This window comes from Rhinoderma darwinii (genome assembly GCF_050947455.1).
Source record: "Rhinoderma darwinii isolate aRhiDar2 chromosome 5 unlocalized genomic scaffold, aRhiDar2.hap1 SUPER_5_unloc_3, whole genome shotgun sequence".
Classification (NCBI taxonomy): domain Eukaryota; kingdom Metazoa; phylum Chordata; class Amphibia; order Anura; family Rhinodermatidae; genus Rhinoderma; species Rhinoderma darwinii.
Window position 1 is genome coordinate 179,073 of NW_027461787.1, and position 63,428 is coordinate 242,500.

Here is a 63,428-nt window from a genome sequence, read left to right on the forward strand (position 1 = left end):
ACATGTATCCTGATGTACTCCTCACATATTACATATACCCTGATGTACTCCTCACATATTACATATATCCTGATGTACTCCTCACATATTACATATATCCTGATGTACTCCTCACATATTACATATATCCTGATGTACTCCTCACATATTACATATACCCTGATGTACTCCTCACATATTACATATATCCTGATGTACTCCTCACATATTACATATACCCTGATGTACTCCTCACATATTACATATATCCTGATGTACTCCTCACATATTACATATATCCTGATGTACTCCTCACATATTACATATACCCTGATGTACTCCTCACATATTACATATATCCTGATGTACTCCTCACATATTACATATATCCTGATGTACTCCTCACATATTACATATATCCTGATGTACTCCTCACATATTACATATACCCTGATGTACTCCTCACATATTACATATATCCTGATGTACTCCTCACATATTACATATACCCTGATGTACTCCTCACATATTACATATATCCTGATGTACTCCTCACATATTACATATATCCTGATGTACTCCTCACATATTACATATACCCTGATGTACTCCTCACATATTACATATATCCTGATGTACTCCTCACATATTACATATATCCTGATGTACTCCTCACATATTACATATACCCTGATGTACTCCTCACATATTACATATATCCTGATGTACTCCTCACATATTACATATATCCTGATGTACTCCTCACATATTACATATATCCTGATGTACTCCACACATTACATATATCCTGATGTACTCCTCACATATTACATATATCCTGATGTACTCCTCACATATTACATATACCCTGATGTACTCCTCACATATTACATATACCCTGATGTACTCCTCACATATTACATATACCCTGATGTACTCCTCACATATTACATATCTCCTGATGTACTCCTCACATATTACATACACCCTGATGTACTCCTCACATATTACATATACCCTGATGTACTCCTCACAGATTACATATATCCTGATGTACAACTCACATATTAGATATACCCTGATGTACTCCTCACATATTACATATACCCTGATGTACTCCTCACATATTACATATACCCTGATGTACTCCTCACATATTACATATATCCTGATGTACTCCTCACATATTACATATGTCCTGATGTACTCCTCACATATTACATATACCCTGATGTACTCCTCACATATTACATATATCCTGATGTACTCCTCACATATTACATATACCCTGATGTACTCCTCACATATTACATATATCCTGATGTACTCCTCACATATTACATATATCCTGATGTGCTCCTCACATATTACATATATCCTGATGTACTCCTCACATATTACATATACCCTGATAAACTCCTCACATATTACATATACCCTGATGTACCCCTCACATATTACATATACCCTGATGTATTCCTCACATATTACATATATCCTGATGTACTCCTCACATATTACATATACCCTGATGTACTCCTCACATATTACATATATCCTGATGTACTCCTCACATATTACATATACCCTGATGTATTCCTCACATATTACATATACCCTGATGTACTCCTCACATATTACATATACCCTGATGTGCTCCTCACATATTACATATATCCTGATGTACTCCTCACATATTACATATACCCTGATGTACTCCTCACATATTACATATACTCTGATGTACTCCTCACATATTACATATATCCTGATGTACTCCTCACATATTACATATATCCTGATGTACTCCTCACATATTACATATACCCCTGATGTACTCCTCACATATTACATATATCCTGATGTACTCCTCACATATTACATATATCCTGATGTACCCCTCACATATTACATATACCCTGATGTACTCCTCACATATTACATATACCCTGATGTACTCCTCACACATTACATATATCCTGATGTACTCCGCACTGATTACATATATCCTGATGTACTCCTCACATATTACATATATCCTGATGTACTCCTCACATATTACACATATCCTGATGTACTCCTCACATATTAAATATATCCTGATGTACCCCGCACAGATAACATGTACCCCGATGTACCCCGCACATATTACATATACCCTGATGTACTCCTCACATATTACATATACTCTGATGTACTCCTCACATATTACATATACCCTGATGTACTCCTCACATATTACATATACCCTGATGTACTCCTCACATATTACATATATCCTGATGTACTCCTCACATATTACATATATCCTGATGTACTCCTCACATATTACATATATCCTGATGTACTCCTCACATATATCCTGATGCACTCCTTACTTATTACATATACCCTGATGTACTCCTCACATATTACATATATCCTGATGTACTCCTCACATATTATATATACCCTGATGTACTCCTCACATATTACATATACCCTGATGTACTCCTCACATATTACATATATCCTGATGTACTCCTCACATATTACATATACCCTGATGTACTCCTCACATATTACATATATCCTGATGTGCTCCTCACATATTACATATACCCTGATGTACTCCTCACATATTACATATGTCCTGATGTACTCCTCACATATTACATATACCCTGATGTACTCCTCACATATTACATATACCCTGATGTACTCCTCACATATTACATATACCCTGATGTACTCCTCACATATTACATATACCCTGATGTACTCCTCACATATTACATATACCCTGATGTACTCCTCACATATTACATATACCCTGATGTACCCCTCACATATTACACATATCCTGATGTACTCCTCACATATTACATATACCCTGATGTACTCCTCACATATTACATATATCCTGATGTACTCCTCACATATTACATATACCCTGATGTACTCCTCACATATTACATATATCCTGATGTACTCCTCACATATTACATATATCCTGATGTACTCCTCACATATTACATATATCCTGATGTACTCCTCACATATTACATATATCCTGATGTACTCCTCACATATTACATATACCCTGATGTACTCCTCACATATTACATATATCCTGATGTACTCCGCACATATTACATATATCCTGATGTACTCCTCACATATTACATATACCCTGATGTACTCCTCACATATTACATATACCCTGATGTACTCCTCACATATTACATATACCCTGATGTACTCCTCACATAACATGTAGTGCACTAAAATGGCATATGAGTGGAAAATGTTAATTTTCACTCTGCACCATTCGCTGCACATTAACCCCTTCGCGCACCACGACATAGCATGTCTTAGTGTGGGGGGTGATGTATGGAGAGTCTCACGTGAAACATAAAGAATTTAAAACTGCAAAATCGCTGTTTTTTGGTCACCTTGGCTCTACCTAAAAATGTAATAAAAAGTGCTCAAAAAGTTGTATGTACCAAAAAATGGTACCAATAAAAACGACCGCTCGTCCCTCAATAAATAAGCCCTCACACCGCTCTATTGACTGAAAAATAAAAAAGTTATGGCTCTTGGAACGCGGGGAGGAAAAAACTAAAAAGGAAAAGAAAAAAATGGATCAGTCCAGAAAGGGTTAATTACTTTCTAATGAAAAACCATTTATGACCACACGTGGGGTATCGCCGTACTCGGGAGAGATTGCTTTACAAATATTGGGCGGCTTTTTCCCCCTTTATCCTTTCTGAAATTGAAAAAATGCAACATTTTAGTGGAAGAAATGTTGATATTCATTTTCACGGCCTAATTCTAATAAAGCCTGCAAAAGACTTGTGGGCTCTAAATGCCCAATATATCCCTAGATAGATTCTTTAAGTAATGTAATTTCCACTTTTGGGGGGTTTCCACTGTTTTGGCCTCTCAGGGGCTTTGCAAATGCGACATGGCACCCAAAAACCATTTCAGCTAAATTTGAGCTCCAAAAGCAAAATGGCGCTCCTTCCCTTCTGAGCCCTGCTGTGGGTCCAAACAGCAGTTTATTACCACATATGGCATATTTCCGTAATCGGGAGAAATTGTTTTACAAATGTTGGGGTGCTTTTTCTCCTTTATTCCTTGTAAAAATTAAAAATGGCTACCTTTTTTCCGAAAAAAAGTCGATTTTTACCTTTACAGAATAATTCCAATGAATTCAGCAAAACAACTGTGGGGTCAAAATGCTAACTTTACCCCTAGAAAAATTCCTTGATGAGTGTAGTTTCCAAAATGGGGTCACTTTCCGGGGGTTTCCACTATTTTGTTCCCTCCAGTGCATTTCAAACGCGACACGGCACTGAAAACTATTCCAGCAAAATCAGAATTTCAAAATCCAAATGGTACTCCTTCCCTTCTGAGTCCTGCTGTGGGTCCAAACAGCAGTTTATTACCACATATGGGGTATTGCTATAATCTGGAGAAATTGCTTTACATACGTTGGGGTGTTTTTTCTCTTTTATTCCTTGAAAAAATGTAAAATGTCTAAGTTTTTTCAGAAAAAAAGTAGATTTTCATCTTCACAAACGAATTCAAATAAATTTAGCAAAAAAACTGTGGGTTCAAAATGCTAACTATGCCCCTAGATAAATTCCCTGAGGGGTATAGTTTCTAAAATGTGGTCACTTTTGGGATCTTTATTGAGGCCCAAAAATCCACTAGGCGCTCCTTTGCTTCTGAGGCCGGTGTTTCAGTCCATGACCGCATGTGGGATATTTCTAAAAACTGCAGAATCTGGGCAATAAATAATAAGTTACATTTCTCGGGTAAAACCTTCTGTGGTACAGAAAAAAATGTATTACAAATGAATTTTGTAAAAAATAAAAATGAAATTTATAACTTTCACCTCTACTTTGCTTTAATTCCTGTGGAATGCCTAAAGGGTTAAGAAACTTTCTGAATGCTGTTTTGAATACTTTGAGGGGTGCAGTTTTCAAAATGGGGTGATTTATGGGGACTTTCTAATATATAAGTCCCTCAAAGCCACTTCAGACCTGAACTGGTCCTTGTAAAAATCGCCTTTTGAAATTTTCTTGAAAATATGAGAAATCGCTGCTAAAGATCTAAGTCTTGTAACGTCCTAGAAAAATAAAAGGATGTTCAAAAAACGATGCCAAACTAAAGTGGACATGGGAAATATAAACTAGTAAGTATTTTGTGTGGTATTACTATCGGTTTTACAAGCAGATACATTTAAATTTCAAAAAATGCAAATTTTTGCACATTTTCTCCAAATCTTGGTGTTTTTTACAAATAAATATTGAATTTATCAACCAAATTTTTTCACTAACATAAAGTACAATATGTCACGAGAAAATAGTCTCAGAATCGCTTGGATAGGTAAAAGCATTCAAGAGTTATTACCACATAAAATGACACATGTCAAATTTGAAAAATCGGCTTCGTCCTGAAGACCAAAACAGGCTCAGTCCTGAAGGGGTTAATAACAGTCACTATCTCCCTTTCACAACGCTCCAGTTCTAGTTTGTACGTGGTCAGCATCTCGAATTATATTCCTTTTTAAGAAAAACCCTAACCCTAAGGTAGATGCTCCTAATGACAATCGCTTTGTAAAACATCCAAATCAATTTGTGTGGAGCATCTTTTCTCCAACAAACAGTAGCTGAAGGAGGCGCAGGGCAGGTCTGAGGTAAAGTGAGAACGTCTGGTTGTCACCTGAAGATTCTTTCATTAATCAATCAAGTGTTTCTGTATTTAGTTATCAGCGTTCTTTAGGGCTCCTCGCATGTCCCTCCGGAGGGTCTGCCTACGAAAGCTAGCCTGGCATAATGGCGATACTTGGAAGAAATGGCTCTGTATCCTGGCTGAATCTGTGCTGCACCTATGATCGGGGGAAAGCATTAAATTAGCATTTGCCTGCATTACCATTCCATGTGATGACATATTTTACACATGTCTTTACTGAAGGTTTTCTCTTTAGTTAAGTCAGATTCATGATATCAAAGTATTAAAAAAGTTGAATATTAGCAAAAAATGTACCAGAAAACGATCTGCGGTTCTCCTGGGCTGGGGACAAGGGTTCAGTCTATCTACACGGTGCAGTCAGTGGTGTCAGGTGAACTGTTTTTATTTACTTTTTACATTTACATCTGACATTTTGTCCGCATTTTTTTATTCCGCAAAGTGCTACAAAGGGTTAAGGCAAATATATGTCAAGTATTAATAATCCTAACAATAATTTGATCGTCGCTCAGTCTTCTGATTCAGCATTTCTCTTTTCTAGTATCTTCTATCTGTTCACAGTGATCCGGTTATTCAGCTCTTTAGATCTTATGTGTTAGTGATGGTCCAGTTACTCCTTCAGCCTCCACCTGATTCTCAGTAATATTTCTTTGGAAGTTCCTCACAGCAGAAATTACATGGATTTTCAGTAGCACTATTTTTGCAGATCAACCACCAAAGCAGACAATAGAGATTTCCGGGGAACACTGGGGCAGATTTATTAAAACTGTGTAAGATTTAGACAAGGCAGTCAGAAGATTCATCAAATCTACCCCCGTGGCGCACACTTTTTCAAACATTTGTCGCATCTTGCTGGACATGTCAGACACTTTTCTCTTCCTCACACCCCTCTTAGTTGGCTTAGTTACGAGTCTTTGTGCACAATTTGGAGCACTTTGGCCAGTGACTAGTGATGCACAATCATCTAATCTTTGTTGTGCATTTGCTTCATAAATTGGTCCAAAACCTGACATTATGTGCCACGATTTGGCGCATTTTACAACAAGGTCTTGGCGCAATCACATCAGTAAATCTGCTCCACTGGATTCTTTTAGGGTTGGTCACTGTGGCCATTGTGGACATTTTCATAGACTAACTATTCCCATTTCTCATGGAGATGTGTTGTGGGGTTTAGAGGGCAAGAACTGCTCCAAGACAAGGGCCATATACCAATAAGGTCTCTCCAACTTGTAGTGTCACAGTATTAGGGGTAAAGTATAATAATAATAATATAATAAAGCTCTACAACCTCCTGCTTGTTCCCAGTCCTAATGGCCAAAGACAATTCCCTGCCATGACAAGGGAACCCATCCTGAACTGCTGCGCACCATTCAAAAGCTCTGTATGATGTGTCTTTATCATCTAGAGCAGCATTTCCCAAACTGTGGGTCCCTGGGGGGTCATGTGAAGACCTCTGGGGGGTCGCCAGCCACTCACCGATGCCCCAAATTCAACTGTATCTGCGTCCTCAGGATGCAGTTACAGCTAAATCAAATGCTGGAGCACGGAGCTGAGGGCATCACACCTGTCTGTGCTGAGCCAAACACTGCACAAACTGGAGGAGCAGAAGGATCTCCTCCACTCGTCATGGGAATAGGGATAGGTGTGTATCTATTTTATTATTTTGTATTAGGCACTATGGGGACATTATACAGTGTGGGGGTTCTATGGGAGCATGATACTGTGTGGGGGCCACTTATGGTCATTATACTGTGTAGTTGGCCCACTGAGTTGGGGCCCACTCAGATGTGTTTCACCCCCTGTGCTAAACCCCTAGCTACACCTCTGATGGACGGGTCAGGTCACGTGACCCACCATCAGCAGCCATAGTGGGCCCTCAGCGACACACAGCAGCAGAATACCTTGAGCCTGTACCGTCCCAGGCTTGCACAATTATCGTTGTTTTCGATGTTGCAAGGATTTATTTTTCAAATGGAGCTATGTACCAACATCCAACTATGAATAATGTGGACTTACGTCAGACGGATTGGGGCTAAGTACGGTAGTGGGGGGTACCAAACAAAAGTCTCAGCCAAACGTGGGTCCCGGTCTCAGAGAGTTTGAGAACCACTGATATAAAGGATCTGATTTGGACCCCGGGAGTGTATAACATCTCTCATATAAGGCCAGGGTATCTCTGTGAGGAGTTTGCAAAGATGTTCCACAATTTCCTCCCGCATCCCCAAAAAATTATTGAGGCTCATTTCAATTCCTACAAAATCGGTCCTAATGTGTATGAAATATCTAATGGGGCAAGGACGGATCTAGTAAATTAATCCATATTGTAGACGATGCTGGATAAGAATGCGGCTGTTTATTGCCCTTAGACTTCATCAAGTCCCGACTTTTTTGTCTGTTTTTTTCATACATTGCAGCATCAGTCGTGATTAAAGGGGGATTACCCATCATCCTCTCTAAATCATCTGAACGCTATGCTGACAGTTGCAGCCTCGCCTGTTTCAGGGTGGGGCAGTAGATTGACACGAGATGAAGCTTTGTTTGAAGTAAATATCATTAGGGGATTAGAGACTGATGGAGGAAAGCTTTCGTTTATTTGCAGTGTCAGCGTCACATTAAATAAGAGAAATTAGCACTAAACACGGGAATCCTGCATTTGGATTCAGATCCATGTAATGACTAAACTACAGCTCATGGATTCTGTATGTTACAGAGGCAGGAAAAAGAATAAATGTCATAACCAGCAATTTAGACAGACTGATTGTTAGCGCCATAATGCGACTATTGCAAACCCCAACAAAGATCCTTTATTGAATGGAAATCACAAATACTGCCCTATACATACAATAGTGGAAACGATTTACCCGAAGCTGCTCAAAAATGTACTTTTAAAAAGATTTAATTTAATGAAAGATTCATCCAGCACATGATTGTAGAAGAGGAACATAGGGAATGAGCGGTGGCATCGAGTACCAATAAATCTCGGTATATTCAGTGAATTAGAAAAAGTCCCAAATCCGTCCCATGTGAATCTACCCTCTGTATTCAATGTAGAAGATTGGGCTAAGGTGTGGATGTCGGTGTGAGGTGTGGATGTCGGTGTGAGGTGTGGATGATGGAGTGAGGTGTGGATGTCGGTGTGAGGTGTGGATGTCGGTGTGAGGTGTGGATGATGGAGTGAGGTGTGGATGTCGGGGTGAGGTGTGGATGTCGGTGTGAGGTGTGGATGATGGAGTGAGGTGTGGATGTCGGGGTGAGGTGTGGATGTCGAGGTAAGATGTGGATTTTGGGGTGATTTGTGGATGTTGAGGAGAGGGGTGGATGTCGGGGTGAGGTGTGGATGTCGGGGTGAGGTGTGGATGTCAGGGTGATGTGTGGATGTCGGGGTGAAGAGTGGTTGTCGGAGTGAAGTGTGGATATCGGAGTGAGGTGTGGATGTCGGGGTGATTTGTGGATGTTGGGGAGAGGTGTGGATGTCAGGGTAAGGCGTGGATGTCGGGGTGAGGTGTGGATATCGGGGTAAGACTTGGCAGTCGGGGTAAGGTGTAGATTTCGGAGTGAGGTGTGGATGTCGGGATGAGGTGTGGATGTCAGGGTAAGACTTGGCAGTCGGGGTGAGGTGTAGATTTCGGAGTGAGGTGTGGATGTCGGGATGAGGTGTGGATGTCGGGGTGAGGTGTGGATGTCGGGGTGAGGTGTGGATGTCGGGGTGAGGTGTCGATGTCGGGATAAGGTGTGGATGTCGGATGATTTGTGGAAGTTGGAGAGAGGTGTGGATGTCGGGTGAGGTGTGTATGTTGAGGTGAGGTGTGGATGTCGGGGTGAGGGATGGATGTCGGGGTGAGGTGTGGATGTGGGAGTGGATGTCGGGGTAAGGTGTGAATGTCGGAGTGAGGTGTGGCTGTTGGAGTGAGGTGTGGATGCCAAGGGTGAGGTGTGGATGTCTGAGGTAAGGTGTGGATGTTGGGGTGAGGAGTGGATGTCGGGGTCAGGTGTGGATGTCGGAATGAGGTGTGGATGTCGGAGTGAGGTGTGGATGTCGGAGTGAGGAGTGGTTGTCAGGGTGAGGTGTGGATTTCGGGGTCAGTTGTGGATGTCGGAGTGAGGTGTAGATGTCGGAGTGAGGAGTGGATGTTGGGGTGAGGTGTGGATGGTGATGTGTCGCTGTCGGATTGAGGTGTGGATGTCAGGGTGAGGTGTGGATGTCTGAGTGAGGTGTGGATGTCGGTGTGAGGTGTAGAGGTCGGAGTGGATGTCGGGGTAAGGTGTGGATGTCCGTGTGAGGAGAGGATGTCGGGGTAAGGTGTGGATGTCAGGGTGAGGGGTGGATGTCGGGGTAGGGTGTGGATGTCGGAGTGAGGTGTGGATGTCGGAGTGAGGAGTGGATGTCGGGGTAAGGTGTGGATGGTGATGTGTGGCTGTCGGAGTGAGGTGTGGATGTCAGGGTGAAGTGTGGATGTCTGAGTGAGGTGTGGATGTCTGAGTGAGGTGTGGATGTCGGTGTGAGGTGTGGATGTCGGTGTGAGGTGTGGATGTCGGGGTGAGGAGTGGATGTTGAGGTAAGATGTGGATTTTGGGGTGATTTGTGGATGTTGGGGAGAGGTGTGGATGTCGGGGTAAGGCGTGGATGTCGAGGAGAGGTGTGGATGTCGGGGTGAGGGCTGGATGTCAGGGTAAGGTGTGAATGTCGGGGTTAGAGGTGGATGTCAGAGTGAGGTGTGGATGTCAGGGTGAGGGGTGGATGTCTTGGTTAGGGGAGGATGTCGGAGTGAGATGTGGATGTCAAGGTAAGATGTGGATTTCGGGGTGATTTGTGGATGTCGGGGAAAGGTGTGGTTGTTGGGGTAAGGCGTGGATGTCGGGGTAAGGTGTGGATGTCGGGGTGAAGGGTGGATGTCGGAGTGAGGTCAGGATGTCGAGTAAGGGGTGGATGTCGGTGTGAGGGGTGGATGTCAGTGTGAGGGGTGGATGTAAGTGTGAGGGGTGGATGTCGGTGTGAGGTGTGGATGTCAGGGTGAGGTGTGGATGTCGGGGTAAGGTGTGGATGTCAGAGAGAGGTGTGGATGTCGGAGTGAAGGTGTGGATGTCGGGGTGAGATGTGGTTGTCGGGGTAAAGGGTGGATGTCGAAGTGAGGTGTGGATGTCGGGGTGAGGGGTGGATGTCGGGGTGAGGGGTGGATGTTGGGGTGAGGGATGGATGTCAGAGTGAGGTGTGGATGTCGGGGTGAGGTCTGGATATCGGAGTAAGGGGTGGATCTCGGGGTAAGGTGTGGATGTCGGTGTGAGTGGAGTATGTCGGGGTAAGGTGTGGATGTCAGGGTGAGGGGTGGATGTCAGGGTGAGGGGTGGATGTCGGGGTGAGGTGTGGATGTCGGAGTGAAGTGTGGAGGTCGGAGTGAGCAAAGTCGATGTCGGGGTAAGGTGTGGATGTCGGAGGGACGTGTGGCTGTCGGAGTGAGGTGTGGTTGTCGGAGTGAGGTGTGGATGTCAGGGTGAGGTGTGGATGTCGGGATGAGGAGTGGATGTTGGGGAAAGGTGTGGATGTCGGTGTGAGCTGAGGATGTCGGGGTAAGGTGTGGATGTCAGGGTGAGGGGTGGATGTCAGGGTGAGGTGTGGATGCCAGAGTGAGGAGTAAATCGAGGTAAGGTGTGGATGGTGATGTGTGGCTGTTGGAGTGAGGTGTGGATGTCAGGGTGAGGTGTGGATGTCTGAGTGAGGGGAGGATGTCGGAGTGAGGGGTGGATGTTAGAGTGAGGTGTGGATGACAGGGAGAGGTGTGGATGTCGGGGTAAGGTGTAGATGTCGGGGTGAAGGGTGGATGTCAGAGTGAGGTGTGGATGTCAGAGTGAGGTGTGGATGTCAGAGTGAGGTGTGGATTGGGAAATGAGGTGTGGATGTCGGTGTGAGGGGAGGATGTCGGGGTGAGGGGTGGATGTCGGGGTGAGGGATGGATGTCGGGGTGAGGTGTGGATATCGGATTAGGGGGTGGATCTCGGGATAAGGTGTGAATGTCGGGGTGAGGGATGGATGTCAGAGTGAGGTGTGGATGTCGGGGTGAGGTGTGGATATCAGAGTAAGGGGTGGATCTCGGGGTAAGGTGTGGATGACGGTGTGAGGGGAGGATGTCGGGGTAAGGTGTAGATGTCAGGGTGAGGGGTGGATGTTGGGGTGAGGTGTGGATGTCGGAGTGAGGTGTGGAGGTCGGAGTGAGGAGTCGATGTCGGGGTAAGGTGTGGATGTCGGAGTGACGTGTGGCTGTCGGAGTGAGGTGTGGCTGTCGGAGTTTTGTGGATGTCAGGGTGAGGTGTGGATGTCAGGGTGAGGTGTGGATGTCGGGTGAGGAATGGATGTCGGGGAAAGGTGTGGATGTCAGGGTGAGGGGTGGATGTCGGGGTGAGGTGTGGATGCCAGAGTGAGGAGTGGATGTCAAGGCAAGGTGTGGATGGTGATGTGTGGCTGTCGGAGTGAGGTGTGGATGTCAGGGTGAGGGGAGGATGTCGAAGTGAGGTGTGGATGACAGGGAGAGGTGTGGATGTCGGGGTAAGGTGTGGATGTCGGGGGAAGGTGTAGATGTCAGGGTGAAGGGTGGATGTCGGAGTGAGGTGTGGATGTCGGAGTGAGGTGTGGATGTCGGAGTGAGGGGTGGATGTCGGGGTGAGGGGTGAATGTCAGGGTGAGGTGTGGATGTTGGGGTAAGGTGTGGATGTCGGTGTGAGGGGAGGATGTCGGGGTAAGGTGTGGATGTCAGGGTGAGGGTTGGATGTCGGGGTGAGGTGTGGATGTCGGAGTGAGGAGTCGATGTCGGGGTAAGGTGTGGATGTCGGAGTGACGTGTGGCTGTTGGAGTGAGGTGTGGATGCAAAGGGTGAGGTGTGGATGTCTGAGGTAAGGTGTGGATGTTGGGGTGAGGAGTGGATGTCGGGGTAAGGTGTGGATGTCAGGGTGAGTGGTGGATGTCGGGGTAGGGTGTGGATGTCGGAGTGAGGTGTGGATGTCGGAGTGAGGAGTGGATGTCGGGGTAAGGTGTGGTTGGTGATGTGTGGCTGTCGGAGTGACGTGTGGATGTCGGGGTGAAGTGTGGATGTCTGAGTGAGGTGTGGATGTCGGTGTGAGGTGTGGATGTCAGGGTAAGGTGTGGATGTCGGGGTGAGGTGTGGATGTTGAGGTAAGATGTGGATTTTGGGGTGATTTGTGGATGTTGGGTAGAGGTGTGGATGTTGGGGTAAGGCGTGGATGTCGGGGAGAGGTGTGGATGTCGGGGTGAGGGCTGGATGTCGGGGTGAGGGCTGGATGTCAGAGTGCAATGTGGATGTCAGGGTGAGGGGTGGATGTCAAGGTTAGGGGAGGATGTCGGAGTGAGATGTGGATGTCAAGGTAAGATGTGGATTTCGGGGTGATTTGTGGATGTCGGGGAGAGGTGTGGATGTTGGGGTAAGGCGTGAATGTCAGGGTGAGGGTTGGATGTCGGAGAGAGGTGTGGATGCCAGGGAGAGGTGTGGATGTCGGGGTAAGGTGTGGATGTCGGGGTTAAGGGTGGATGTCGGAGTGAGGTCTGGATGTCAGGGAGATGTGTGGATGTCGGGGTGAAGAGTGGTTGTCTGAGTGAGGTGTGGATGTCGGTGTGAGGGCTGGATGTCAGGGTAAGGTGTGGATGTCGGGGTGAGGTGTGGATGTTGAGGTAAAATGTGGGTTTTGGGGTGATTTGTGGATGTTGGGGAGAGGTGTGGATGTCGGGGTAAGGCGTGGATGTCGGGGAGAGGTGTGGATGTCGGGGTGAGGGCTTGATGTCAGGGTAAGGTGTGGATGTCGGGGTGAGAGGTGGATGTCAGAGTGAGGTCTGGATGTCAAGTTTAGGGGAGGATGTCGGAGTGAGATGTGGATGTCAAGGTAAGATGTGGATTTCGGGGTGATTTGTGGATGTCGGGGAGAGGTGTGGATGTTGGGGTAAGGCGTGGATGTTGGGGAAAGGTGTGGATGTCGGTGTGAGCTGAGGATGTCGGGGTAAGGTGTGGATCTCAGGGTGAGGGGTGGATGTCGGGGTGAGGTGTGGATGGTGATGTGTGGCTGTCGGAGTGAGGTGTGGATGTCAGGGTGAGGGGAGGATGTCGGAGTGACGGGTGGATGTTAGAGTGAGCTGTGGATGAGAGGGAGAGGTGTGGATGTCGGGGTAAGGTGTGGATGTCGGGGGAAGGTGTAGATGTCGGGGTGAAGGGTGGATGTCGAAGTGAGGTGTGGATGTCGGAGTGAGGGGTGGATGTCGGGGTGAGGGGTGAATGTCAGGGTGAGGTGTGGATGTCGGGGTAAGACGTGGATGTCGGGATGAGTGGTGGATGTCGGAGTGAGGTGTGGATGTCTGGGTAAATGTGGATATCGAAGTGAGGTTTGGATGTCGGTGTGAGGGGAGGATGTCGGGGTGAGGGGTGGATGTCAAGGTTAGGGGAGGATGTCGGAGTGAGATGTGGATGTCAAGGTAAGATGTGGATTTCGGGGTGATTTGTGGATGTCGGGGAGAGGTGTGGATGTCTGCGTGAGGTGTGGATGTCTGCGTGAGGTGTGGATGTCGGTGTGAGGTGTGGATGTCGGTGTGAGCTGAGGATGTCGGGGTAAGGTGTGGATCTCAGGGTGAGGGGTGGATGTCGGGGTGAGGTGTGGATGCCAGAGTGAGGAGTGGATGTCGAGGTAAGGTGTGGATGGTGATGTGTGGCTGTTGGAGTGAGGTGTGGATGTCAGGGTGAGGGGAGTATGTCGGAGTGAGGGGTGGATGTTAGAGTGAGCTGTGGATGACAGGGAGAGGTGTGGATGTCGGGGTAAGGTGTGGATGTCGGGGGAAGGTGTAGATGTTGGGGTGAAGGGTGGATGTCGGAGTGAGGTGTGGATGTCGGAGTGAGGTGTGGATGTCAGAGTGAGGGGTGGATGTCAGGGTGAGGGGTGAATGTCAGGGTGAGGTGTGGATGTCGGGGTAAGACGTGGTTGTCGGGATGAGTGGTGGATGTCGGAGTGAGGTGTGGATGTCGGGGTAAAGGGTGGATGTCGAAGTGAGGTTTGGATGTCGGTGTGAGGGGAGGATGTCGGGGTGAGGGGTGGATGTCGGTGTGAGTGGTGGATGTCGGAGTGAGGTGTGGATGTCGGGGTGAGGTGTTGATGTCGGAGTAAGGTGTGGATGTCGGAGTAAGGTGTGGATGTCAGGGTGAGGTGTGGATGTCTGAGTGAGGTGTGGATGTCGGTGTGAGGGGAGGATGTCGGAGTGAGGTGTGGATGGTGGAGTGAGGTGTGGATGTTGAGGTAATATGTGGATTTCGGGGTGATTTGTGGGTGTTGGGGAGAGGTGTGGATGTCGGGGTGAGGCGTGTATGTCGGGGAGAGGTGTGTATGTCGGGGTGAGGGGTAGATGTCGGAGTGAGATGTGGATGTCAGGTAGTGGTGTGGATGTCGGGGTGAGGTGTGGATGTCGTGGTGAGGCGTGGATGTCGGGGTGAGGTGTGGATGTCAGGGAGATGTGTGGTTGTCGGGGTGAAAAGTGGTTGTCGGAGTGAAGTGTGGATATCGGAGTGAGGTGTGGATGTCGGGGTGATTTGTGGATGTTGGGGAGAGGTGTGGATGTCAGGGTAAGGCATGGATGTCGGGGTAAAGTGTGGATATCGGGGTGAGGTGTGGATGTCAGGGTAAGACTTGGCAGTCGGGGTGAGGTGTAGATTTCGGAGTGAGGTGTGGATGTCGGGGTGAGGTGTGGATGTCGGGGTGAGGTGTGGATGGTGATGTGTGGATATCGGGGTGAGGTGTGTATGTCGGGGGGAGGTGTGGATGTCGGGATAAGGTGTGGATGTCGGATGATTTGTGGATGTCGGGGAGAGGTGTGTATGTCGGGTGAGTTGTGTATGTTGGGGTGAGGTGTGGATGTCGGGGTGAGGGATGGATGTCAGGGTGAGGAGTGGATGTCGGGGTCAGGTGTGGATGTCGGAGTGAGGAGTGGTTGTCGGGGTGAGGTGTGGCTGTCGGATTGAGGTGTGGATGTCAGGGTGAGGTGTGAATGTCTGAGTGATGTGTGGATGTCGGTGTGAGGTGTGGATGACGGGGTGAGGAGTGGTTGTCGGGGTGAGGTGTGGATGGTGATGTGTGGCTGTCGGAGTGAAGTGTGGATGATGGAGTGAGGTGTGGATGATGGAGTGAGGTGTGGATGATGGAGTGAGGTGTGGATGACGGGGTGAGTTGTGGATGTTGAGGTAAGATGTGGATTTTGGGGTGATTTGTGGATGTTGGGGAGAGGTGTGGATGTCGGTGTGAGGGGAGGATGTCGGGGTGAGGGGTGGATGTCGGGGTGAGGTGTGTATGTCGGGGTGAGGTGTGGATGTCGGGGTGAGGTTTGGATGTCGGAGTGAGGTGTGAATGTCGGGGTGAGTTGTGGGTGTCGGGGTGAGGTGTGGATTTTGGGGTGAGGTGTGGATGTCGGGATGAGTGGCGGTTGTCGGGGTGAGGGCTAGATGTTGGAGTGAGTTGTGAATTTCGGGGTAAGGTGTGGATGTCGTGGTAAGGTGTGGATGTCGGGATGATTTGTGGATGTTGGGGAGAGGTGTGTATGTCGGGGTGAGGTGTGTATGTTGGGGAGAGGTGTGGATGTCGGGGTGGATGTCGGGGTGAGATGTGGATCTCAGGGATAGATGTGGATGTCAGGGTGAGGTGTGGATGTCAGGGTGAGGTGTGGTTGTCAGGGTGAGGTGTGGATGGTGGGGTGAGGTCTGAATGGTGGGGTGAGGTCTGGATGGTGGGGTGAGGTCTGGATGGTGATGTGTGGATGTTGGGGAGAGGTGTGGATGTTGGGGTGATTTGTGAATGTTAGAGTGAGGTGTGGATGTTGGGGTGGTTTTTCGTGTTGCAGTGATTTCTGGATGTTATTTGTGGATGTTGGGGGGAGGTGTAGATGTCGGGGTGAAGTGTGGATGTCGGGGTGGTTTGTGGATGTCGGAGAGAGGTGTGGATGTCGGGGTGAGGTGTGCATGTCGGAGTGAGGGGTGGATGTCGGGGTGAGGGATGGATGTCGGGGTGAGGTGTGGATGTCGGAGTAAGGTGTGGATGTCGAAGTGAGGTGTGGATGTCAGAGTGAAGGGGGATGTAGGAGTGAGGAGTGGATGTCGGGGTAAGGTGTGGATGTCGGGGGAATGTGTGGGTTTCGGGGTAAGTGTGGATGTCGGGGTGAGGTGTGGATGTTGGGGTAAGGTGTGGATGTCGGGGTGAGGAGTGGATGTCGGGGTGAGGTGTGGATGTCGGTGTAAGGTGTGGATGTTGGGGTGATTTGTGGATGTCGGGTTAAGGTGTGGATGTCGGGGTGAGGTGTGGATGTCGGGGTGAGGTGTGGATGTAGGAGTGAGGAGTGGATGTCGGGGTAAGGTGTGGATGTCGGGGGAATGTGTGGGTTTCGGGGTAAGTGTGGATGTCGGGGTGAGGGGGGGATGTAGGAGTGAGGAGTGGATGTCGGGGTAAGGTGTGGATGTCGGGGGAATGTGTGGGTTTCGGGGTAAGTGTGGATGTCGGGGTGAGGTGTGGATGTTGGGGTAAGGTGTGGATGTCGGGGTGAGGAGTGGATGTCGGGGTGAGGTGTGGATGTCGGTGTAAGGTGTGGATGTTGGGGTGATTTGTGGATGTCGGGTTAAGGTGTGGATGTCGGGGTGAGGTGTGGATGTCGGGGTGAGGTGTGGATGTTGGGGTGAGGTGTGGATGTCGGGGTGAGGTGTGGATGTCGGAGTGAGGTGTGGATGTCAGGGAGAGGTGGGGATGTCGGGGTGAGGGGTGGATGTCGGAGTGAGGTGTGGATGTCGGAGTGAGGTGTGGATGTTGGGATAAGGTGTGGATGTTGGGGTGAGGTGTAGATGTTGGGATGAGGTGTGGATGTTGGGGTGATTTGTGGATGTTGGGCTAAGGTGTGGATGTTGGGGTGATTTGTGGATATTGGGGTGAGGTGTGGATGTTGGGGTGATTTGTGGATGTTGGGGTGAGGTATGAATGTTGGGGTGAGGTATGAATGTTGGGGTGTTTATTGCTGTGTAGCTGCAGTATTTTACCCTGACTGTAATGGTGGAGATGTGTGAAGATTCAGATAGCACCAGTTCTGGGTGGTGCACGGATAGGGGCCCAACCCAATTCGGAATCATAAATGAAGTATCCGGCACACAGATTAGAGTTGAAAATTATTTTTAGATTTTTATTTATATCAGTGGCTCAGTGCGTCATTTCGGACTGTTGATCTTCTTCAGGCACTGAGTCGTCCTGGGGACTGTTGTATAAGCCCTAGGTCTTGTGAAGCGACTGGCGCTCAATGGTGTAATGATGGAGAGTCCAGACTTTGTGTTGACTGCACCTCCGGTGGTTACATCAATGTCATCTACAGAAACCTCACATCTCCAATTTAGGAATCGCCTGTTTACTGCTGTTTTTTTAATTGTGCATTCGCTTCATTTGTCGCTAGTTTCAGCAAAAAAACGTATTATTAAATAGTGAAAGGTTTGCAAGATCTCTGCTTCAGTCATGGAATGGATGCACAGCTGCAGAGCTTGTTACAGCACAGTTAGGCTGGTTTCATACATTGCGGTAATGTGTTGCGAGTTAAAAAAACAATAATTCCTGTAAAAAAGTGTGACCAATAACTGCAACGCAAAACTGCAGCAATTCACAATAAACTGCGTGGCACATTACCAGAACGTGTGAACCCAGCCATATCAGAAGTCTGTTTTGTAATAAACCTATGTGCTCATCACATGAATAGTTTCTCATCCCGGGAAGTAAACAGTGAAGGTTACTATTGAATGACAGAAAGCAGAGATCTTGAAAACTGTCAGGAATTTGAGAACTATAAACTATAGATATTGTGACAACTCAGGGTAAGTTAGCTCACAGGAAGCTTAATCAGGCATTTTTTTAACGTTTTTTTTGGCACGTAAAATGCACCAAAAAATGCGTCATATACACACCGCGTGAACCTGTCAACTGAAAAGTCATTCACCACAGGGTTTTCCCTCGACTTCCATCATTCTCAGCCTTTTAGTGTGTCCTGTAGCTGATGTGATCAGAACATCCGACCATTGTACAATCACTCCCAAAATGGAGCTGGACACTGCTTAGCAATTTGAAGACGCCTAAAATAGGAGGAGGTGGGGTGCTCCCACATTTACAGCAGCTGTAAGTAAGTTTGCTTTGCCTGATTCACCTTGCCGTAATTCTGGGAAGTGCTCCATCTGATGGCCAACATAGGAAAACATGTAAAATTATTATTTCATTTTTAATACTTCCCACCTTGTGGAAGAAAAAACAAAAATACACCAAAAAAAACTAACATAAATATAATAAAATAAAAGTAACGTACTAAAAAAAAAACTTTAATTCACGACGCATTCCTTCTAAGGGTATGTGCACACGAGAACTGTCTTTTACATCTGAAAAGACAGACTGTTTTCAGGAGAAAACAGCTGCGTCGTTTCAGACGTAAAAGCTCCTCCTCATATTATGCGAGGCGTCTTTGATGCTCGTAATCTTGAGCTGCTCTTCATTGAATGCAATGAAGAACGGCTCAAATTACGTTGCAAAGAAGTGTCCTGCACTTCTTTGCCGAGGCAGTCAATTTACGCGTCGACGTTTGACCGCTGTCAAGCGACGACGCGTAAATGACAGGTCGTCGGCAAACCCATTCAAATGAATGGGCAGATGTTTGCCGACGTATTGTAGCCCTATTTTCAGACGTAAAACGAGGCATAATACGCCTCGTTTACGTCTGAAAATAGGTCGTGTGAACCCAGCCTAAGCTGTATTACTCTATAAAGACCTCATAGGATATATATCCTTGCACTTTATTTTAATCATAGATCCTGGGATCAGGGCCAGCGTTGGGGGGGTAAACTGGGCAATTGCCCAGGGCCCCGGGCGGCTACTACGGGGCCCGCGCCGCCCAGCCCATAACACCCTCATGGCCGGTGGTGCTGCTAGTACCAGAGGGGGCCCCGCTGCTAGCGACAGCCACATTCACTTGTTTCTGCATCCTCAGGACGCAGATACAAATGAATATTATAGGCTGCAGGCCACAAGGGGGATGTCCGTGTAGCACTATATACAGTCGGGATGTCTGTGTAGAACTACATACGGGGGGAACGTTGTGTAGCACTATATACTGTGAAGGAAATAAGTATTTGATCCCTTGCTGATTTTGTAAGTTTGCCCACTGTCAAAGTCATGAACAGTCTAGAATTTTTAGGCTAGGTTAATTTTACCAGTGAGAGATAGATTATATAAAAAAAAACAGAAAATCACATTGTCAAAATGATATATATTTATTTGCATTGTGCACAGAGAAATAAGTATTTGATCCCCGACCAACCATTAAGAGTTCAGCCTCCTCCAGACCGGTTACACGCTCCAAATCAACTTGGTGCCTGCATTATAGACAGCTCTTACATGGTCACCTGTATAAAAGACTCCTGTCCACAGACTCAATAATCAGTCTGACTCTAACCTCTACAACATGGGCAAGACCAAAGAGCTTTCTAAGGATGTCAGGGACAAGATCATAGACCTGCACAAGGCTGGAATGGGCTACAAAACCATAAGTAAGACGCTGGGTGAGAAGGAGACAACTGTTGGTGCAATAGTAAGAAAATGGAAGACATACAAAATGACTGTCAATCGACATCGATCTGGGGTTCCATGCAAAATCTCACCTCGTGGGGTATCCTTGATGCTGAGGAAGGGGAGAGCTCAGCCGAAAACTACACGGTGGGAACTTGTTAATGATCTCAAGGCAGCTGGGACCGCAGTCACCAAGAAAACCATTGGTAACACATTACGCCGTAATGGATTAAAATCCTGCAGTGCCCGCAAGGTCCCCCTGCTCAAGAAGGCGCATGTACAGGCCCGTCTGAAGTTTGCAAATGAACATCTGGATGATTCTGAGAGTGCTGTGGTCAGATGAGACTGAAATTGAGCTCTTTGGCATTAACTCAACTCGCCGTGTTTGGAAGAAGAGAAATGCTGCCTATGACCCAAAGAACACAGTCCCCACTGTCAAGCATGGAGGTGGAAACATTATTTTTTGGGGGTGTTTCTCTGCTGAGGGCACAGGACTACTTCACCGCATCAATGGGAGAATGGATGGAGCCATGTACCGTCAAATCCTGAGTGACAACCTCCTTCCCTCCACCAGGACATTAAAAATGGCTCGTGGCTGGGTCTTCCAGCACGACAATGACCCGAAACATACAGCCAAGGCAACAAAGGAGTGGCTCAAAAAGAAGCACATTAAGGTCATGGAGTGGCCTAGCCAGTCTCCAGACCTTAATCCCATCGAAAACTTATGGAGGGAGCTGAAGATCCGAGTTGCCAAGCGACAGCCTCGAAATCGTAATGATTTACAGATGATCTGCAAAGAGGAGTGGGCCAAAATTCCATCTAGCATGTGTGCAAACCATCATCAACTACAAAAAACGTCTGACTGCTGTGCTTGCCAACAAGGGTTTTGCCACTAAGTATTAAGTCTTGCTTGCCAAAGGGATCAAATACTTATTTCTCTGTGCGCAATGCAAATAAATATATATAATTTTGACTATGTGATTTTCTGTTTTTTTTTTAAAATATAATCTATCTCTCACTGGTAAAATTAACCTAGCCTAAAAATTCTAGACTGTTCATGTCTTTGACAGTGGGCAAAGTTACAAAATCAGCAAGGGATCAAATACTTATTTCCTTCACTGTACAAGGAGGACGGATGCTGTGTAGCACTATCTACAGGGGGATGTCTGTGTAGCACTATATACAGGGAGATAGCTGTGTAGCACTATATACAGGGGGGATGCTGTGTAGCACTATATACAAGAGGGACGGATGCTGTGTAGCACTATCTACAGGGGGGATGTATGTATAGCACTATATACAGTCGGGATATCTGTGTAGCACTATATACAGGGGGTGAAGGCTGTGTACCACTATATACAAGTGGGGGCGCTGTGTGGTACTATATACAGGGGGGCTGTGTGGCACTATATACAAGGGTGGGGGGCTGTGTGGCTGAGTAAAATACAACTCAACCACACACCACAGGAGTAACGTATAACACAACCAGAGTCACCACCTCCTCTTCCCCCCTGCCTGGACATCAAGCACATGTGCCAGTAATGTGTATGTATATATACACCGTGTTCCAAATTATTCTGCACATTGGATTTAAGTGTCATAAACATTTAATTATTAGTTTTTCAATGAAACTCATGGATGGTCTTGTGTCTTAGGGCTCTTTGGATCATTGTAATCAATCTCAGACACCTGTGATAATTAGTTTGCCAGGTGTGCCCAATCAAAGGAAAACGACTTAAGAAGGACGTTCCACATTATTAAGCAGCCACAGGTTTCAAGCAATATGGGAAAGAAAAAGGATCTCTCTGCTGCCGAAAAGCGTGAAATAGAGCAATACCTGGGACAAGGTATGAAAACATTGGATATTTCAAGAAAACTTAAGCGTGATCATCATACTGTGCAAAGATTTGTGGCTGATTCAGAGCACAGACGGGTTAGTTCAGATAAAGGCATAATGAGGAAGGTTTCTGCCAGACAAATTAATAGGATTAGGAGAGCACCTGCTAAAATGCCATTGCAAAGCAGCAAACAGGTATTTGAAGCCGCTGGTGCCTCTGGAGTCCCACGAACCTCAAGGTGTAGGATCCCCCAGAGGTTTGCAAGTGTGCATAAAGCTATTATTCTGCCACCCCTAAACAATGCTCACAAGCAGAAACGGTTGCAGTGGGCTCAGAAATACATGAAGACTAATTTTCAAACCGTGTTGTTTTCTGATGAGTGCCGTGCAACCCTGGATGGTCCAGATGGATGGAGTAGTGGATGGCCACCATGTCCCAACAAGGCTGCGACGTCAGCAAGGAGGTGGTGGAGTCATGTTTTGGGCTGGAATCATGGGGAGAGAGCTGGTAGGCCCCTTTAGGGTCCCTGACGGTGAGAAAATGACCTCTGAAAAGTATGTAGAATTTATGACTGACCACTTTCTTCCGTGGTACAAAAAGAAGAACTGTGCCTTCCGTAGCAAAATTAACTTCATGCATGACAATGCACCATCTCATGCTGCAAATAATACCTCTGTGTCATTGGCTGCTATGGGCATAAAAGGAGAGAAACTCAAGGTGTGGCCCCCATGTTCCCCTGACCTCAACCCTATTGAGAACCTTTGGAGCATCCTCAAGCAAAATATCTGAGGGTGGGAGGCCGTTCACATCAAAACAGAAGCTCTGGGAGGCGATTCTGACATCCTGCAAAGATATTCAAGCAGAAACTGTCCAAATACTCAAAAAATTTTGTAATGATGGGGATAGGGAAACAGACAAGTGAGCCCTAATCTACCCGCCACTCAGTCCCTGCCTACTTGCAATGACCCGCCCTAGGCGACGGGGTACAACTGGGCGACGGTCCCTACACTCAATAGGTGCACGACAGACAAACAGACAAGGGTACAAAGAAGCAAGGGAAATGGGGAAGTTGCCCACGGAACACCGTGAGCAACAAGCGAGGTGAACGAGCCGAGTCAAACCAGGAGATGAGCGAGGTACAAATACGCAGAGCAGAAGAGTGGTCAGAAAAGCCAAGGTCAATCACTAGCAGAGGATAAGTAGTACAAGAAGCTGCAGCAGGGCCAGGAAACCAATAGAGAAGAATCACAAGCAAGGAGGAACAGGAAAGGCAGGTATAAATAGACAGAGGGCGGGAGCTAGCTCCGTCTGGCCAGGCTGGGATAGGCTCTCCCACTCCTAAGCCTGCCATCCTGAGTGGTGGAAGATGGAGTCAGTCTCACAGACATAGAAGCAGGTGCAGACTGATTACCTATGGCCGTTGACACAGAAGCTGTGCCTGGCAGATCCTTTACAGTACCCCCCCTTTTATGAGGGGCCACCGGACCCTTTCTAGGTGGACCTGGTTTATTGGGGAAACGAAGGTGGACCCTCCTGACCAATACCCCAGCGTGAACATCCCGGGCGGGTACCCAAGTCCTCTCCTCAGGCCCGTATTCTCTCCAATGGACCAGGTACTGGAGGGAGCCTTGGACCATCTTGCTGTCCACAATCTTGGCCACCTCGAATTCTACCCCCTCAGGGGTGAGAACAGGGACCGGAGGTTTCCTCGAGGGAGCCAAGGACGGGGAGCAGCGTTTAAGGAGGGAGGCATGAAACACGTCGTGTACTCGAAAAGATGGGGGCAACTCCAGTCGGAAGGAGACAGGATTGAGGACTTCAATGACCTTGTACGGCCCTATAAACCGGGGAGCAAACTTCTTGGACGGGACTTTAAGGCGCAAATTTTTTGACGATAGCCACACCAGATCCCCGACCATAAACAAGGGGTTAGCAGAACGTCTTCTATCTGCCTGAGTTTTTTGTATGCTCTGGGACGCCTCTAGGTTCTTCTGAACCTGGGCCCAGACTATGCACAGTTCCCGATGAACGACCTCTACCTCGGGATTGTTGGAACTACCAGGTGAAACGGAGGAGAACCGTGGATTAAGCCCAAAATTACAGAAAAAGGGGGAGACCCCTGACGAGTTACTGACCCAGTTATTAAGGGAAAATTCGGCTAGGGGAATGAATGAGACCCAATCATATTGACAGTCAGAGATAAAACACCTTAAATATTGTTCTAGAGACTGATTAGTCCTCTCAGTTTGGCCGTTAGTTTCAGGATGGAAGGCAGAGGAGAAGGAGAGATCAATCTCCAACTTTTTACAGAAGGCTCTCCAAAACAATGAAACAAATTGTACCCCTCTGTCAGAAACGATATTGACAGGGACCCCATGGAGACGCAGGATGTGTTTGACAAACAAGGTAGCTAACGTCTTAGCATTGGGTAGTTTCTTGAGGAGCACAAAGTGGTACATCTTACTGAAGCGGTCTACTAAAACCCACACCACCGACTTGCCTTGAGATGGAGGCAAATCGGTGATAAAATCCATGGAGATATGGGTCCAAGGTCTCTGGGGGATGGGCAAAGAACGTAGCAAGCCCGCTGGTCGGGACCTGGGAGTCTTGGACCTAGCACAAACTTCACAAGCGGCGACGTAGGCCTTAACGTCTTTAGGCAACCCAGGCCACCAATAATTTCTGCCAATGAGGTGCTTGGTACCCAGGATGCCTGGATGACCAGATAGTGCGGAGTCATGATTTTCCCTAAGTACCCTTAGCCGGAATTGCAGGGGAACAAACAGCTTGTTCTCAGGAAGGTTCCCGGGAACTGAACCTTGATCAGCCGCAATTTCAGAGACTATATCAGAATCAATAGAGGAAATGATTATACCTGGAGGCAAAACGCTAGTAGGATCTTCCTCCGAAGGAGGGCTGGCCATGAAGCTACGTGACAGTGCATCAGCCTTAATATTTTTAGACCCAGCCCTATAGGTGACCAAAAAGTTGAATCTGGTAAAAAAACAACGCCCATCGAGCTTGTCTCGGGTTTAGCCTCCGGGCAGATTCTAGGAAAACCAGATTCTTGTGGTCGGTAAGGACCGTTACCTGGTGCCTAGCCCCCTCCAGGAAGTGGCGCCACTCTTCAAATGCCTATTTAATGGCTAAGAGTTCGCTTGTTGCTTGTCATCCCCACAGTAGAAGCAGAGACCATTCTTCCTGCGGAACTCTCTACGTTGTTGGGGGGACACGGAGGCCCCGAGTTGCATAGGTACCTCCGAGTCTTCCGTGGAAGAACGCAGCAGCGGAACCTCGGGAGGCATCATGGGGGAGTCAGAGGAGAAAACACAAAAACGTTCAAGTCGTCGTTCCCTGAGACGTCGGTCAAGTCATACCGCTAAAGCCATAACCTGGTCTAGGGAGTCAGAAGAGGGATAGCTAACTAGCAGGTCTTTCAGGGCGTTCGACAGACCCAACCTAAACTGGCACCTTAAGGCAGGGTCATAACACCGAGAAGCTACGCACCACTTCCTAAAGTCAGAACAATACTCCTCAACAGGTCTCTCACCCTGACGTAAGGTCACCAGCTGAGTCTCGGCAAAGGCAGTCTTGTCAGTCTCATCATAAATGAGTCCGAGAGCAGAAAAAAAAGGGGCGTCAGGAGCCAAGGAGAAGGCCCATTCTTGGGGCCCTTCCTGGAGCCTGAATATAATTATACCCACCCGCTGGTTCTCAGAACCTGAGGAGTGGGGCTTTAAGCGAAAATAGAGCCTACAACTCTCCCGAAAGGAGAAAAAAGTCTTCCGGTCCCCTGAGAACCGGTCAGGCAACTTTAGGTGGGATTCAAGAGGTGAGGTGAGGGGCACTACCATGGTAGCATCAGGCTGGTTGACCCTCTGAGCCAGGGCCTGGACCTGTAGGGAGAGGCCCTGCATTTGCTGAGCCAGGGTCTCAAGGGGGTCCATAGTAGTGTCAGGGACCAGGGTAGACTAGGTATATGGGCTTGTGATTATGTAATGATGGGGATAGGGAAACAGACAAGTGAGCCCTAATCTAAAATAGACAGAGGGCGGGAGCTAGCTCCGTCTGGCCAGGCTGTGATAGGCTCTCCCACTCCTAAGCCTACCATCCTGAGTGGTGGAAGATGGAGTCAGTCTCACAGACATAGAAGCAGGTGCAGACTGATTACCTATGGGCGTAGACACAGAAGCTGTGCCTGGCAGATCCTTTACAAATTCAATGGATGGAAGAATTGTGAAGGTGATATCAGAGAAGGGGTCCTATGTAACATGTAACTTGGCCTGGTAAGTTTTTTTTTTATTGAAAGAGCTTTTGATTTCTGTAAATATGACCTCCTGATGCTGCAAATTCAACAAATTACCATTTTAGTTCTCTTTACAACCTTTAAAATGTTTTGATCTCTGTTGTAATATATCTGTATAATAATGTGAAACTGTGCATTTTGAGTTTTTTACTTCTAAAAAAAAATCTGTTCTCATTATGCTCCAACGGTTGATGGCTTGAAGATTATACTGACTGTCATTTGCATCGACTATTTAGGATAATCAGCGAAAAATAACATTTGCATAATAATTTGGAACGCGGTGTATATATATATATATATATATATACTACCGTTCAAAAGTTTAGGGTCACGTAGAAATTTCCTTATTTTTGACAGAAAAGCAGTTATTTTCAATGAAGATAACATGAAATTAATCAGAAATCCACTCTATACATTGTTAATGTGGTAAATGACTATTCTAGCTGCAAACGTCTGGTTTTTAATGCAATATCTACATAGGTGTATAGAGGCCCATTTCCAGCAACCATCACTCCAGTGTTCTAATGGTACATTGTGTTTGATAACTGTGTTAGAAGGCTAATGGATGATTAGAAAACACTTGAAAACCCTTGTGCAATTATGTTAGCACCGCTGTAAACAGTTTTGCTGTTTAGAGGAGCTATAAAACTGACCTTCCTTTGAGCTAGTTGAGAATCTGGAGTATTACATTTGTGGGTTCGATTAAACTCTCTAGAAAAAGAGAGCTTTCATGTGAAACTCGACAGTCTATTCTTGTTCTTAGAAATGAAGGCTATTCCATGCGAGAAATTACCAAGAAACTGAAGATTTCCTACAACGTTGTGTACTACTCCCTTCCGAGGACAGCACACACAGGCTCTAACCAGAGTAGAAAGAGAAGTGGGAGGCCCCGCTGCACGACTGAGCAACAAGACAAGTACATTAGAGTCTCTAGTTTGAGAAATAGACGCCTCACAGGTCCTCAACTGGCAGGTTCATTAAATAGTACCCGCAAAACGCCAGTGTCAACGTCTACAGTGAAGAGGCGACTCCGGGATGCTGGCCTTCAGGGCAGAGTGGCAAAGAAAAAGCCATATCTGAGACTGGCTAATAAGAGGAAAAGATTAATATGGGCAAAAGCTCAGACATTGGACAGAGGAAGATTGGAAAAAAGTGTTATGGACGGACGAATGGAAGTTTGAGGTGTTTGGATCACACAGAAGAACATTTGTGAGACGCAGAACAACCGAAAAGATGCTGGAAGAGTGACTGACGCCATCTGTCAAGCATGGTGGAGGTCATGTGATGGTCTGGGGTAAAGTGGGAGATTTGTACAAGGTAAAAGGGATTTTGAATAAGGAAGGCTATCACTCCGCAACGCCATGCCATACCCTGTGGACAGCGCTTGATTGGAGCCAATTTCATCCTACAACAGGACAATGACCCAAAGCACCTCCAAATAATGCAAGAAGTATTTAGGGAAGAAGCCGGCAGATGGTATTCTATCTGTAATGGAGTGGCCAGCGCAGTCACCAGATCTCAACCCCATAGAGCTGTTGTGGGAGGAGCTTGACCGTATGGTACGCAAGAAGTGCCCATCAAGCCAATCCAACTTGTGGGAGGGGCTTCTGGAAGCATGGGGGGGAAATGTCTCCCGATGACCTCAGCAAATTAACAGCTCGAATGCCAAAGGTCTGCAATGCTGGAATTGCTGCAAATGGAGCGACCAAAGCAAAGTCTGAAGGAGAAAATCATTATTTCTAACCTTGTCAATGTCTGGACTGGATTTTCTAGTCATTTTGCAACTCATTTGATAAATATAAGTGTGAGTTTTCATGGAAAACACAAAATTGTCTAGGTGACCCCAAACTTTTGAACGGTAGTGTATGCGTGTGTGTGTATATATATATATATATATATATATATATATATATATATAAAACATAGATCCAGATCCCAACACTACACCGTCTCCTGGAATTACATCCAGCACCCGACCAATAAAATCTACTCTACTCCTCCATAAACACACGCAGGACACAGAATCCACAGAGCCAGGTGTAAATGAGGCTTACCTACAGTGTGGTCGCAACGGTACCACTACACCTTGATTTCTGTAGGTTCCAAATTAGAAGAAGGTATATATACGAGCTCGGTGAGTCAAATCTGTCTGAGGCCAAATTCTCAAAAAGAAAGACTCCAATTTATTATGATATACAGCGTATATTTATAAGACAGTGATCAGTCTGTGGCACTGCTGAGGTGTTATCAATGCGGCGTGGCATGGAGGCGATCAACCTGTGGCACTGCTGAGGTGTTATCAATGCGGCGTGGCATGGAGGCGATCAGCCTGAGGCACTGCTGAGGTGGTATTAATGCGGCGTGGCATGGGGGCAATCAGCCTGTGGCACTGCTGAGGTGTTATCAATGCAGCGTGGCATGGAGGAAACCAGCCTGTGACACGGCTGAGGTGTTATCAATGCGGCGTGGCACGGAGGCGATCAGCCTGTGGCACTACTGAGGGTTTATCAATGCAGCCTGGCATGGAGGCGATCAGCCTGTGGCACTGCTGAGGTGTTATCAATGTGGCGTGGCATGGAGGCGATCAGCCTGTGGCACTGCTGAGGTGGTATCAATGCGGCGTGGCATGGAGGCAATCAGTCTGTGGCACTGCGGAGGTGGTATCAATGCCACGTGGCATGGAGGCGATCAGCCTGTGGCACTGCGGAGGGGTTATCAATGCAGTGTGGCATGGAGACGATCAGCCTGTGGCACTGCTGAGGTGTTATCAATGCAGCGTGGCATGGCGATCAGCCCGTGGCACTGCTGAGGTGTTATCAATGCGGCAGGGCATGGAGGCGATCAGCCAGTGGCACTACTGAGGCTTATCAATGCAGCGTGGCATGGAGGCGATCAGCCTGTGGCACTGCTGAGGTGTTATCAATGCGGCATGGCATGGAGGCGGTCAGCCTGTGGCACTGCTGATGTGTTATCAATGTGGCGTGGCATGGAGGCGATCAGCCTGTGGCACTGCTGAGGTGGTATCAATGACAAAAAAAGAGAACCATGAGTCACAACGCCATAAATAAATAGAAAATGATATAAATTTTATTATAATAAAAAAGACGAACAGTATAAATATAGAAACGAGGATCTAAAGAACATGGTCTATATGTGGACCACGCAAAAAGTAATAATACAATCAGGGGTAGGTGTTACTAGTACACACCGGACAGAGTTATATGCCGTGTGGCCAAAACAAGACACCTATTTCGGTTATAAATGTTATTAAAGTGTCGTAGTGCTAAGACATAACATGTAGTTTAACAAAAGGTACGATTAGTACATAAGAAAATAAGTAAGATTGGGCAAAAAAGCCCAGATTATCAGAGGTAGATCAGGTAGAGGTGTCCTGGGAGAGCCTTATGTATAAGTCTATACCCACCTGGTAAAACCAGGGGGGTCCATGTGAGTAATCTTACCCATAGAAATGAGGGGAATGTGGTGGTCCGCAGAATGATTGCAACGCCCCAACGCGCGTTTCGCAAGTACAGCTTCTTCAGGGGGGTATTGAGCAATATGTGTCATGTCCTGTTTATATCTGGTGTCCCGTTGGTCAGTTTCTCAGGATGAAGCGGATTTGCTCTTCTGAGACTAAGTTTGAGAATCAGTCATGAGATCTTAAAAATAGATTCTGATAAAGGGGCTATAGCCAGAGATGCATAAAGCAGAGGTATAGTCGGGTTAAAAAAATAGAACGTAAACAACTGCTACACCCGATTGGAATAAAAAAGAAGGACATGACCAATAATAAGATCAGATTCATCTCCACTTATAATAATCAGTGGCAGACAATGAGATCCATATTACAAAAACACTGGCCCATCTTACAGATGGAACCCACTTTATCAACAGCCCTACCGGGAAACCCACAGATGACGGATAGAAGGAGCAAAAACCTTAAAGATCTACTGGTGAAAAGCCAAAGTCCGATCCAAGGATGCTACCCATGCGGAGGTTGCGTGGCATGTGTTAACATTTCACCGACAACCTTTTTGGATTCTATGAAAAATGGACACCGTTTTAAAATCTTACATTACATCTCCTGTAGTACGACTCATGCCATTTACTACGCGACATGCGGTTGTCCAAAGGTCTATGTAGGATTAACAACTAGACAACTCAGAATTCGCATCCGTGAGCATGTACGAGATATAAATCGCTGCAAAGGAGATGATGACCTAACATTATTGAAGACTATCCCTAAACATTTCAAATTACACCATGGGTGTGACCCCAAAACTTTTCTAACTTGGGGTATAGACATGATACATTGTGGTGTCAGAGGTGGGGATGACAAGATGTTGCTTGCACAGAAGGAATGTAGGTGGATTGTTACATTAGGAACTGTGACCCCATTCGGCCTTAATGAAAAATTAAGCTTTGCTGCCTTCTTATAAGGTTATACCGGTCCTTTGTTTTAAAGAGGCTCTGTCACCAGATTTTGCAACCCCTATTTCGTATTGCAGCAGATCGGCGCTGCAATGTAGATTACAGTAACGTTTTTATTTTTAAAAAACGAGCATTTTTGGCCAAGTTATGGCCATTTTTGTATTTATTCAAATGAGGCTTGCAAAAGTACAACTGGGCGTGTATTATGTGTGTACATCGGGGCGTGTTTACTACTTTTACTAGCTGGGCGCTCTGAAGAGAAGTATCATCCACTTCTCTTCACAACGCCCAGCTTCTGACAGTGCAGATCTGTGACGTCACTCACAGGTCCTGCATCGTGTCGGCCACATCGGCACCAGAGGCTACAGTTGATTCTGCAGCAGCATCAGCGTTTGCAGGTAAGTAGCTACATCGACTGCAGAATCATCTGTAGCCTCTGGTGCCGATGTGTCCTCGCTCGTCTGACACGATGCAGGACCTGGGGCAGGAAGTGACGTCACAGCGTGATCTCTCGAGAACACGGCTGTGTCTGCACTGCCAGAAGCTGGGCGTTCTGAAGAGAAGTGGATGATACTTCTCATCAGAACGCCCAGCTAGTAAAAGTAGTAAAAACGCCCCGATGTACGCACATAATACACGCCCACTTGGACTTTTACTTTAAACACGCCCACTTGGACTTTTGCAAGCCTCATTTGCATAAATACAAAAATGGCCATAACTTGGCCAAAAATGCTCGTTTTTTAAAAATAAAAACGTTACTGTAATCTACATTGCAGCGCCGATCACATGCAATAGCAGATAGGGGTTGCAAAATCTGGTGACAGAGCCTCTTTAAGTGAAATGGCGCTATTTCCCTGTTACTTTTATTATATGTTATGATCTGTTTTTGTGTCTATGTCTAGATCTTGTTAGAGGATTCCTCATAGTGTTTGATACTCGGGTGTTCGTGATGGTGTATAAAATATCATGAGTCATCAGACGGGTGTTCGTGATGGTGTATAAAATATCAGGAGTCAGCAGATATTTCTCTGATCATCTATCAAGCCTTTGATGAGATTCCTCTCTTACTTACTTTGCCTCTTGATTCTAATCAACACTGTTGGCCTTTTTGAATTGACATCTCCCCCCCCCCCGCCCTTTTTTATTCTTGATATTAGTATATAATAGTTTACATTTCACCTGCTTGGATTCATTTGCGTCTTTTTTACATGGTCTCCATGTGTTTGTTACATATAGTTTGTTTATTTTGCGTTGGTTCACTGCATCGCGATTTATTTATGTTCACGGCACTGTCACTTCGTTCTTTTCGCCATCTTTTATCCCTTGCACATATTACACAGTATTTGCATTATTTGATTCTTTTTTCTTTCACGTAATTTTTCCCCCTTTTTTCCGGGTCTGCATACCATACACATCGGGTAGATTTTTCCTGGGATATGTTTAATTCATTACATAGAAACTACTCTATATGACTCCAATTTTAAATTTATAGATGTATACTTACGGTATTCTCTTCTCCTTTGGGGTCGCGCATGCTGCGGTGACACGGAGTACTTGCCCCCTCTCTCCTCAATATGCGCGTCCTCGGAGGTGCGCACGCGCAGTAGAAGTGTGACGACAGGCGAGGGAGTACTCGCGGTCTCAGGAGAATCCCGCGCATGCACCGTTGACCATCAGACTTGATACGCCGAAACACACCCGCTGATCACCCGGGACACCAGATATAAACAGGACATGACACATATTGCTCAATACCCCCTGAAGAAGCTGTACTTGCGAAACGCGCGTTGGGGCGTTGCAATCATTCTGCGGACCACCACATTCCCCTCATTTCTATGGGTAAGATTACTCACATGGACCCCCCTGGTTTTACCAGGTGGGTATAGACTTATACTTAAGGCTCTCCCAGGACACCTCTACCTGATCTACCTCTGATAATCTGGGCTTTTTTGCCCAATCTTACTTATTTTCTTATGTACTAATCGTACCTTTTGTTAAACTACATGTTATGTCTTAGCACTAGGACACTTTAATAACATTTATAACCGAAATAGGTGTCTTGTTTTGGCCACACGGCATATAACTCTGTCCGGTGTGTACTAGTAACACCTACCCCTGATTGTATTATTACTTTTTGAGTGGTCCACATACAGACCATGTTCTTTAGATCCTCGTTTCTATTTTTATACTGTTCGTCTTTTTTAATATAATAACATTTATATCATTTCCATTCCTGCATGAACCTCATCCCTGCTGTAGCTGCATTTCAAAACGCTGAAACGTGTATTTGATGGTATATAACTCTGCTTTCCTGTCTTCCTATATAGTCTAATGTTATCTCTAAGTTTTGTCAAAGTGTTTGATCGTCGTTACGTTTTATTTATCTCTGCAGAGCTTTTCACCTCATGTGTCTAGTTGATTTGATTAATAGCTAAACGAGCTTAATTAGGCCGAGATCTGAGCATCTACTCCCCTATAAATTTAGATGTAGCATATGGGGAAGGCACTCGTGCAGGGGGGCACGAAAGGCAGAAGTCATCTCTGTCCAAGTGTCATACTGTCAAAGTGTCCTGGCAGTTATACATGGCGGCTATACATGGCAGTTATACATGGCAGCTATACATGGCAGCTATACATGGCAGCTATACATGGCAGCTATACATGGCAGCTATACATGGCAGCTATACATGGCAGCTATACATGGCAGCTATACATGGCAGCTATACATGGCAGTTATACATGGCAGCTATACATGGCAGCTATACATGGCAGTTATACATGGCAGCTATACATGGCAGTTATACATGGCAGTTATACATGGCAGTTATACATGGCAGTTATACATGGCAGCTATACATGGCAGCTATACATGGCAGCTATACATGGCAGCTATACATGGCAGCTATACATGGCAGTTATACATGGCAGCTATACATGGCAGCTATACATGGCAGCTATACATGGCAGTTATACATGGCAGTTATACATGGTAGCTATACATGGCAGTTATACATGGCAGTTATACATGGTAGTTATACATGGCAGCTATACATGGCAGCTATACATGGCAGCTATACATGGCAGCTATACATGGCAGCTATACATGGCAGTTATACATGGCAGCTATACATGGCAGCTATACATGGCAGCTATACATGGCAGTTATACATGGCAGTTATACATGGCAGCTATACATGGCAGTTATACATGGTAGCTATACATGGCAGTTATACATGGCAGTTATACATGGCAGTTATACATGGCAGTTATACATGGCAGCTATACATGGCAGCTATACATGGCAGTTATACATGGCAGTTATACATGGCAGTTGCACAGGGTCAGTGACAGGTAAGCTGCATTAGAAAAACAAACAAACTATCAGACGCTCAAATTATTATATTTCAAACTCTCTGTTTACTAACAAACATGTTCGCTACCGCGCTCATCATTATAGCTGCTCTTGGTTTACAATCCTATCGCCCATTTAAGCCTTGCCAAAAAACAGTCCACATCAGTCCCTCTCTCCTTCCACATAAGTCCCTCTCTCCTTCCATATCAGTCCCTCTCTCCTTCCACATCAGTCCCTCTCTCCTTCCACATCAGTCCCTCTCTCCTTCCACATCAGTCCCTCTCTCCTTCCACATAAGTCCCTCTCTCCTTCCATATCAGTCCCTCTCTCCTTCCACATCAGTCCCTCTCTCCTTCCACATCAGTCCCTCTCTCCTTCCACATCAGTCCCTCTCTCCTTCCACATCAGTCCCTCTCTCCTTCCACATCAGTCCCTCTCTCCTTCCACATCAGTCCCTCTCTCCTTCCACATCAGTCCCTCTCTCCTTCCACATCATTCCCTCTCTCCTTCCACATCAGTCCCTCTCTCCTTGCCTCGCCCATGTACAGCTCCCATTCACTATTCACTTTCCTCAATAAACTTAACCCATCTCATCCCACTGCCCAACATAAAAATCCCTCTCATAAATCACAGAACCATCTGCTGTCTCTCTCCATTCTCCTGCTGCTAGCTGCAGGGACATCTCTCCCAACCCTGGTCCTCCCTTTTCTTCTGCCAAGCTCAACCACTTACCTGTCACACATAGAAACCCTGCAAATCTTCTTACCATTCCTTGTACGTCTTCTGCTGTCTCTCTTAACTGTGCTCTCTGGAACTCTCGGTCCGTGTGCAATAAACTCACCTTTATTCATGACTTATTTCTTTCTAACTCTCTCAACCTTCTGGCTCTTACAGAAACATGGCTACACCTGTCTGACACTGCTTCCCCTGCTGCTCTATCTTATGGTGGTCTCCAGTTCTCTCATGCCCCCAGACCTGAGAACAGGCAGGGTGGAGGAGTAGGTATACCCCAGACCTGAGAACAGGCAGGGTGGAGGAGTAGGTATACCCTAGACCTGAGAACAGGCAGGGTGGAGGAGTAGATATACCCCAGACCTGAGAACAGGCAGGGTGGAGGAGTAGGTATACAGCAGACCTGAGAACAGGCATAGTGGAGGAGTAGGTATACACCAGACCTGAGAACAGGCAGGGTGGAGGAGTAGATATACACCAGACCTGAGAACAGGCAGGGTGGAGGAGTAGATATACCCCAGACCTGAGAACAGGCAGGGTGGAGGAGTAGATATACCCCAGACCTGAGAACAGGCAGGGTGGAGGAGTAGGTATACCCCAGACCTGAGAACAAGCAGGGTGGAGGAGTAGATATACCCCAGACCTGAGAACAGGCAGTGTGGAGGAGTAGATATACACCAGACCTGAGAACAGGCAGGGTGGAGGAGTAGATATACCCCAGACCTGAGAACAGGCAGGGTGGAGGAGTAGATATACCCCAGACCTGAGAACAGGCAGGGTGGAGGAGTAGATATACACCAGACCTGAGAACAGGCAGGGTGGAGGAGTAGATATACCCCAGACCTGAGAACAGGCAGGGTGGAGGAGTAGATATACCCCAGACCTGAGAACAGGCAGGGTGGAGGAGTAGGTATACCCCAGACCTGAGAACAGGCAGGGTGGAGGAGTAGGTATACACCAGACCTGAGAACAGGCAGGGTGGAGGAGTAGGTATACACCAGACCTGAGAACAGGCAGGGTGGAGGAGTAGATATACCCCAGACCTGAGAACAGGCAGGCTGGAGGAGTAGATATACACCAGACCTGAGAACAGGCAGGGTGGAGTAGATATTCCCCCAGACCTGAGAACAGGCAGGGTGGAGGAGTAGGTATACACCAGACCTGAGAACAGGCAGGGTGGAGGAGTAGGTATACACAAGACCTGAGAACAGGCAGGGTGGAGGAGTAGGTATACCCCAGACCTGAGAACAGGCAGGGTGGAGGAGTAGGTATACACCAGACCTGAGAACAGGCAGGGTGGAGGAGTAGATATACCCCAGACCTGAGAACAGGCAGGGTGGAGGAGTAGATATACACTAGACCTGAGAACAGGCAGGGTGGAGGAGTAGGTATACACTAGACCTGAGAACAGGCAGGGTGGAGGAGTAGGTATACTTCTTTCCCCACACTGCACTTTCCAGGTCATTCCCCCGGTCCCCTCACTCACATTTCCCTCTTTTGAAGTCCACACCCTCAGACTCTTTCACCCTTTTCCCCTCCAAGTGGCAGTTGTCTACCGCCCCCCGGGCTCGCCCCGCCAATTCCTGGATCATTTTGCTGCCTGGCTTCCACAATTTCTATCCTCTGAAACACCCACTCTCATCATGGGTGACTTCAACATCCCCATTGATAACCCAATCTCCTCATCTGCCTCCCAGTTTCTATCTTTAACCTCGTCCCTCGGTCTGTCACAACTTACTATCTCTCCTACACATGAGGACGGGCATTCACTTGACCTGGTCTTCTTCCGGCTCTGCTCAGTTTCTGACTTTATTAACTCTCCTCTCCCGCTTTCTGACCACAATCTTCTCTCCTTTACTATCAATCATTCGCAGCCTCCTCAGGTCAATCCTACGTATCAGACATACAGAAATCTACATGCCATTAACACTGTGAAACTCATAGACAGTCTACAGTCCTCATTGTCCCCGATCTCTTCCCTCTCCTGTCCCAATCTGGCTGCCAAACTTTATAATAACACTCTCAAAAATGCATTGGATGAAGCAGCCCCCCCTACACTCCGAGCCCCCCGACAAAGACGACGACAACCCTGGCCCACGCCTCAATCCCGCTTTCTTCAGCGGTGCTTGAGATGTGCCGAACGACTGTGGAGAAAATCGCATTTGGATGCAGATTTCCTACATTACAAATTTATGCTCAAAACTTACAACTCTGCCCTTCACCGCGCCAAACAAGTCTATTTCACCTCTCTCATCTCCACACTATCTAATAATCCAAAACGCCTCTTTGATACTTTTCACTCCCTCCTTAGTCCAAAAGTGCAGACGCCAATCACAGATCTCAGTGCTGAAGACCCGGCCACTTATTTTAAAGTTAAAATTGACAACATCCGGCATGATATTATCTCCCAGTCCCCCAGTAACATCGAGCCCCTTCCCTCCCGCACTCCCTCTTCACTCTCAGCATTTGACCCAATAACTGAAGAAGTCTCGAGGCTCCTCTCTTCTTCTCGTCCTACTACCTGCCCTAGTGACCCTATCCCCTCACACCTCCTCCAGTCCCTCTCCCCAGCTGTCACTGGTCACCTGACTAAAATATTTAACCTCTCTCTTTCCTCTGGTATCTTTCCCTCCGCTTTTAAACATGCCATTATAACCCCATTACTGAAAAAACCAACACTTGACCCATCCAGCGCTGCCAACCACCGACCAGTCTCTAATCTGCCCTTCATCTCCAAACTCCTGGAACGCTTGGTCTACTCTCGCCTTATCCGCTATCTCTCTGTAACTCCATTCTTGACCCCTTACAATCTGGTTTCCGCACTCTACACTCCACAGAGACTGCCCTTACTAAAGTCTCAAATGATCTCTTGGCGGCTAAATCGGACGGTAAATCCTCTCTCCTGATTCTTCTGGATCTCTCTGCAGCCTTTGACACTGTAGACCACAAACTCCTACTTAACATGCTCCACTCTATTGGCCTCAAGGACGCGGCTCTCTCTTGGTTTTCCTCCTATCTCTCTGACCGTTCATTCAGTGTGTCATTTGCTGGTTCCACTTCTTCTCCTCTTCCCCTTGATATCGGGGTTCCTCAGGGATCAGTCCTAGGTCCGCTTCTCTTTTCTCTCTACACAGCCCCTATTGGAGAAACCATCAGCAGATTTGGCTTCCAGTACCATCTCTACGCTGATGACACCCAATTATATACCTCTTCCCGTGACATCACCCCTGCTCTAATACAGAACACCAGTGATTGTCTGTCCGCTGTCTCTAACATCATGTCCTCTCTCTATCTGAAACTGAATCTTTCTAAAACTGAGCTCCTTGTGTTCCCACCATCTACTAACCTCCCAAAACCTGATGTCTCCATCTCAATGTGTGGCACTACCATCACTCCTGGGCAGCACGCCCGCTGTCTCTATCATCACTCCTAAGCAGCACGCCCGCTGTCTCTACCATCACTCCTAAGCAGCACGCCCGCTGTCTCTATCATCACTCCTAAGCAGCACGCCCGCTGTCTCTACCATCACTCCTAAGCAGCACGCCCGCTGTCTTTACCATCACTCCTAAGCAGCACGCCCGCTGTCTCTATCATAACTCCTAAGCAGCACGCCCGCTGTCTCTATCATCACTCCTAAGCAGCACGCCCGCTGTCTCTATCACTACCATCACTCCTAAGCAGCACGCCCGCTGTCTCTACCATCACTCCTAAGCAGCACGCCCGCTGTCTCTACCATCACTCCTAAGCAGCACGCCCGCTGTCTCTATCACTATCATCACTCCTAAGCAGCACGCCCGCTGTCTCTATCATCACTCCTAAGCAGCACGCCCGCTGTCTCTATCATCACTCCTGGGCAGCACGCCCGCTGTCTCGGGGTTATTTTTGACTCAGATCTTTCCTTTACTCCTCACATACAATCACTTTCACGCTCCTGTCATTTTCACCTCAAAAATATCTCCAGAATCCGCTCTTTTCTTACGGAGGAAACCGCCCAAATTCTCATTGTTGCTCTGATTCACTCTCGTCTTGACTACTGTAACTCATTACTAGTCGGTCTTCCCCTCACTAAACTCTCCCCTCTCCAATCTATCCTCAATGCAGCAGCCAGGCTCATCTTTATGACCAACCGCTACACCAATGCCTCTAACATGTGCCCCATCACTGCACCAACGCCTTTACCCTGTGCCAGTCACTGCACCAACGCCTCTACCCTGTGCCAGTCACTACACCAACGCCTTTACCCTGTGCCAGTCACTACACCAACGCCTCTACCCTGTGCCAGTCACTACACCACCGCCTCTACCCTGTGCCAGTCACTACACCACCGCCTCTACCCTGTGCCAGTCACTACACCACCGCCACTACCCTGTGCCAGTCACTGCACCAACGCCTCTACCCTGTGCCAGTCACTACACCAACGCCTTTACCCTGTGCCAGTCACTACACCAACACCTCTAATCTGTGCCAGTCACTGCACTGGTTGCCCATCCCCTTCATAATAAAATTCAAACTTTTTCCTCTCCCCCACGACGCTCTCCCCAGTGCTGCACCTCCTTACATCTCCTCCCTCATCTCTGTCTACCACCCTACTCGGGCTCTACGTTCTGCCAACGACCTTCGATTAAAATCCTCCATAATCCGAACCTCCCACTCCCGTCTCCAGGATTTCTCTCGTGCTGCTCCGTCCTCTGGAATGCGCTACCCCAGACAATCCATTTAAACGTGCCCTGAAAACACATCTTTTTAGACCGGCCGATAACATTCCCTGATCTGACTCCTTTCCATGGCCCCCCTTATAGATTAGTCATCAGAATAAGATTCCCTCACACTCCTTCTCTTCATGTCCGTCATACACGGATACTGGCTGGTGACCGGCTCATGCTGCTTTATGTTACCACCGCATGTGTATAAAAATGGCCGGACCATTGTACAGAACAAACACTATTACACTTTGTGTCTCCCTTATGTCCTCATAGATTGTAAGCTCTTGCGAGCAGGGTCCTCACTCCCCAGGTTTGAATTGTAAATGAACTTTGTCACTATGTAATGTCTGATATTGTTTGTTTCATGTTCCCTCTAAATTGTAAAGTGCTGCGTAATATGTTGGCGCTATATAAATAAAGATTATTATTATCATTTTCTATTTATTTATGGCTTTGTGACTCAAGGTTCTTTTTTTGTCTATGATATATGGGAGTCGGCTATTCTCGATTTACATGGTGGAGATGCTTTGATACCTTTGAATAAATTAGGTGGTATCAATGCGACGTGGAATGGAGGCGATCAGCCTGTGGCACTGCTGAGGTGGTATCAATTCCGCGTGGCAATCAGCCTGTGGCACTGCTGAGGTGGTATCAATGCCGCGTGGCATGGGGCAATCAGCCTGTGGCACTGCTGAGGTGGTATCAATGCCGCGTGGCATGGGGCAATCAGCCTGTGGCACTGCTGAGGTGTTATGGAAGCCCAGGTTGCTTTGATAGTGGCCTTCAGCTCGTTTACATAGTTGGGTCCAGTGTCTCTCATCTCTGCCCACTCCATGACTCCGCCCTAAGACCACCCATATATATCTGTACAGTATAAGAACATGTAACCCCAGTATAGCAGGTGTCTCCACATCCAGCCTACAATTGATTGTTCCTATACTGAGGACCCTTGTAATGCTAATAAGGCTGTAGAGAAGATCTATGACCACACGGCCTCCGGATATCGCTGAATAATATCACTATATACGACCTCCATTTACCAGGTATATTGTATGTGGTCCCGGGGAAAAGTGTGTTAATGGGACCAATATTCTCCTTAAAGGTTTTATTACACGGCCCAATATGGGCTGTCAAAATCAGCACCGATCAACGAGGCAGCTTGTTGATGGGCGTTCGTTTGCTCCTTTCACAGGGAGCTATGATCAGTAGCGTATGGGGACGAGTTATCATTACTACGATCGCTCGTCCTCCTACATTTCACGTCAGTCTCCGTTTACACAGGGAGATGTGCTGCCGACAACGATAATATTTTGCGCTGCATAAACTATACAAACAGCCGATGAACAAGCGTTTGGTTGTTCATCGACTGATCGCGGCCCTGTTTGTACAGGGCAATGATTGGGAATGAGCGCTCAGAAGAGTGCTTGTTTGCGCGATGATTGGCTCGTGTAATAGGGTCTTATCAGGTCATTCAGGTCTTTCTTACCGGAATAGGAGACTAGTGGGTGAATGAAGGATCTTTAAAGGGAATGTGTTGTTAGCAAAACATGTTTGTTTTTGTTTTTTTAGTTAAACAATTAGTGTGTAGGTGATTAAACATTGTTCTAATTTTTTTTCACGAGTCAGGAAATATTATAAATTGGATTCAATTTATAATATTTCCCAGCACTGGTCACTAGATGGAGCCATTCCCAAAATTGCAGCATTGCATGTGGTAAAGCAACTACATTGCTTTATGCTGCAAAATTGGGTAAAAATCCCTCGCTCTAGTGAGCTCTCAGCATCCCCCCCTCCTTTATCCTGGCTAGTGCCGGGATAAACGAGGGGATTGAACGGTCTAACCTCCTACACTGTGTGTCGCCATTTTTTGAGCTAACACACAGTGTAGAAGGTTTACATACAGTAGGGCGTTATCTACAGGGGGGACCGTATGGCGTTATCTACAGGGGGGACCGTATGGCGTTATCTACAGGGGGGACCGTATGGCGTTATCTACAGGGGGGACCGTATGGCGCTATCTACAGGGGGGACCGTATGGCGCTATCTACAGGGGGGACCGTATGGCGCTATCTACAGGGGGGACTGTATGGTGCGAACGCCATACAGCCCCCCCCCCCTGTAGGGAACACCATACAGCCCCCCCTTGTAGGGAACGCCATACAGTCTCCAATGTAGGGACCGCCATACAGCATCCCCAACCCCCCAAAAAAATGCGACCTACAGTGTGTGCTACAAATAACATGCATCCCCTCTCCACAGGATAGGGGATACATGTGTGATCGCTAGTATTGATAGGGAGAACGGGGGACTGAAAGTCCCCCGAAGTTCTCCATGACTAACCTCTGACTTCCAGCGTCTGCGCAGGCTCAATAAAAATGAAAGGAGCGCTGGTCACGCATGCGCAGAAGCGCGACCGGCGCTCCATTCATTTCTACGGAGCTGCCGACACAGACCCCGGATGTCCGAGGTTTGTGATGGAGAACTTCAGGGGACTTTCAGTCCCCCGTTCTCCCTATCGCTGCCAGCGATCACACATGTATCCCCTGTCCTGTGGATGTCTTGTGGAGAGGGGATACATGTCTTCTGTTTAATGGCAGAGCGGGGAGATACCTCCCTGCTCTGCCGTAGTGTTTAGTGGCGTCGCGCTGTAGCAGCCATAGCGGCTGCCAGCGGAGCCTCCGGCCGTGGGCTCCGGCGGGCGTGCGTGCGTGCGTGTCTCTCTCTTCTGGTTTTGTTATTTTAGAGTCATTAATGTTAAATCACATACAAAAAAAATCTCCAGAATGATTTCTCTGCTTGTACCTTTTTCATTTGATAAGAAGTCTCAGGAGTGGAAGTGCCGGGTGTTGTGGGGCCGGTGACGCTGCAGTTTTACGGTTACACTGTGGCTGGCGAGTTAGACTGGATTCTGCAGATGTTCTTCATCGTATCCGCAGCCGTTCTACACATTTTTATGTGCATATTTTGCTACAGATTCCACATCGAGAAGAGAATGAGATTGCTCCGATGTTCGTCCAGAAAACGTTCAGCAGCACACGGATGAGATTTTTTAATAGATCACCACATGACTGTGATCTGCTGCCCCGCATGATCCAGACTAATAGCTTGGAGTTATAGGCCATAGCCTGGGCCACCAGCACCAATATACCAGACAAAGCCTGGAGCATGTCCAATGTGGTGAGCCTGGCCTACAGATGGAGCAGCCTCTTCCAGTAGACGATGCCAATGGTTGAACTCTGGAAAGAATTCAGTTGTGGGTCCTGGTGGATCTTTCAGGTGGCAGGTTTAATGCCTGGTGCCAATCACCCCCAAACTGAAAGCTTAATAACTGGAGGATAACACATTAAAACTCAAGTGTCTTTAATAATAGCAAGTAAAATAAAATAAAATCAAGCAGCCTGGCACCACATCTGCATGGATCATCGGTCATACACAGCAGGAGACGGAGCCCCCTCCAGAGGCCAGTCACATGAGATCAGGGAGGGACCCTGGGCTTAGGAGACATCTTGGTGCACTCCATAGTGAGGTCACTTAAAGAGCCGGCTTCTCTTTAGCACTTCAGTGGCAGATCCAAACTGCAGCACCTCTCTCCTGAAGTCCTGGAGTCTGGACAGCACCCGGCGCTGGGGGGCAGATGTTGGCTTCTTTATATACCGCACTTCACTAAGAAGCTTGTCACACAGATAGTGCAGCCACAGTACATTAGAATGAGGCTTATATGAGGACCAGACGTTCCTGGGGAGAATGAGGACATAAGGTTAGTGCGGCCCGGTCTGCATCCTTCTGCACACAAGGCTCAAACAAAGGACAGACACCGGCCATTATTAACCTGAGGCAACCTATAGCCGCCACCCCCGCCTCCCGGTCACTCAACGCACGGTCAAGAACAGAATGCTAGAAGGGTTTCTACTGTAGAGACGAACATCTCTGGTGGAATAACCAGCTCAGAGGCTTCAATTGCTAGAAATTTGAAACCACATTCTCTATTCCACACTGGAGATCACTTGGGTTCCAAAGTCTAAAAAAAAAAAAAAAATATGGGAGGTGCCAAATTATATTTTCTGGTTGCTAAATTAAAAATGTCACCATGTAGAATAAAAAAATATTTTACACCAGATTGTGGACAGACCATCGGCTGTATTTACACTAGACTGGGAACTGACCGACCGGTGGCTGCATTTACACTAGACTGGGAACTGACCGACCGGCGGCTGCATTTACACTAGACTGGGAACTGACCGACCGGCGGCTGCATTTACACTAGACCAGCCCTTCAGACCTGCCATAATAGATGTATTTGAGGAGGGCAGATTCTCCTCCAATGCATAGGACAGAAGATCTGCCATTATGAGCGGAACTACTGCTGAGGTCCAGCACACAAGGTCCTGACACTGCCCAGCATCAGAATGTTGTGTGTGGTGGTGCCTGAAAGTGAAGAGGGGCAGTAGGGAGCCTGAATGCAAGAACAGACGGCGAAGGAAGCTCTGGTGGACCCTTGCGATAGGTGGAGGCAGGCATTGCGGATATTGATGGAGAAAAAGGTGCTCGTCCTGTTCTAACAAGGAGACTACTGACTGCAGGGACTTCATTCAGAACCTTTCAGTGCGTACAAAGCTGCTCAACTTCTTCAGGTTCAAGATGGGCCTGACTGATCCATTTTATTGTGGGGACGGACGGACGGACTGTAGAGATAAATCCTTGGAAACATTCTGACTGTGGAACAGGGCTGATCACGTCCTGAAGAAGAGAATGAACAGCCTGGATAAAAAATTAAAAAAAGTAAGCGCACTAAGGCATGATGCGGAGGTCCACACAAAGAACCGTCCTGGGGAAAACTCGGGAACTCTATCTTGTATCCTGTCTACACCACCTGATAAGAAAGAAGTTGTCCCCCAACTTGAAGAGAAGACTCAAGTGGGTAGACACCTTCAGGCGAAAGAGGTTTTGGAAGTGGAGGGCTTCTGGGACCTAGGGAGTCCATTCCAGGAGGACGTAGGTTTGAAATATGGACGTCCCTAGTCTGTGGGTTGGCTGGTCCTCCTCTCTGACCTCTTAGAGGGGAAGTTATGAAAGAACCTTAACCTCTGAGCGCGTTCGGAAGGCTGTTGGTAGGTGAAAACTCTAACCGCGAGTAGCCTCAGAGATCACTTCATCCAGACGCTTACCATCTGGCAAATGGAATACCAGTGACAACCTTCTTAGAGGCAGCATCCCCCACCTAGGATTTAAGCCAAACTCAGCGGTGTATTGCCACCAAATTAGCCATCACTGTGGCAGCAAAACAGACTGTCTCAAGAGAGGACTTGCATAAGAACTTGAAGGCATAAATAACCTGGAAAGCCAGATGTGGAGCACCTTCTGGAATACCCTGGTAAAGCGGTTTAGCCCAGAGCTGGAGCAGGCGTTACAAACCCAGGAGAAGGTGAATGCCAAGCGCAGGGTAGAACCGCCACAAAAGAAGATGTTGCTAGAGAATCTAATCTGTTGCCAAGAGAATCGCTAAGAGATCCCGCATATGACAGGTAGGATGAAGTACTTGGACAGTCTCAACACAGGTGTACCCACCAAAGGAGAAACAGCCTACTTGGAAATCAAATCCTCCTGGAAGGGTGGCTGTCAGGGTGCTTCCATTCCTTAAATAGGAGATCCTCAAATTCACTGGGGCTTGGGCAAACTAGAGACTGGTGCCAGTGGAAATTCAACTCTCCTTGAGGGGGAGCCATCGTAACATGTAAGGTGTCCCTGACAGCATGTATCAAGTCCTGCATAGCGGGTGCCATTTCAGTGTGTTTTTCTGATGGATTAAGAGTCTGACAATTACCCTGGGAGACAGACTGATCCTGAGCCTTCAGGGCTGGTCATGACAGGGGACGCTAGTGAAGAAGCAGAAAAGGAGAACAACCTGTTCCTCGCACTTCCGGGCCTCTTATGTGGCCTACCATGAGGAAGAGGGTGATTTAAGTCGTGAGGGAGATTGCAGGGGAGCACTGAGTTTGGCTGCCAGCCGGCCCGTGTGAAGAATAATGCCCAGTCGGAGGGGGGCACATCCGGCAAAGGTTGCTTTATCCTGGAAGGCCTTGGGTTACTGGCACTGGGAGTATAGTGAGGTAGGCTGACCGCAGGGGTATTTTATATTACAGTGACTGCAACTATAGTGGGTCACTTGCGCCTTTTGTTGGTTGAAATCCTCCCAGAGAAAAGACATGCCGGGAGAGGGTGGACCTTTTTTCTAGTTAGGCAAGTGTCAGTGATGGGGAAACCCACCTGAGGAAAAAAACATCTCGCTGAGCTGGCCTACTGGACCTCTGGTGCTTTCTCCTGTTGGAGAAAAGGCTGAGGTTTCCTAGGGGTACACTGTGAAAGGCTGGAACGGGTCTGGGGGCCCTCTTCGATGTGCAGCGATGGCACAGATGGAGAGAACTCCCTCACTAGAAGCCGGTGCTGAAGAGAAGGAGACCACCCAGTGGAAAACCTGCATTAAGAAGGCCTGGACCTAGTTGGCTGGAAAGCCATGGACTAAAATTAGAAGGCCACGCCAGCAGAGACGGTCTGTCGGCATCATGGTCTGTCTAAGGAAGAGAGAGAACCAAAACTAGTGTGCACAGCGACCGATAAGGATAACCACAGCCATGGTGAGTGAAAAAAAGCGCTTAGTAATCAGGAAAAAAGCCTCACCTCACCAGGTGTAGTAACAAAGGCCATGGGGGGGGGGGGGGGGGTTAATGGTGTCTGCCTTCTACTGATGGTAGGCTATAACAGATTAGCTTAGTGTCTGTCGGAAGGGCATGGCATGTCTGGGCGGAGCCTCCTAGTGGTGAGGGCCTATACCAATTGTGCTCTGTCCTCAAATGACATTTACAAAAAATAAAAACATGCGACCAAGTGGGACCGATGACTCGGGACAAGTAACAGCCACCTTGGGAGCACACACTGGATGGACAGATAACCTGGAACAGCCGCCACTGATAGAATGGACTGATTGATGACATGGGAGAGAAGACACTGGTAGTATGGACGGACTGATGACATGGCGGAGCAGTCGCAGGTGGAATGGAAGGACTCCCGACACGGCAGAGCAGCCAATGGTAGAATGGACGGACTACACGGGAGAGCAGTCACAGGTAGAATGGAGGGACTACACGGGAGAGCAGCTACAGGTAGAATGGACTGACTACACGGGAGAGCAGCTACAGGTAGAATGGACGGACTACACGGGAGAGCAGCCAATGGTAGAATGGACGGACTACACGGGAGAGCAGTCACAGGTAGAATGGAGGGACTACACGGGAGAGCAGCTACAGGTAGAATGGACTGACTACACGGGAGAGCAGCTACAGGTAGAATGGACGGACTACACGGGAGAGCAGCCAATGGTAGAATGGACGGACTACACGGGAGAGCAGTCACAGGTAGAATGGAGGGACTACACGGGAGAGCAGCTACAGGTAGAATGGACTGACTACACGGGAGAGCAGCTACAGGTAGAATGGACTGACTACACGGGAGAGCAGCTACAGGTAGAATGGACTGACTACACGGGAGAGCAGCTACAGGTAGAATGGACTGACTACACGGGAGAGCAGCTACAGGTAGAATGGACTGACTACACGGGAGAGCAGCTACAGGTAGAATGGACTGACTACACGGGAGAGCAGCTACAGGTAGAATGGACTGACTACACGGGAGAGCAGCTACAGGTAGAATGGACGGACTACACGGGAAAGCAGCTACAGGTAGAATGGACGGACTACACGGGAAAGCAGCTACAGGTAGAATGGACTGACTACACGGGAGAGCAGCCAATGGTAGAATGGACGGACTACACGGGAGAGCAGTCACAGGTAGAATGGAGGGACTACACGGGAGAGCAGCTACAGGTAGAATGGACTGACTACACGGGAGAGCAGCTACAGGTAGAATGGACTGACTACACGGGAGAGCAGCTACAGGTAGAATGGACGGACTACACGGGAGAGCAGCTACAGGTAGAATGGACTGACTACACGGGAGAGCAGCTACAGGTAGAATGGACGGACTACACGGGAAAGCAGCTACAGGTAGAATGGACGGACTACACGGGAGAGCAGCTACAGGTAGAATGGACTGACTACACGGGAGAGCAGCTACAGGTAGAATGGACTGACTACACGGGAGAGCAGCTACAGGTAGAATGGACTGACTACACGGGAGAGCAGCTACAGGTAGAATGGACTGACTACACGGGAGAGCAGCTACAGGTAGAATGGACTGACTACACGGGAGAGCAGCTACAGGTAGAATGGACTGACTACACGGGAGAGCAGCTACAGGTAGAATGGACTGACTACACGGGAGAGCAGCTACAGGTAGAATGGACTGACTACACGGGAGAGCAGCTACAGGTAGAATGGACTGACTACACGGGAGAGCAGCTACAGGTAGAATGGACGGACTACACGGGAGAGCAGCTACAGGTAGAATGGACTGACTACACGGGAGAGCAGCCACAGGTAGAATGGACTGACTACACGGGAGAGCAGCCACAGGTAGAATGGACTAACTACACGGGAGAGCAGCTACAGGTAGAATGGACTGACTACACGGGAGAGCAGCTACAGGTAGAATGGACTGACTACACAGCAGAGCAGCTACAGGTAGAATGGACTAACTACACGGGAGAGCAGTCACAGGTAGAATGGAGGGACTACACGGGAGAGCAGCTACAGGTAGAATGGACTGACTACACGGGAGAGCAGCTACAGGTAGAATGGACTGACTACACGGGAGAGCAGCCAATGGTAGAATGGACGGACTACACGGGAGAGCAGTCACAGGTAGAATGGAGGGACTACACGGGAGAGCAGCTACAGGTAGAATGGACTGACTACACGAGAGAGCAGCTACAGGTAGAATGGACTGACTACACGGGAGAGCAGCTACAGGTAGAATGGACTGACTACACGAGAGAGAAGCTACAGGTAGAATGGACTGACTACACGGGAGAGCAGCTACAGGTAGAATGGACGGACTACACGGGAGAGCAGCTACAGGTAGAATGGACTGACTACACGGGAGAGCAGCTACAGGTAGAATGGACGGACTACACGGGAAAGCAGCTACAGGTAGAATGGACGGACTACACGGGAGAGCAGCTACAGGTAGAATGGACTGACTACACGGGAGAGCAGCTACAGGTAGAATGGACTGACTACACGGGAGAGCAGCTACAGGTAGAATGGACTGACTACACGGGAGAGCAGCTACAGGTAGAATGGACTGACTACACGGGAGAGCAGCTACAGGTAGAATGGACTGACTACACGGGAGAGCAGCTACAGGTAGAATGGACTGACTACACGGGAGAGCAGCTACAGGTAGAATGGACTGACTACACGGGAGAGCAGCCAATGGTAGAATGGACGGACTACACGGGAGAGCAGTCACAGGTAGAATGGAGGGACTACACGGGAGAGCAGCTACAGGTAGAATGGACTGACTACACGGGAGAGCAGCTACAGGTAGAATGGACTGACTACACGGGAGAGCAGCTACAGGTAGAATGGACTGACTACACGGGAGAGCAGCTACAGGTAGAATGGACTGACTACACGGGAGAGCAGCTACAGGTAGAATGGACTGACTACACGGGAGAGCAGCTACAGGTAGAATGGACTGACTACACAGGAGAGCAGCTACAGGTAGAATGGACTGACTACACGGGAGAGCAGCTACAGGTAGAATGGACTGACTACACGGGAGAGCAGCCACAGGTAGAATGGACTAACTACACGGGAGAGCAGCCACAGGTAGAATGGACTGACTACACGTGAGAGCAGCCACAGGTAGAATGGACTGACTACACGGGAGAGCAGCTACAGGTAGAATGGACGGACTACACGGGAAAGCAGCTACAGGTAGAATGGACGGACTACACGGGAAAGCAGCTACAGGTAGAATGGACTGACTACACGGGAGAGCAGCCACAGGTAGAATGGACTGACTACACGGGAGAGCAGCCACAGGTAGAATGGACTGACTACACGTGAGAGCAGCCACAGGTAGAATGGACTAACTACACGGGAGAGCAGCCACAGGTAGAATGGACTGACTACACGGGAGAGCAGCTACAGGTAGAATGGACGGACTACACGGGAGAGCAGCTACAGGTAGAATGGACTGACTACACGGGAAAGCAGCTACAGGTAGAATGGACTGACTACACGTGAGAGCAGCCACAGGTAGAATGGACTAACTACACGGGAGAGCAGCTACAGGTAGAATGGACTGACTACACGGGAGAGCAGTCACAGGTAGAATGGAGGGACTACACGGGAGAGCAGCTACAGGTAGAATGGACTGACTACACGGGAAAGCAGCTACAGGTAGAATGGACTGACTACACGGGAGAGCAGCTACAGGTAGAATGGACTGACTACACGGGAGAGCAGCTACAGGTAGAATGGACTGACTACACGGGAGAGCAGCTACAGGTAGAATGGACGGACTACACGGGAAAGCAGCTACAGGTAGAATGGACGGACTACACGGGAAAGCAGCTACAGGTAGAATGGACTGACTACACGGGAGAGCAGCTACAGGTAGAATGGACGGACTACACGGGAAAGCAGCTACAGGTAGAATGGACGGACTACACGGGAGAGCAGCTACAGGTAGAATGGACGGACTACACGGGAAAGCAGCTACAGGTAGAATGGACGGACTACACGGGAAAGCAGCTACAGGTAGAATGGACTGACTACACGGGAGAGCAGCTACAGGTAGAATGGACTGACTACACGGGAGAGCAGCTACAGGTAGAATGGAGGGACTACACGGGAGAGCAGCTACAGGTAGAATGGACTGACTACACGGGAGAGCAGCTACAGGTAGAATGGACTGACTACACGGGAGAGCAGCTACAGGTAGAATGGACTGACTACACGGGAGAGCAGCTACAGGTAGAATGGACTGACTACACCAGTCACCAGTCCAACATTTTTTACCACCACTCACAGAAAATACATTCTTTACAGGCACTTACTGGTTCTCTTGTCTCATCGATCTATAAACATCAAACTGTAGATCTCCCTCTCCCAGGAAAAGCTCCTCATCGGTGGACAGGTCACAGAACACTGTCAGTCCGTCTGAAAGACACAACGTACGCTCTACTGGTTTACACAAGAAGTGATTTCTAAATTTAAGGGAAACTGCAAATAGTCCGGGTTACACACCTTTATCCAGCCGAGAAAGAGTATAGTCAATTATCTTGACCTGTATCCTGGCGCTGGGAATGTCAATCATCTCGCCATGTAAAGACACGGACAACGTGCAAGATGTGTTTTTTTCAATCAGGAGATTACCCCAGTGTAAATCCCTAAACAAGAATAAAAATGGTGAGGTGGGAGAAAGGACAGAGGATGCGAGAGGGGCCTCATAGTAACAGACCCTTAACAAGTGTGAGGGAACATCTGAGGAGGCCAAATACCGGTGCTCAAATCTCAGCTCTGCTTCAGCCACGGCCAGGGCTGCCGTCACCTGGTGCAGGATACTGCGAGAGGCGGCCACAGACGGAAGCTGTGGAGGGACAAAATTATGTTCCAGAAATGGCCAAAGAAAATAAAAATCCACTTAAGTCCTGTTCTGAGAGCGTTGCAGAGCCGATTGTGTTCATGGCAACGTTCAAAAATGTCTTATTGCTCACCTTGGAACTTATGCGCTCTAAGTCATCGCCACCGAACTCAAACTCCAGAATCATGAAGAGCTGCTCAGATCCGAACAAGTCTGCAGGCAGAAGAGATGGAATCAAGTCAAAAGGCACCATATTACATAGCAGCATATTACATAGCGCCATATTACATAGCGCCATATTACATAGCGCCATATTACATAGCAGCATATTACATAGCACCATATTACATAGCGCCATATTACATAGCGCCATATTACATAGCGCCATATTACATAGCACCATATTACATAGCAGCATATTACATAGCACCATATTACATAGCACCATATTACATAGCACCATATTACATAGCACCATATTACATAGCAGCATATTACATAGCGCCATATTACATAGCAGCCTATTACATAGCAGCCTATTACATAGCAGCATATTACATAGCAGCATATTACATAGCGCCATATTACATAGCAGCCTATTACATAGCAGCCTATTACATAGCAGCATATTACATAGCAGCATATTACATAGCGCCATATTACATAGCGCCATATTACATAGCACCATATTACATAGCACCATATTACATAGCAGCATATTACATAGCGCCATATTACATAGCAGCCTATTACATAGCAGCCTATTACATAGCAGCATATTACATAGCAGCATATTACATAGCGCCATATTACATAGCAGCCTATTACATAGCAGCATATTACATAGCACCATATTACATAGCACCATATTACATAGCACCATATTACATAGCACCATATTACATAGCACCATATTACATAGCAGCATATTACATAGCGCCATATTACATAGCAGCCTATTACATAGCAGCATATTACATAGCGCCATATTACATAGCAGCCTATTACATAGCGCCATATTACATAGCGCCATATTACATAGCACCATATTACATAGCAGCATATTACATAGCAGCATATTACATAGCAGCATATTACATAGCGCCATATTACATAGCGCCATATTACATAGCGCCATATTACATAGCGCCATATTACATAGCGCCATATTACATAGCAGCATATTACATAGCACCATATTACATAGCAGCATATTACATAGCACCATATTACATAGCGCCATATTACATAGCAGCATATTACATAGCAGCATATTACATAGCACCATATTACATAGCAGCATATTACATAGCAGCATATTACATAGCGCCATATTACATAGCAGCATATTACATAGCGCCATATTACATAGCACCATATTACATAGCAGCATATTACATAGCACCATATTACATAGCAGCATATTACATAGCACCATATTACATAGCAGCATATTACATAGCGCCATATTACATAGCAGCATATTACATAGCGCCATATTACATAGCAGCATATTACATAGCGCCATATTACATAGCAGCATATTACATAGCGCCATATTACATAGCACCATATTACATAGCAGCATATTACATAGCACCATATTACATAGCAGCATATTACATAGCACCATATTACATAGCACCATATTACATAGCACCATATTACATAGCGCCATACACTTCGCTTAGCTTCTTACAGTCCATCAGTCCGATGTGCAGCAGATCAGCTACGTGGCTACATTGTACTTACCTGGCCGCTCATTCTCTGTCCCCTTCTCTTCAGAAAACCTGTCCCATGCAGAGAGCAGCTCTGGGGGATAAGAACCCTGCACGGTGTGAGCTCTGCGAGGGGGAGAGAGAGAGGGAGGGAGATGGTTAACCGCAGGCCACCCAATGTACAGAGCTGGAGAGCCTCCTCTGGACGATCACCAGCCATAATCAGTCCTCAGGGTGGCTCCGCACAGCAGTTTATTACCACACGTGTTGCCGTAATCGGGAGAAGATGCTTTACACACGTTGGGGAGCTTTTTCTCATTTATTCCTTGTAAAAATGTTTACTTTTTTTTTTTAGAAAAAAGTAGATTTTCATTTCTACAAACCAATTCCCATAAGTTTAGTAAAGAAAATGTGTGGTCAGAATGCTCACTACACCCCTAGATACATTTCTTGAGGGGTGCAGGTTCCAAAATGGGGTCACTTTTGAGGAGTTTCTACTGTTTTGGCCCCACAAGACCTCTTCACGCCGGACATGGTGCCTAATAAAAAAGGAGGCCCCAAAATCCTCCAGCTGCTCCTCTGCTCCGGAGGCCGGCGCTTCAGTCATCACCGCACGAGGGCCACATGTGGGATATTTATAAAAGCTGCAGAATCCGGCCAATAAATATTCAGCTGCGTTTCTCGGGTAAAACTTTGTGTTAAAGAATTTTTTTTATTACCAATGAATTTTGGCAAAAAAAAAAAAATGAAAATGGTAAATCTCCCCCTACTTTACTTTCTGAATGCCGTTTTGAATACTTTGAGGGGTGCAGTTTTTAAAATGGGGTGATTTATGGGGACTTTCTAATATATAAGGCCCTCAAAGCCACTTCAGAACTGAACTGGTCCCTGAAAAAATGGCCTTTTGAAATTTTCTTGAAAATGTGAGAAATTTCTGCTAAAGTTCTGAGACTTCTAACGTCAGAGAAATAAAAATACTTTTAAAAAAACGATGCAGCATAAAAATAGACATATGGGAAAGGTGAAATAGTAACTACTTTGTGTAGTATAACGGCCTGTCTTACAAGCAAATACATTTAAATTTAGAAAAATGCAAATTTATGCTAATTTTCTCAGAATTTTGGTGTTTTTCACAAATAAACACTGAATATATCGACCAAATTTTACCACTAACATAAAGTACAATATGTCACGAGAAAACAATCTCAGAATCGCTTGGATACATAAAAGCGTTCCAGAGTTATCACCACATAGAGTGACACGTCAAAAATGGCTGTGCCCTTAAGGGGTTAAAGCACCAGAAGTTTTCATTTATGAAATGGCAAAAGCTACACCCCTGCTGCTCTGTCCTAACACAAACGTCACCCACCTGTAAAGACGTCTCCACCTCAGCCAGGTCATAATGTACAACTAGCATCAGGGACATCAGACACAAAGGGGGGGGACGCAGAAGTCAGAGGAGGAGCAGAAGACAACAGAAAGGGGGGGGGGGGGGACGCAGAAGTCAGAGGAAGAGCAGAAGACAACAGAAAGGGGGGGGACGCAGAGGTCAGAGGAAGAGCAGAAGACAACAGAAAGGGGGGGGACGCAGAAGTCAGAGGAGGAGCAGAAGTCAACAGAAAGGGGGGGGGACGCAGAAGTCAGAGGAAGAGCAGAAGACAACGGAAAGGGGACGACGACGCAGAAGTCAGAGGAAGCGCAGAAGACAACAGAAAGGGGGGGACGCAGAAGTCAGAGGAAGAGCAGAAGACAATAGAAAGGGGGGGACGCAGAAGTCAGAGGAAGAGCAGGAGACAACAGAAAGGGGGGGGACGCAGAAGTCAGAGGAAGAGCAGAAGACAACAGAAAGGGGGGGACGCAGAAGTCAGAGGAAGAGCAGAAGACAATAGAAAGGGGGGGACGCAGAAGTCAGAGGAAGAGCAGGAGACAACGGAAAGGGGACGACGACGCAGAAGTCAGAGGAAGCGCAGAAGACAACAGAAAGGGGGGGACGCAGAAGTCAGAGGAAGAGCAGAAGACAATAGAAAGGGGGGGACGCAGAAGAAGTCAGAGGAAGAGCAGGAGACAACAGAAAGGGGGGGGACGCAGAAGTCAGAGGAAGAGCAGAAGACAATAGAAAGGGGGGGACGCAGAAGAAGTCAGAGGAAGAGCAGGAGACAACAGAAAGGGGGGGGGACGCAGAAGTCAGAGGAAGAGCAGAAGACAATAGAAAGGGGGGGACGCAGAAGAAGTCAGAGGAAGAGCAGGAGACAACAGAAAGGGGGGGGGACGCAGAAGTCAGAGGAAGAGCAGAAGACAACAGAAAGGGGGGGGGGGACGCAGAAGTCAGAGGAAGAGCAGGAGACAACAGAAAGGGGGGGGGGACGCCGAAGTCAGAGGAAGAGCAGAAGTCAACAGAAAGGGGGGGGACGCAGAGGTCAGAGGAAGAGCAGAAGACAACAGAAAGGGGGGGACACAGAAGTCAGAGGAAGAGCAGAAGACAACAGAAAGGGGGGGACGCAGAACTCACGAATGCAGCTGGATAAAGCCGCCGGTCTGGTTGTCTTCGCCTTCATTCAATAAGCTGAGCTCCCTGCAACAGGAAGGAAGACGCATGAGGACTCTGATCTGGTGTCTAAGTCTAAAAAGTACAGAGAGAAATGTCCTCAACATCCAATGTCACCCGCGTGAGAAGTATCTATCCCCTGACATTTAATAACTGGTTTAAATAATTACAAATACTTGCTGTCATCTGAGTCGATGCGGAGGATTGGTCTCAGGGACATGGACAGGTTTTCCAGAACCTTCCTGTTGGGACTCCTCAGACGTTCACATGTGGTCTTATTCCTGTGTTCGGTGTCTTGCTTCACAAACCAATGACACTTCAGCTTCAGGACTGGCAGACTAAGGCTATGTTCACACGGGGTCTTTTGCCGAGTTTTTTGACGCGGAAACCGCGTCGCAAAACTCGGCAGAAACGGCCCGAGAACGCCTCCCATTGATTTCAATGGGAGGCGTCGGCGTCTTTTTCCCGCGAGCAGTAAAACTGCCTCGCGGGAAAAAGAAGCGACATGCCCTATCTTCGGGCGCTTCCGCCTCCGACCTCCCATTGACTTCAATGGGAGGCAGGAGAAAGCGTGTTTTCTGCCCGCGGCGCTCAATGGCCGCGGGCGAAAAACGGCGCGATCATTGCTATTCACACGGAGTATTTTGGGGGAGGAATATCTGCCTCAAAATTCCGTTTGGAGCTTTGAGGCAGATATTCCTCCCCCAAAATACTCCGTGTGAACATAGCCTAAACATTCTCCTGAAGGATTTTCTGCTCTAGTGCAGAATTCATGTTTCCTTTCATACTGTCCAGGTCCTGAGACACCCCTTACCTCATGTGTGTATGTTTGGTGGTCTTACTGGGGCATGCTGGATTTACTCTACTCTGGCTCGGGATCCTCCGGGGTTTATTACAGAGCTGATCATGGAGGTTCCTCTTTAGAGCAGTTGTCTTCTCCTCTCGTTGCGGTCCGGTCTCTTTTTTATTGTAAAGTCCTGAGCACTGGATGTTCTTCTAGAAGGTTCTGTCATGTCCTGGACATGTCTCTGGCTCCTTATAATAATTATGGCAACATCCACTCCTGAAAAGAGCCCTCCCTGCTCCAAGTCTTCTCCATGTGGAGATCATGCTTCTCAATAACCTTAACCCATAGAGACAAGAAACTTAACCCCAACGGCCACCCCTCTAGATTATATACAGATTTATACATGGCAGCTCAAGTCCAGTCTGGATGTGCTGAATCAGCTAAATGTAGTGGTGATCAACTGAACCTGGTCACATGTTTCGTATGAGCGATATGCGGGTTGGAGACGTTTGTTCCAGTATAAGAAGATCAGAAACCATTCAGTGTGATAACTGGAGCAACATTCAACATCTGGGGCGATCACCTCGGACCAGCACTTGTGTCCTTGTGTGGTATTTCCCATATGTCCAGCCTAAGTGAGCCCACAAGTTTAAGGATATTAAGATATTAGAATTAAGAGTCCAACATCCAATACATAAAGGTTGACTAGGGAAGATCCCCATAGTACAACGTACTAGCCCCAGTATCTCCATCATCACCAACCTAGACCTGCAGATATGTGGACCCCTTGGCACTGGCACACATGTATGATCCCAACCTGGGCCCATGCAAAACCCCTTTGCTGTGGAGGAAGGAAAGTCCTAAGATTTTATCATTTTAGGGCTGTATGAAAGTCGAGGAGCTCCGGTCTTCAGGTATCCTGGCCAAACACACGACACAAATCCTAGAAATTGCCCCAAGAGCTCAGATTATTAACTCACTTGGATATGATGATTTCTGGGAGAATTTCTGCAAAACTCTTCTGATTCTCTCCATTAACCTTCTGGGAACCTTCTATGGGGATGACCTGTGGGAAGAGACTGATGACTAAAGACAAAGTCATGGTGAATGGAGAGGACCCAGTGTCCTCCGGGGCAATATCGGAGCTCCAGAGCCAACACTTGTCCCAAAAACTAAAGGAGTTAGAATTTATTCTGCTGCCTTTGCGGCGTGAGGAAAGAATCAATTAGTGGCAATCACCTGGAGGGTTTTGTTTTGCCTCCTCCGGACCAATCATTTGAATCTCTATGATGAGTGGTTTATGAGGCGCCATTATCCAACCTCCAGACCTGATTTATACTGCTAGAGCAGTCGTATGTGGAACTGGTTTCTGGTTCTAACCATTGGAGTGTGACAAGAACCATTAGGTAGGAAGGAAAAGCCCGTCCTGATGATTCAGAAGAAGCCTAAAAATGAGGGCTCCTTATGAATAAATGTGGTAATGCAGGATCTGGAAACCCCCTGATAATCCATGAAACCGCATTAAAAGACCAGAGCAGGGGGCACTCCTCACCACTAGGGGGCAGCAAGGGCTGGGATCTCACCTGAATAAACTGATCAGATAAGTGACCGGTGAGAAAACAAAGCTTATAGGGAAGCTCCACCTGCTGAACACACAAAGCTGCAAGATATTGGACCCTGGGCCTCTTTTTAAGCAGTGCTCAGGGCAGACTCCTTACTACAGAACACAGGTCCTCCGTTCCACCTGCCGGCCTGAAGCAACCATGAGGAGGTCCCGACCATACAGAAGGCTTCTACTGATCTGAGCAGGTAACTCAAGGTTATTAGGATTGGTGCAGACACATAAATCTCATGGTCATTCAAGGTATTCCTATGGACAGCTATTGTGCGGGGACCGGCCAAATCAATATATTAGGGAATGGCTTATAATATCACAAATGCTGCTCTTAGGTGTGGGTCCAAACCAAAATTCAAGACCCCAGACTATTCCCTTCCCACAGTGACAGCAATCTCCACAGTTGACCTGGGTGACTGGTGGGTAAAATATCACACGGATTACATCCCAATACACTCTGTGCTATAACTCACCTTCAGGGCCACATGCTGCCCTCCTCGCAACGTCCGGAACACCTCACCGTACACCCCTTCTCCCACTTTCTGACAGTGGCTGAGCTCATCCTGGGTGAGGCATTGAGAGAACGGGACGGGCTGGTCTTGCTGACATTCGGCAAACACTTTCTCAGCATCTGTGAGCTCGTGTGTGCAGAGAGGCGACTGGAAGGGTGACAACAGGAGCTGAGAACAGAACGGAGAAGCACATGACACCTCAATAAAGTCCTGCACAGGGACTGCTAGGCGGTTAGGATAAGCGGTTCGTATAATAAGTCAATGATCTCCATGGTCCCATCTCATATCCATCATCAGGTCACTGGCAGACAAGCCAAGAGCCCCAGACAAGGGTCTGTATACTGCCGGCGGCAGACTGGTCACACAGAGGCCAGGGACTCTCATACACCAAATCCCAGCAAACTGCTAAGACAGAACTCCTGGGGAATATTTCTGCCATGTGTCGCCCCTTACATATAAAACTAGACAACTACTTAGGCTGGAAAGACACCTGCACATTTAGATAGTTGAGGTGTGATGCCATTAAGCCTAAGCCAGGAGTAGATCCAGCAGAAAGGAGAAGCCCTCCCTTTAGATTTCACAACCCGTATGAATCCACTCCGGGTTTTGCTGAAAAAAGTAGAATTAGTCTTACCGGTAATGCAATTTCTAGCACCACAGGAGCCGCCGTTGGTTCTAATAGGGACAGGAAAACACCAAAGATCACAGCCCCCCCCCCTAACTCCATCAGTGTTTCAGAAGGAACGAATTGATATGATGCTCAAGAAGTAGATTTATTTACTAGTGAAAAAATACAGGACAGGGGGGATCACGGATGATTTGTAGAAACTATTAGCGGTAAGAGGACAGCGCCACAGGAGACGAGCAAGACAAGAGTCTGGGGGGGGGGGGGGGACAACAACCACTTGGAGAACTTTTCTCCCAATAGACATTTCAGAGTTTGAAGCTAAATCAAGTAACGTCTAGTGAATGTACGAGGACTCGTCCGAGCAGCGGCTCTGTCCTATAGAAGCGTTCGCTCTTTCCACCCGGGAAGCCGACATTGTTCTGGTGGAAGAAGCTTTTCAGGGTAACGGTACCGGCTTTTCTTGGATTCTGTTACGTCTCACAAATGGCATTTTTAATCCAGCTTGAATGAGTATTTCTCGATTTACTCCATGAAAGTGAAAGTCTAGATTTCTGTCTTTTCGCCATGGTTCCGAATTTTGATGTATTCCAAAAGGACTTCCGTCTATCGTATGAAACACTTCCTCTTGGGGACTTTGGGTTCTGGCAGAAGGAGGGTGATCGGATATCCTGAGATATGTGAGAGTCTATATGACCGAAAGCAAAAAGGATGGGTCTAATTTGAAAATGACTATCGCCTCTGGTTCGCAGAGCCTGGCGCTCACTTACCATCTCGCTGAAGCGATCGCTATTAGAAACACCGTCTTCCAGGATACGGTTTTGATGTTTGATTCCAGTAGCGGCTCAAATGGCGATTTAGTAAGTCCTTCCAAGACTATGTAAATCCCAGGGTGGAAGTTTGAGCGCTTTGGTTTTAATCGAGATGCTGCTTTCATGAACCTTCTTATGCATCTTTCTTTAGCCAGATTTTTATCACAAATCGCACTTAGGGCTGATACCTGAACTTTTAGGGTACTTACCAGGCCTGCTTCAAAAACTGAAGAAATTGGTGTAAAAAAAGAAAAAATAAAGTGATCCCTCACCATGGGGATTGATGTATAGCAACATGTACTTCACAGAAAGTCAGGGAAAAAAATCAGTGGAAAAGGACTGGAGTTTATAATAAAATAGAACTTTTACTGAAGTATAATATATAATAGATATAACAAAACTACATGCAAAAAGAACATATTATAATGACCTCCTCATTGATAAAAAAAAAAAAGACCGGGCTATATTGTCTTGCTCTACCTTTACCAGATGTGACCTGCACCATGTTGGCGCCGTGTGTTTTTGAATTCTCTCTCCATCTTTATTACTAGGACCACTGTTAGTTATCTACATTACAGAACTGATCACATTATGTAGGAGACAGGGCACTTATAATCTGGTGACAGAGAGTCTTTATTACTAGGACCACTGTTATCTACATTACAGAACTGATCACATTATGTAGGAGACAGGGCACTTATAATCTGGTGACAGAGAGTCTTTATTACTAGGACCACTGTTATCTACATTACAGAACTGATCACATTATGTAGGAGACAGGGCACTTATAATGTGGTGACAGCCTCTTTATTACTAGGACCACTGTTATCTACATTACAGCACTGATCACATTATGTAGGAGAAAGGGCATTTATAATCTGGTGACAGAGCCTCTTTCTTACTAGGACCACTGTTATCTACATTACAGCGCCGATCACATTATGTACAATATAGGCCACTTATAATGTGGTGACAGCCTCTTTATTACTAGGACCACTGTTATCTACATTACAGCACTGATCACATTATGTAGGAGACAGGACACTTATAATCTGGTGACAGAGAGTCTTTATTACTAGGACCACTGTTCTCTACATTACAGCACTGATCACATTATGTAGGAGAAAGGGCATTTATAATCTGGTGACAGAGCCTCTTTCTTACTAGGACCACTGTTATCTACATTACAGCACTGATCACATTATGTACAATATAGGCCACTTATAATGTGGTGACAGAGGCTCTTTATTACTAGGACCACTGTTATCTACATTACAGCACTGATCACATTATGTACAATATAGGCCACTTATAATGTGGTGACAGCCTCTTTAACCCCTTCAGGACTGAGCCTGTTTTGGCCTTGTGGACGCAGGCGATTTTTTCAAATCTGACATGTGTCACTTTATGTGGTAATAGCTTGGGAATGCTTTTACCTATCCAAGCGATTCTGAGATTGTTTTCTCGTGACATATTGTATTTTACGTCTGTGAAAAAATTTGGTCGATAAATTCAGTATTTATTTATAAAAAACACCAAAATGTAGAGAAAATTTGCAAAAAATTGCATTTTTCTAAATTTGAATGTATCTGCTTGTAAAACAGATGGTAATACCACACACAATAGTTACTAGTTAACATCCCCCATATGTATACTTTATGTTGGCATCGTTTTTTGAACGTCCATTTATTTTTCTAGGACGTTACGAGGCTCAGATCTTTAGCAGCAATTTCTCACATTTTCAAGAAATTTCCAAAACCTATTTTCTCAGGGACCAGTTCAGTTCTGAAGTGGCTTTGAGGGCCTTATATATTAGAAACTCCCCATAAATCACCCCATTTTAAAAACTGCACCCCTCAAAGTATTCAAAATAGCATTCAGAAAGTTTCTTAACCCTTTAGGCGTTTCACAGGAATTAAAGCAATGTAGAGGTGTGATTTACAAAAATTAATTTGTAATAGAAAAATTTCTGTACCACAGAAGGTTTTACCCGAGAAACGCAACTCAATATTTATTGCCCAGATTCTGCCGTTTTTAGAAATATCCCACATGTGGCCCTCGTGTCCTAATGGACTGAAACACCGACCTCCGAAGCAAAGGAGCACCTGGTGGATTTTGAAGCCTCCTTTTTATTACAATATATTTTAAGCTCTAAGTCTGGTTTGAAGAGGTCTTGTGGTACCTAAACAGTGGAAACCCCCAAAAAGTGACCCCATTTTGGAAACTACACCCCTCAAGGAATTTATCTAGTTGTATAGTGAGCATTTTAACCCCACCGGTTTTTTGCTGAATTTATTGGCGTTCGTCTGTGAAAATGAAAATCGACATTTCTTCTGAAGAAACAGACATTTTTAATTTTTGCAAGGAATAAAGGAGAAAAAGCCGCCCAACATTTGTAAAGAAATGTATCCTGATTACGGCAATACCCCATATGTGGTCATAAACTTATATTTGAACGCATTACAGCCCTAAGGCCCCATGCACACGACCGTGTTTTTGCGTCCGCAATTCCCCCGCAAATCCACGGGAGAATTGCGGACCCATTCATTTCTATGGGCTCATACACACTATCCGTGTTTTCACGGGTCTCCGCATGTCCGCAAATCCGTGCCGCAGAAACTCAGGACATGTCTTATTACGGCCTGCAAATTCGATGCGGACATGCCCATAGAAGTCAATGGGCCCGTGGAAATTGCGGATACACCTCCGTGTGTCATCCGCAGTTTTGCGGATTTGCGGAAGTGTTGCTAGGCGACGACCAGGAATGAGTTCTGTCGTCATCCTGTTTTATCTAGGCTTTTTTTTTTTCATCCGCATTTTGCGGATTATATACGGATGAACTGCGGATTACATACGGATGAACTGCGGATGACATTTCACGGAACACGGTCCTGGAATTTGCGGACCAGAAAAACACTACGGTCGTGTGCATGAGGCCTCAGAAGGGAAGGAGCGCCATTTGGGTTTTGGAGCTCAAATTTTGCTATAATGGTTTTCGGTGCCATGTCCCATTTGCAACGCCCTGGAGGGACCAAAACAGCAGAAACCCCCCAAAAGTGACCCCATTCACTATCAGAATCCAAGAGAGCAAATGCCTCTTCAGTGGTATATAACTTGCGTGCCATTTTTACGTATTTTTTTTTTAACTTATTTTTTGTAACAGTTTTATTAAAAGTAACAAAGAAAAAGTCCACTAATCCATTGATCAATAAATTTATGAACAACCCTAAGGCCCTGTTCACACAGAGTTTTTTTACGAGTTTTTCGGCGCGGAAACCGCTCTGCAAAACTCGTCAAAAATTGCCAAAAATGTCTCCCATTGATTTCAATGGGAGTTGGACGAGCTTTTTTTACCGTGAGCAAAAAAAACGCATCGCGGTAAAAAGAAGCGACATGACCTATCTTGAGGCGGTTTCCGCCTCCAAAAAACCCAATTTCAATCAGTCAGAAAGAGGAAAAAATACACCTCGACGAGTGTTTTGGCGAGTTTTTGTCAAACCACTGTGCAAAAAACGTCTGGAGCAGTTTTTGCAAGAGGAATTTTCCTCCTGCAAAAAACTCCGTGTGAACACAGCCTAACAATGAA

The 63,428-nt window shown here is 47.0% G+C and overlaps 1 protein-coding gene across 1 annotated transcript; it reads right to left on the bottom strand.

Annotated features, from left to right (window-relative positions):
- Positions 1–43,024: 43,024 nt before the first annotated feature.
- LOC142689474 (serine/threonine-protein kinase haspin-like) lies at positions 43,025–60,347 on the bottom strand. Its single transcript, XM_075847566.1, has 12 exons — positions 60,323–60,347; positions 59,801–60,068; positions 59,485–59,701; positions 58,367–58,573; positions 57,259–57,344; positions 55,456–55,518; positions 52,981–53,072; positions 51,362–51,441; positions 51,146–51,234; positions 50,892–51,034; positions 50,702–50,804; positions 43,025–43,416 (listed from the first exon to the last, which is right to left on the bottom strand). The coding sequence occupies exons 1-12, from the start codon at positions 60,345–60,347 to the stop codon at positions 43,209–43,211; spliced, it is 1,581 nt and encodes a 526-aa protein (XP_075703681.1). The 3' UTR covers positions 43,025–43,208.
- Positions 60,348–63,428: the final 3,081 nt, after the last annotated feature.

Coding starts and splice junctions, on each gene's coding strand:
- LOC142689474 (XM_075847566.1), bottom strand. CDS start 60,347: ATGGTGCAGGTCACATCTGGTAAAG. Junction 53,073..55,455: donor GGCTTTATCCAGCTGCATTC/GTGAGTTCTGCG, acceptor TCCCCCTCGCAG/AGCTCACACCGTGCAGGGTT. Junction 51,442..52,980: donor GACAGAGAATGAGCGGCCAG/GTAAGTACAATG, acceptor TTCTGCCTGCAG/ACTTGTTCGGATCTGAGCAG.